This window comes from Vitis riparia, chromosome 16 (genome assembly GCF_004353265.1).
Source record: "Vitis riparia cultivar Riparia Gloire de Montpellier isolate 1030 chromosome 16, EGFV_Vit.rip_1.0, whole genome shotgun sequence".
NCBI lineage: Eukaryota > Viridiplantae > Streptophyta > Magnoliopsida > Vitales > Vitaceae > Vitis > Vitis riparia.
In genome coordinates, this window is record NC_048446.1 from 22,267,359 (window position 1) to 22,339,447 (window position 72,089).

General features: G+C 31.7%; 6 protein-coding genes and 1 pseudogene across 6 annotated transcripts; 4 read left to right on the forward strand and 3 right to left on the reverse strand.

Moving 5' to 3' along the window:
• The first annotated feature begins 3,295 nt into the window (after positions 1-3,295).
• Positions 3,296-5,379, forward strand: LOC117933618 (F-box protein SKIP8-like). The gene is made up of 2 exons (XM_034855071.1): positions 3,296-3,507; positions 5,206-5,379. Exons 1-2 carry the CDS (start codon positions 3,316-3,318, stop codon positions 5,275-5,277), a joined length of 264 nt encoding a protein of 87 aa, XP_034710962.1. The 5' UTR covers positions 3,296-3,315; the 3' UTR covers positions 5,278-5,379.
• A 16,557-nt stretch (positions 5,380-21,936) lies between these two features.
• On the reverse strand, positions 21,937-25,679 carry LOC117933606 (rust resistance kinase Lr10-like). Its single transcript, XM_034855060.1, has 6 exons — positions 24,926-25,679; positions 24,791-24,835; positions 24,642-24,665; positions 24,258-24,314; positions 23,777-23,797; positions 21,937-23,240 (listed from the first exon to the last, which is right to left on the reverse strand). Exons 1-6 carry the CDS (start codon positions 25,647-25,649, stop codon positions 22,117-22,119), a joined length of 1,995 nt encoding a protein of 664 aa, XP_034710951.1. The 5' UTR covers positions 25,650-25,679; the 3' UTR covers positions 21,937-22,116.
• A 713-nt stretch (positions 25,680-26,392) lies between these two features.
• On the forward strand, positions 26,393-29,899 carry LOC117933610 (rust resistance kinase Lr10-like). The gene is made up of 3 exons (XM_034855064.1): positions 26,393-27,112; positions 28,505-28,531; positions 28,643-29,899. Exons 1-3 carry the CDS (start codon positions 26,476-26,478, stop codon positions 29,749-29,751), a joined length of 1,773 nt encoding a protein of 590 aa, XP_034710955.1. The 5' UTR covers positions 26,393-26,475; the 3' UTR covers positions 29,752-29,899.
• A 16,767-nt stretch (positions 29,900-46,666) lies between these two features.
• Positions 46,667-48,485, forward strand: LOC117933617 (rust resistance kinase Lr10-like). Its single transcript, XM_034855070.1, has 3 exons — positions 46,667-46,692; positions 46,802-46,831; positions 47,085-48,485. Exon 3 carries the CDS (start codon positions 47,171-47,173, stop codon positions 48,194-48,196), a length of 1,026 nt encoding a protein of 341 aa, XP_034710961.1. The 5' UTR covers positions 46,667-46,692; positions 46,802-46,831; positions 47,085-47,170; the 3' UTR covers positions 48,197-48,485.
• Positions 48,486-57,884: 9,399 nt separating this feature from the next.
• Positions 57,885-59,499, reverse strand: LOC117933417 (annotated as a pseudogene).
• A 702-nt stretch (positions 59,500-60,201) lies between these two features.
• Positions 60,202-61,158, reverse strand: LOC117933419. The gene has a single exon (XM_034854776.1). It carries the CDS (start codon positions 61,156-61,158, stop codon positions 60,202-60,204), a length of 957 nt encoding a protein of 318 aa, XP_034710667.1.
• A 434-nt stretch (positions 61,159-61,592) lies between these two features.
• On the forward strand, positions 61,593-63,899 carry LOC117933420 (rust resistance kinase Lr10-like). The gene is made up of 2 exons (XM_034854777.1): positions 61,593-62,265; positions 62,785-63,899. The coding sequence occupies exons 1-2, from the start codon at positions 61,593-61,595 to the stop codon at positions 63,897-63,899; spliced, it is 1,788 nt and encodes a 595-aa protein (XP_034710668.1).
• Positions 63,900-72,089: the final 8,190 nt, after the last annotated feature.

Genomic DNA, 72,089 nt, shown 5'->3' on the forward strand with positions numbered 1-72,089 from the left:
ATAATACTGTATAATATTCAAACATATTTCATTTTAATATCTTACAATCCACATATTTATTGAAAATATAAATTTTTTTATTTTTATAATTATAAATTGATTTAGGTCACACACATATGACTCTTAGTTGTTGGATTACATAAAATGAGTTAAATAATTTGATATAATATTTTTGTTTGTGAAATCCTTTTATATAAATTAGAATCTACATTTTATTACACATTAAATATATTTTTCAAATAATGTTACATTCAAGGATTAAAATGTTGTCAAATATAAAAGCTTTCAATATTTCGCCATTTTTTCCAACCCCAAAATTCGCTCCAAAATTTTGGAGTTAGGGATTCGAACCCCAAATAAAAGTTTAAATATTCACCCATCCACCGTCAAGATAACTTAACATTTGTTGTATAGTATGATACCTATTAAATATAAAGACTTATAAATAAAAAAAATGAAAAATTTACATATGTATTGAAAAGAAATATTTTAATAAATAATTAATAATTATTTTATAATTAAATGAAAATATTCCAACATGAAAATAATCATAATAATTTTCTTTACAAATCTTTTTTCTATATCATTAATATATTAATTAAATATTAAAAAAATTATATGTAATCATAATTTATTTTGTATTATTAAATACAATTGAATCAAATGAATCTTAATTTAATATTAAATATATTTTTTTCATTCAATTTAAAATTTGAATTCAATTTTTTTAAAAATTATATTTTTATATTTATATTATTAATTATATTATATTAAATATATATTATATTTATAAAATAATATATATATAATATTAATTAATTTAATAGGATTAAAAAGGACTAAAAATTTTAAATTTATTAAATATTAGATTAAAAATATTAATAAAATATTTATATCTTTTTATTAATAATATATAATATATTTTTTGCTGCCCCAAAATTTTGGAGTTGGGGGGATTCGAACCCCCAACCAAAAAGTTCAAATGCTCACCCACCCACCATCAAGCTAACTTAGTTTTGGATGTAAAAAAATGACACCTATTAAATCTAAAGACTTATAAACGAAAAAATGAAAATTTTCTTTATGTATTAAAAAAAATTATTTTAATAAATAATTAAATAAAAATATTCCAACATGAAAATAATCATAATAATTTTCTTCACAAATCTTTTTTTTCTATATCATTAATATATTAATTAAATGTTAAAAAATTTATATATAATCATCATTTTATTTTGTATTATTAAATATAATTGAATCAAATGAATCTTAATTTAATAGGATTAAAAAGGACTAAAAATTATTAAATATTAAATTAAAATATATATATATATATATAATATTTTATTAATAATATATAATATAGTTTTCTTGCCAATTTGGAGTTGAAGGATTCAAACCCCCAACCAAATTGTTCATTTATTCACCCACCGACCAACAGGCCTATCTTAACTTTTGGTATAAAATATGACACATATTAAATCTAAAGATTTATAAACAAAAAAATGAAAAAATTATGTATGAATTAAAAAGAATTACTTTAATAAATAATTAAATAAAAATATTCCAACATGAAAATAATTATAATAATTTTCTTCACAAATCTTTTTTTCTATATCATTAATATATTAATTAAAAGTTAAAAAATTATATATAATTATTATTTATTTTCTATTATTAAATATAATTGAATCAAATGAATCTCAATTTAATATTAAATGTATTTTTTTAATTCAATTTGAAATTTGAATTCAATTTTTTTATATTACATATTTTTATATTTATATTATATTAAATTTATATTATATGTATAAAATATATAATATTGATTAATTAATTTAATAGGATTAAAAAGGACTAAAAATTAAAAAATGATTAAATATTAAATTTAAAATATTAATAAATTGGTTTTTTAGATTAATATTTTATATGCATATTTTATTAACAATATATAATATATTTTTCGCCATATGATGTCCCAAAATTTGGGTTCGAACCCCAACCAAAAAGTTGAAATATTTATCCACCCACCATCAAGCTAACTTAACCTTTGTTATATGATATTACACCTATTATATATAAAGACTTATAAAATGAATCTTAATTTAATATTAAATATTTTAAAACTAAACATAATATAATCAAATGTAATAATATAAAAAAAAAAAAAAAAGGAATTCTAGCACAAATGTTTGGGTTTTAAATGTCTAGCTAGTCATATATAAGGTGAAAGATAAAAATCATTTATTACTAATATTATGTAACTCTTCTATCGTAATATTCATTATTGATCCACTTTAAGAAAGTTTAATAAAAAATGGTTATACTTATATTTAAAATTAATAAACTATTTTTATATACTATTTCAAATTGATAATTTTACTTATTTTAATATTCTTATATAAAGATTCAACTTGGTCGTTTCAATTCTAACCTTAGTTACTTTCTTATAAAGCATAGCATATATTCCATGTATTCTCTACCTATACTTTCCTCCACACTAACACTTGTAATCATGAAATTTTTTTTCCTTCTCCTGATCCTTCCTAAGACTCGATACCCTCCTTTATTAGTATAAATTATTATTCTTTATCATTATTATTAATTAAAATTATATTATTTAATAATTTTATTGTGTAAAAAACAATAAGGTATTTAAAATCAAGAATAAATTTGTAAAACTATTAATAAAAGATAAAGATGTTACATACAAATGACAAATATATTTGTAGACCTCAAAATTTGTCTTAATTTTATTTTGTATTGATCATGAGCCCAATTTTATACTTAATTTTCAATTTTAAGACTTTTAATTGTTTTGGCCCACTCTTCCCTTTAAATCTGTCAAATTTATACTTAGTTTTCAATTTTTAGATTTTTGATTGTTTTGACCCACTCATCCCTTTAAATTATTATTATTATTATTATTATTATTATTTTTAAACCTTAAAATTTATCTTAATTTTATTTTGTATTGATTTTGAACCCATTTTTTTATCTTTGTATTTCAAATTTAAATATATTTGATTTTTTTTTGTCCGCTCATCCCTTTTAATTTATTTTTTGTTATTATTATTATTAGTTATTTTATTCATTTTTATATTTTATTATTATTTTCTTTTTCTCATTTTTCTTTATCTTATTATTTTTTCTCCCCCAAAACCCTAACTTCCCGCCGCCCCCCTTTCCTCTCTCTTTTTCCCTCCCTTCTTTTTTCCTTTTCCCTCCCATTCTTCTTTCTTGCGCCCCCCGAAAAAAAAAACCCTACTCTCTCAACCGGCAGCGGCGGCGTACTTGAACGATGGTGCAGAGGAGATGCTGGATAGGGCTCTGGTGGTATCAGAGCGGCAGACGGGGGCCTCGATGATGGAGCAATTGGTGCCGGAGATTACGACTCATGCGCTGAGTTACTTGGATTATCCGAGTCTGTGCCGGCTTTCGATGACCAATTCGTTAATGTGGAAGGCTGCGAATGATGATAATGCATGGAAAGCGCTCTATCACAAGGTGATTTCTTTGTTCTTTGCCATGCATGTTTGTATTTAGAACTTATTTATGTTTGTTTCTGTTGAATTTCGAGTTTCTTGTAGTGTTATTCAACTAATTTATTTGCAATTATCTCACTCCAAGATTTGAAGCGCTTGTAATCTTGATTCTTTTTTCTTTGGTTGTTGAGAAACTGAGGAAAAAGAATGCATATACCTTCTTTTTTTGCTTTGATAGGCTGTGGAAAAGGAAATTTTGAATCTTGGATTTTTAATATTTGGAGCTTGAAGAGACAAAATCCTCTGTAAAACTAGGCTAATTCAACAATTTGGTTTGGTTGAACCATTATACAAAAGCAACTTCTTATATCCATTTACTTAATTTATTATAAGAAGGAATTTTTTTTAGCAAAATAATTTTGGAGATTTAGTTTGCATTCCAGGATTCTTTGGGAAAGGTTCATTTTGTCAATTGTCATGTATGTCAGTGTAATATAGGACTTATTGATATGTTTCTATGGTCTTATGGGTTGGATTATTGTAAGGCAAATTGGGGCTGTGTTTGCACTTTTAGATTTAAGATCAGTGTTTGTAGAGGGGGAAGAGAGAGTATGTGTAGTTTGGGATAGATTGGTGATGTAGGGAGGAGCATTTTAAAATTTCCTCAATTTAGTTCCCAATTCTGCTTATAAAATGCTCTTTTCCTCCAATATTTCACCCATTTTCTAGTTTATAGTCTTAAACCTGTTGCTTTAGTAGGTATGTGATTAATTGGGAAATAATTGTGGATTTGGATATTGGTCTTAGTATTGTTATTATTATTTCAGTTGGGCTTTAATATATGCATTGGTTTGGGCCTTGGATATTTAACTTATTGATTAATTTTGGGTATTATTAATGTTAAATTTGCATTTATTTGATTTGAATATTGTGTAAATTTTGGGTTGTTTTGATAATTGTATTTAGACTTTGGGTTAATTTGGAAATTGGGTATATTTGGTTAATTTAAATATTGTGTGTGAATTTTGGGGTTAATTTGAATGTTGATTTGAATATTGTGTTAAAGTTTTTGGTTAATTTGAATATTGTGTGTAAAGGGGTTGGATTTAGATGATTTTGGGATTTTATTTTGAATGATTTAATTTTAAGTTAACATGTTTTTAATTTGTATTGATTAATTATTGTGTATTGAATTTGTATTTTAATTTGAAATATTAAATTTGGCCTAATTATTTTCATTTTTTAGATTTGGGCTTTGAATAATTGTATGGACTTTTGGGCTTGGACATTTTTATTGAATATTGGGTTGAGATATTTATATTGGATGTTGGGCTTGGATATTGTTATTATTATTTGATTTGGACTTTGGGCATTTATATTGGATAGTGGGTTTGGGTATTGTTATTATTATTTGATTTGGGCTTGAACATTTGTATTGTATATTGGGCTTGTTGGGTTTGGATATTTATATTGGTTATTTGGGCTTGGAACTCATTACTATTTAATGTGGGCTTTGGATATTGGGCTTGAACATTCATATTAGATATTGGGCTTGGGTTATTATTATAGCTTTTGGACTTTGGACATTTGCATTATGCCTTAGGCATTTAATAAAAATAGGATGAGAGTTAGACACTTAAATTTTATTTGAATGTATTCATGGAACTTTCATTTATTCAATTAATTGTATCTCACACAATTTGACTTTCCTTGTTTGTAGAAAAAGAGTTGGAATTACAAAGGCAAACTAATGCTAGAAAGTGCTCAAGCCTTCATAGAGGTTGAAATATGAATATAACTGTAAGACCCGAGATTTGGATATATCAAGAGTCAGAGTTCATGAACCTTGATTACCACATCCTTATCAAGATCTAGATGGATTGCATCAAATAAACTTCGGGAGTTGATGTATATTTTAGTTTTTTTACTTGTGTTTTTTTAATTTTATAAAATTTTGCACATGTAAATATTTTTAGTTTGTTATTTATCTTTTTGTTTTGGAACTTATCATATTTTTCAAATATGGATTGTAATGTTTGGTACCTTTATTTGTATATGTGGATATAACAAATATTATTTTGTATTGGTGGCAATATTACCAATTATGTATTAATTTGACCTATCTTATCACATAATTTAATTATTAAATCAGGTGTTATAATTTTATATAACTTAAGCAATATAATATTAATTGAATAAGATATGATTTAATTTATATATATATAACCTTAACCATTGGTAACAAAATAAGGTTTTGTAACAAAATCTATTTAGTAACAAAAATATCAATTTTGTTGTTTCTTTTTTACCAATTGGCGACAACTTAATTTTCACTGAGTATATTTAGCAACAAAAGTTTAAATATTTAGCAACAAAGTTTTTTATCATAAAAAATTATTAGACACAAAAATTTTTTTGTCTCTGTATAATTTTGGAGGCGAAATATTTAATTCGTTGCTAAAACTTTTCGCGACGAGGAATTGGCGACGTCCATGAAACGAAAGAATTTTCATTGCAAAATCTATTTGGCGACAATATTATTATCTTCTGCGACAAAATTTATTGTCACTAATAATCAATTTTATTGTAGTGATTTATTGCTAACAAAATTCATTGGTAGGCCATTGTTTGAAATTGACACATGCATAATGGACTATATGATTTATGACAGTGTGGTGGCCAATATCAACAAAGCTGCGCACAATGTTTATTTCTTATAGCACTTGGATGATGGTTAAACATGGGAAAATACAAGTTTGAATCACAAGTTCAAAATCAATTAAGCTAAATGTTCTATTATATAGGTTGTGTTCAGGGCATTGGGCTCATTAGTGGAAGTTAAGATTCAAAACACCACTCTATAGTTCTTAATTGGTTGTTAAATGCTTTGATCAACTTTCTCCCAGTGTTTGATTTTTCTATAGCATTGAATATCATAGTCAGCATTAAATTATGAGGATGAATGGGTACATCAACTCAACTTGCCCACAATGTTTGATTTTTCTATAGCATTAACTATTATAGTTAGTATTGAAGTATGAGGGTGACTAGGTACATCAACTTGTCCACAATGTTTGATTTTTCTATATATAATGTTCTGTAGCTAGTCAAGCACGACGAGCTATCTAATTACTAGACATACCCACATGCTTGTGAAAAGAGGAGGTTCTTGCAAGTTGTTATCCTATTTAATAGGTGAAGGATTAGAATTACTGAAAATAATTGTCTTAAGTATGTGTGTATGTATATTTTTATTATATTAAATACATCTTTTAGACATTGTTACTAAATATTGGATTAAAATAGGAACTTCCTAAGTAATTAAAATGACTACTCTTGAACTTGAATTCCTTTCTTTCCCATTTTAGCAAAAAAAAAAAAAAAAACTCCCTCTTATAGATGATAATTATTACAAATTGTTAAATTGTTGGAAGATGCATGTTTTAGGGTTTTTCTTTGATATTTTGTTGCTACTAAATAGATTGAACAATTTAATAGTCTTTTATGCTCTCCACCTAAGACAATTATATGTTATTTAATGGGGATTTAGGGTGGAAATTTCATTTCAAAGCATGATGGAAGGTTTTTGTATTTTTTTTTCAAAGAACTGACATTACTAAAGTTGATCTCAAAAGCAAATCCAAAAATTTTTTAAAATCAAATATGAAATTTAAAGGGGGAAAAATAACAAAGAAAAAAAAAACTCATATTTGGTAAAAGTATATAATATAACCGTTACTTATGAATTTATGAACCTCCAAGCTAGTTAAATAGGTTTTATCTTATCTATACACCTTTCTCCACAGACTATTAGGTATCAATCAATTATGTTAGTAGCATGTTGCCATCTCTACTTCAAGTCATATTTATGTTTGGACATCTATAGATAGACCTTCTACCAATGCAAAGCAAGTGGAGTAGCAAAATTTCTTAGTCATTGTATGACAAATCTTATCATTTTTTTTCAACTCTAATTATGACTATGAATGACATCTGACACTCAGCCTCTCAAAACTTGACTAGTTCCTGTGGGGCCAATGAGGAAAGAAATTGATTCATGCACCATTTTACATAAGGGACTGCAACTTGGAACCATGAGAGACCATTTTTTTTTTTGTTTGTAATTATATATCTTTCTTGATGCATCCACCTTCAAACTTTCAAATAATTCTCTTTTTGTGAGTTTCAATTGGAATTTTGTCTTTGTGGAATTTGCTACTACATTCCTAGTGAAACCTAAGTTGGTATCTCCTACATTGTCCAATTTGAAAGAGGATGTCTTTATTGACTAACCTAAGGCTCTCCAAAATCTGATTTTGATTTTATTTATTTCTTCATGAATCATATGATTAGTTCTTCTTATGAAATTTCTCTTAAGAATAAGGAAACTAGTAACTCTCTAAAGCACCTCATTTCTTAATAAGAAAATTATTGGTAAAAAGGGAAATTGATGTTGTAAGCCTCAATTTCTCAAATGAGATTTGTTTAATTTATCTTAAAGCTAAATAAAATTTAATTTGACTTTGGTTTAAATAGAACTTTATTTTATTATATTTTAAGACTTTAAGTTTAAAGATAAGAATGACCTTAAAACAAAAAACGAGCCTAAATAGAAGCATATTATATAAAGATCACATTAATCATGAACCATTGATTAAAACATTAGCTAACTACATATTAAAAAAGAATAGCATAAAAGAAAATGATTTTTTTCTTCACTATAATTATGAGATGATTGTGAAATTTACATGTAATTACGTGAATAATAGCATAACTTGTTCTTGGTAGGTGAAAAATCAACTTTCTCCCAGTGTTTGATTTTTCTATAGCATTGAATATCATAGTCAGCATTAAATTATGAGGGTGAATGGGTACATCAACTCAACTTGCCCACAATGTTTGATTTTTCTATAGCATTAACTATTATAGTTAGCATTGAAGTATGAGGGTGACTAGGTGCATCAACTTGTCCACAATGTTTGATTTTTCTATATATAATGTTCTGTAGCTAGTCAAGCACGAGGAGCTATCTAATTACTAGACATACCCCCATGCTTATGAAAGGAGGAGGTCTTGCAAGTTGTTATCCTATTTAATAGGTGAAGGACTAGAATTACTGAAAATAATTGTCTTAAGTATGTGTGTGTGTCTTTTTTTATTATATTAAATACATGTTTTAGATATTGTTACTAAATATTGGATTAAAACAGGAATTTCCTAAGTAATTAAAATGACTTCTCTTGAAATAGAATTCCATTCTTTCCCATTTTAGCTAAAAAAAAAAAAAAAAAACTCTCTCTTATAGACGATAATTACTACAAATTGTCAAATTGTTGGAAGATACATGTTTTAGGGTTTTGCTTTGATATTTTGTTGCTACTAAATAGATTGAACCAATTTAATAGTCTTTTACGCTCTCCACCTAAGACAATTATATGTTATTTAATAGGGATTTAGGGTGGAAATTTCATTTCAAAGCATGATGGAAGGTTTTTGTATTTTTTTTTCAAAGAACTGACATAACTAAAGTTGATCTCAAAAGAAAATCTAGAAATTTATTAAAATCAAATCTGAAATTTAAAGGAGGAAAAAAAATAACAAAGAAAAAAAAAACTCATATTTGGTAAAAGTATATAATATAACCGTTACTTATGAATTTATGAACCTCCAAGCTAGTTTAATAGGTTCTATCTTATCTATACACCTTTCTCCATAGATTATTAAGTATCAATCAATTCTGTTAGTAGCATGTTACCATCTCTACTTCAAGTCATATTTATGTCTGGACATCTATGGATAGACCTTCTACCAATGCAAAGCAAGTGGAGTAGCAAAATTTCTTAGTTTGTATGATGAATCTTATCATCTTTTTTCAACTCTAATTATGACAATGAATGACATCTAACACTTAGTCTCTTAAAACTTGACTAGTTCCTATGGGGCCAAAGAGGAAAGAAATTGATTCATGCATCATTTTACATAAGGGACTACAACTTGGAACCATGAGAGATCATTTTTTTTTTTGTTTGTAATTATATATCTTTCTTGATGCATCTACCTTCAAACTTTCAAATAATTCTCTTTTTGTGAGTTTCAATTGGAAATTTGTCTTTGTGGAATTTGCTACTACATTCCTAGTGAAACCTAAGTTGGTATCTCCTACAGTGTCCAATTTGAAAGAGGATGCCTTTATTGACTAACCTAAGGCTCTCCAAAATCTGATTTTGATTTTATTTTTTTCTTCATGAATCATATGATTAGTTCTTCTTATGAAATTTCTCTTAAGAATAAGGAAACTAGTAACTCTCTAAAGCACCTCATTTCTTAATAAGAAAATTATTGGTAAAAAGGGAAATTGATGTTGTAAGCCTCAATTTCTCAAATGAGATTTGTTTAATTTATCTTAAAGCTAAATAAAATTTAATTTGACTTTGGTTTAATAGAACTTTATTTTATTATATTTTAAGACTTTAAGTTTAAAGATAAGAATGACCTTAAAACAAAAAACGAGCCTAAATAGAAGCATATTATATAAAGATCACATTAATCATGAACCATTGATTAAAACATTAGCTAACTACATATTAAAAAAGAATAACATAAAAGAAAATGATTTTTTTCTTCACTATAATTATGAAATGATTGTGAAATTTACATGTGATTAGGTGAATAATAGCATAACTTGTTCTTGGCAGGTGAAAAATCAACTTTCTCCCAGTGTTTGATTTTTTTATAGCATTGAATATCATAGCCAGCATTAAATTATGAGGGTGAATGGGTACATCAACTCAACTTGCCCACAATGTTTGATTTTTCTATAGCATTAACTATTATAGTTACTATTGAAGTATGAGGGTGACTAGGTACATCAACTTGTCCACAATGTTTGATTTTTCTATATATAATGTTCTGTAGCTAGTCAAGCATGACGAGCTATCTAATTACTAGACATACCCACATGCTTGTGAAAAGAGGAGGTCCTTGCAAGTTGTTATCCTATTTAATAGGTGAAGGATTAGAATTACTGAAAATAATTGTCTTAAGTATGTGTGTGTGTATTTTTTTATTATATTAAATACATGTTTTAGATATTGTTACTAAATATTGGATTAAAATAGGAATTTCCTAAGTAATTAAAATGACTACTCTTGAACTTGAATTCCCTTCTTTCCCATTTTAACAAAAAAAAAAAAAAAACTCCCTCTTATAGACGATAATTATTACAAATTGTTAAATTGTTGGAAGATGCATGTTTTAAGGTTTTGATTTAATGTTTTGTTGCTACTAAATAGATTGAACCAATTTAATAGTCTTTTATGCTCTCCACCTAAGACAATTATATGTTATTTAATGGGGATTTAGGGTGGAAATTTCATTTCAAAGCATGATGGAAGGTTTTTGTATTTTTTTTTTCAAAGAACTGACATAACTAAAGTTGATCTCAAAAGCAAATCCAAAAATTTTTTAAAATCAAATCTGAAATTTAAAGGGGGAAAAATAACAAAGAAAAAAAAACTCATATTTGGTAAAAGTATATAATATAACCGTTACTTATGAATTTATGAACCTCCAAGCTAGTTTAATAGGTTTTATCTTATCTATACACCTTTCTCCACAGAATATTAGGTATCAATCAATTCTGTTAGTAGCATGTTGCCATCTCTACTTCAAGTCATATTTATGTCTGGACATCTATAGATAGACCTTCTACCAATGCAAAGCAAGTGGAGTAGCAAAATTTCTTAGTCATTGTATGACAAATCTTATCATCTTTTTTCAACTCTAATTATGACTATGAATGACATCTAACACTCAGCCTCTCAAAACTTGACTAGTTCCTGTGGGGCCAATGAGGAAAGAAATTGATTGTAATTATATATCTTTCTTGATGCATCCACCTTCAAACTTTCAAATAATTCTCTTTTTGTGAGTTTCAATTGGAATTTTGTCTTTGTGGAATTTGCTACTACATTCCTAGTGAAACCTAAGTTGGTATCTCCTACATTGTCTAATTTGAAAGAGGATGACTTTATTGACTAACCTAAGGCTCTCCAAAATCTGATTTTGATTTTATTTATTTCTTCATGAATCATATGATTAGTTCTTCTTATGAAATTTCTCTTAAGAATAAGGAAACTAGTAACTCTCTAAAGCACCTCATTTCTTAATAAGAAAATTATTGGTAAAAAGGGAAATTGATGTTGTAAGCCTCAATTTCTCAAATGAGATTTGTTTAATTTATCTTAAAGCTAAATAAAATTTAATTTGACTTTGGTTTAAATAGAACTTTATTTTATTATATTTTAAGACTTTAAGTTTAAAGATAAGAATGACCTTAAAACAAAAAACGAGCCTAAATAGAAGCATATTATATAAAGATCACATTAATCATGAACCATTGATTAAAACATTAGCTAACTACATATTAAAAAAGAATAACATAAAAGAAAATGATTTTTTTCTTCACTATAATTATGAGATGATTGTGAAATTTACATGTAATTAGGTGAATAATAGCATAACTTGTTCTTGGTAGGTGAAACATTAATGATTGTTTTGCATAGGTTATCAGTTTTAAAATTTCATTGAAATTGTTTACTTGGAAAGAGGGTGGTACCACAACTAAACATAACAAAACTATTTATTTAGAAGGGCGGAAGGAAAAACTTTATGGAGAGAAAACCAATCTATAAAAACAATCAATCGAGAGATCAGGATTTAGATTTTGCTTTAATTACTATCTTAACTAGTTAGAGGTTTGAGTGAAAGTTACCACTTATAATCACAAACAAATGATGTATTATATTTTCAACCACGTTGATTGTGAAATAGGATATATGATAACCATAAAATTATGAAAATTTTTATTTTACCAAAATATATTTTCTATTGTAAATTATTGAAAAAGTGGTGTATATATAATTAAAATAACAAGTAATTTTCTATTGTAAATTAGATTATAGAAAAAAAATTAAACAAAAATTGAAATTTGTAAGTTTTTGCTTATATATTTTTATTATAAATATTTTTCTACTAAAAAATAAAGTTTATAGTAGAAAGTCAAATATTATATGATAATTATTCTTACGATAATTTAAAAACCGAAATGTAAATTCATGATTGAAAGTGATATTTTGCCATAAATAATTTTGAGGTAAAAAGTGGAGTTCATGGCACAATGTTATATACTATGCAAAAATTATTCTCACCATGTTTTTTACAATAAAAAGTAACTTCTTAGCGATATGTAATATTTTCAAAAGAATTTTGGGAAGTATCTTTTAGGAAGGTATCAACAAAGACACATTAAACATTGCGGGGCAGTTAATGTATGTAACAAGAGTATAAACAAAGGTAGAAAAGTTTGATTAATTCCTTCGGTAATTTCTTATTTCACATAGCAAGTAGGCATTGAAAAATTTTCCACAAAATTTATGAGGGAGGAATAATGTCCAAAATGTGTCAATCAAATAGACTAAACACTATGTATATATATATATATACACACAAACACACACATATATATTGTTTTCCATAAGAAAATGGGTGCCATTATTTTTAAAAGAATCATTGAGAAGGACCTTTTGGGAAGGTGTCAATATAGAAACATTAAAAATTGTGGGATAGTTGATGTATCTTACAAGGATTGAAAGGATGGTGGAAAAGCTTGACTGATGGTTAGATGGTTTCTATTTTCCATGGAAAAACTGGCTTTGAAATTTCCCCACAAAATTTATGAGGGACAAATAATGTCCAAAATCTGCTAATCAAATGGACTAAACATGGTGGAGATAACCAATATATATATATAATCATTTTCAAAAGGATTATTAAGAAAGACCCAACAAATTCTAGGATACCAACAAATTCTTAACTAAATTCGTATAGATCAAGCTTGACTAATTCTATAATGGTTCTTCTTTTCCATGAAAAGTGGGAGTTATTGTTTTAAAAACAATTAATGGGAAGGCCATAAAAAATATCAAACATATAGAGGACAATTTTGAAGTATAGTTAAGGAACAAAGAGATTTACTAATTTATTTCATAATCAACCCCAACAATAGGCTCATGGGTCAAGCCTAGTGGTAAGCCACAACTTCGGCCAGTCCATATCCATACACGACTTAGGCCGAGTTAGGATCATGGACTAGTTTTTGGGCTTGTCTCCCTAGAAGGCATTTTGGAACCCAAGGAAATAGCCTGGAATATTGTTTATGAACTCATTTATAAGCCATGAAAAGTTAATGTACTAACTTTAAATGCAGATAATGTTTAAATTTTTGGAAATAATAGTACCATATTATTTTTATCCAAAGATAGACTACTTTAGCATCTAATAGTAACAAATTATTATTGAAACTCACTTTATTTGATGGTTGTTTTCTAACTATTTCTAATCCTTGGAATATTCCACAGGCTATCTAGCATCTAACAACTACCAACTTAATATTTTACCGAAACATGAATGGTTTAGTAATTCCATGGCCTAGAAACTTGCAAAAGCCCACTCTTCAATGGCCATATAATTGATCAAAGCTTTGTGTGTAGTAATTATTTTATTTTATTTTATATTTTCCATAGAACGACATAGGCCAATTTCTACCTATAGTGATACTCTATGTAACATGTTAACATTTCTACTTGATCAAGAAGCAACAAGACCATGACTTCTTAATTATCATGCTTTTTGCTTGACTGACTACATAGCATGGTGGGCTATAAAAGCACTGTATGGAATTATCACTCACTATAGCCTGGTTGATCATCCCATCGAATCGTGGACCCTATTTCAACATTGATTGAAATCAAATGAACCACACAGAAAAATGTAAATTATCTTAAGGAAATGCTATACTATAAATGATTAAAATCCTTGAGGCTTGTACAACCTATTGCCAATACAATCTTAGTGAAGAGCCTACCATTTTTTAATCATTTTAATAAATAAAAAAATTCGTCAAAGTCACCATCACAGTGAATGGATACATTATGAATATTTCCAAAAGCACATAATCAAAATATTCAATATCTTGAAGTTGTAAACAAAGAATTCCCCTAGTAATAGAAAATGGGAAATTTTTCATAGGCTCTTTAAAAGCAAAAATGTTAACATCAACATTTCTTCATATTCCCGGGAAAATAGTGTTGTTTATTGTTTCTCTATTCCTTAAAAAAACATTAAAACATTTTTTTACTAGGTTTTCATCTATAAAACCTCTTCATGTGTATAGATAATGATCACAACAAATATAAAATAAAATACATAAATTATACTTTAGGTGACCATATGAGACTAGGGATAAGTGACTCCATGTCACCTTAAGTTTTTACACTTACAGACGTATATGCTTGGCTCTTCTTCATGTTATGATTTGTTCAACTTGTTCCTTGGTTGAGTTTCATCTCAAAGCAAGATTAATATAGCTCCAATCTGAATTGGACTCTTTGTATCTCTACATATAAAAAAATAAACAAAAAACAAGATCATAAACAAAAAACAAAAGAAGGAATTTTTCCCTCTACATGAGTATTATAGTAAATTTTGATTAACCAGCAACAAATATGTGGCATCATACATTTTTTGTAATTCCAATGACTGATTTTGTTTCCATATGGTCAATCATATACATGTGAACTCATTTCAATTCACATTTTTGTGTGGTTCAATGTTCATACATATGGCCCACTATTAATTTATAGTGATGGAATCTATACATATATGTCTTTTGAAATGAAGACCCTCTTGTAGCATCATACATCTTTGGTAATTCCAATGACTATTTTTATTTCCATATGGTCAATCATATACATGTGAACTCATTGCAATTCACATTTTTGTGTGGCTCAATGTTCTTACATATGGGCCACTATTAATTTATAGTGATGGAATCTATACATATATGTTTTTTGAAATGAAAACCCCCTTGTAGCATCATACATCTTTGGTAATTCCCATGATTGTTTTTGTTTCCATATGGTCAATCATATACATGTGAACTCTACAATTCACATTTTTGTGTGGTTCGATGTTCTTACATATGGGCCAGTATTAATTTATGGTGATGGAATCTATACATATATGACTTTTGAAAAGAAGACCCCCTAGTCAATCTTGGCATTATATTAAGGTTTGTCCTTGCATTTGGAGTATTTGATTCCTTTGCCTTTGGATATGTGCAATGAGATAGATGGGAAAGGGTGAAAACTTCTTAATGGTGGATTTTTTTTATAGAAAAGTAGATGAACTAGATATGATAAATGGAAGGTGAGAACTTCCTAATGGTGGATTTTTCATGGAAAAGTAGATGAGCCAGATGTGATAGATGGAAGAAGGTGAGAATTTCCTAATGGTGGATTTTTTGTTTGAAAGTAGATGAGCTAGATGGAAGACGATGAGAAGCAAGTCAGTTTCATTTTGTCTTACTTCACTTTTCAACATTGGCATCCCTTATGGTCTACCGAGCACGCCGTACAATAAATTAACTTGACCCCAAAAATCCATGGTTGAGAAATTCACACCTTTCCTGTATCACATCAAGCTCATTACACATTTGTAAGGAGATGACAAATTTTCATTTAAAAAGATAAAATTTTGGTTTCAAAAAGAAAAAAGAAAGTATATTTATATCATTATATAAATTAAACTATTACACATACACATGTAGATTTCATTAATATTTTATCCTAGTCTAGACCATCAATTAAATATGACCTTAGTTATGTATGTATATATATATATATATATTAATATTTCGATTTTATTTAAGTTTTAAGTCCACCAGGTCATTTGCACAAGGAAGATGATTACATATAGTGTACTTGGGACGCGTGTACTATTCCCATCCCAGGGTGAATGATCATAATTGTACCTCACCAGCCTGAGAAGGCAGAGGGGTCGACAAAGCTAGCTCATGCAGACAAAACGGTCAGCCATTGTGGGCCATCCGACCTAACGACAAACTTGATGATGAAACGAACCTGAACTCACTCATGCCACGTTTCCACATTTCATTGGGTTGACTTGTAAAAGCCTCAAAAAGTTTGGTCTATTTTAAGGGGGGCACCTCAGCCAATTAATACTCAATTCTGAGCTCGGACCCCATCACTTGCAGCTATGGCAGAGGTCTCTGTGCCCCTAATCTCTTTACTCCCTTCACACCCATTTGATTTTTTCATCTGAATTTCACATTTTCTCGCTGGTTTATATATATCAGCCATATATATCATTCTGGAGCTTCATCAATATAATCTGTAAAGTTTAGATTTCCACAAAGTCCTCTCTTTTTAAGCGTGCTTAAGCTGTTCTGGAGCTTGAGTGCAACACTTCAGGTGCCTTTTTAGTTGATCATAACACTTGAGTGTGTGATCTTAAAATCCTGTTTCATAATTAAATCAAACACCTAGTTTTCAATTCCCTAAAGTCCCTTTTTTTTTGTCATTTTTAAAAGCCATTACCCTTTTTTTAAAACTTGTTATACATACCTATATTCCCAAGGCTGATTCCGCAACAATCTTGAGTCTTCCAAATGGTGTAAGTCACGAGAAAATATATAGAGTTCTAAATCAAGATGAACGAAATAAAAATGCCAACTTAATCTATCTAGGTCAATGCATTAACACTTTCCATGGATTATTTTGAAGGTGTAAATTTTTATTTTTTATCATTTCCTCTATAGCGATGCCACTCTTTTGATTCCAAGACAAAAGTCAGCTAATGTAATTTAGGGTTTGGGGTTTGTTCTCCAATACTGAGATCTCTAGTCAATCAAGTATATTGAGATCTCTAATCAATCAAGTAAAAGCTGGATGATTAAGCCGTTGCAATGCCTCCCACTTTTCCACCATGGTAGTGTTCTTTTCCTAAGGCAAAGACATGATATTTTACTTTCTTAAATGTGGATATAATTTTATTTTCCAACATGCTTCTTTCTCATGAATTTATTTATTTTTAAGTTGATACCACTAGGACTGGCATTATAATTAAATATAAGAAATATGTCCAGCATGAGTATAGTGATTATTTTATGTAATCAACAACCTTAAATATAGCAAATGTTTTGTTTTTCTACATCGATACGTAAATATTAGTCTAACAAAATAAATAATTTATTTTTTTATTTTGAAAAATTGACAAATAAATAAACATGTCACATGGTGTTGACATTGTTTTCTCTTGGGGTATGTAGCTAACATGATATTTTTGTTAATTGTGACTTGTGATCACCAGAGCAGGCAACATAATATTTTATCTCCTAAAGTATGAATACAATTTTGTAAGATGACCTATTTTCCTATTCAATTATTTTCTTGCTAGAAACAAACTACTTTTCGTAGTTTTCCATTTGGAATTCACTTCAGAAAATAAATAAAAAATAAGAATTTACTTCACAAATCAGAAAATGTATGATGCCTTATTAGCATTAAGCAAACTCCTCACTGCATCTTGCTCCAATGCATCTTGCTTTCTTACTTTTAGGTTCTCCCTTCCAACTCCATTTGCCCTACTCCTCCTTGTTGAACAAATCCAATTTTCAGTTTCTTAAGATGACGTCTCTAGAATTGGAATGCAGTATCATGTCGACCCATAAGCTGGCTCGGATTTAGCCTAGCCCAACACTTTTGAGACCCAGCATTAGAGCCTAATTGGGTTGAGGAAGCAATTCTAAGCCCAACGCAAAGCTATTTGAGCTATAGCATGAGGAGTTATGCCATGGCTAGTGGTGAATATCACTTTTAAAGAGAGGCAAAAATGTGTCTCACCTTAATATAAACCAAGTGTACATGGTTACCATAATAAGCCTAACTAATTCTTGAGTCCACTAATCCATGTTTTTCCCCTCTTACTTTCTCTAGATTGCTCAAATATCATTGGATCATCAAACATCATTTTTCTAGATTTGGACCCGATTTGTGAAGAACTTGTTGAAGTTGCAGCTCGACCAGTCCACCTTTTGCTTCTCCTTGCACTTGGATGATGGTTAAACATGGGAAAATATAAGTTTGAATCACAAGTTCAAAATCAATTAAGCTAAATTTTCTATTAGCTAGGTTGTGTTTAGGGCATTGGGGCTCATTAGTGAAAGTTAAGATTCAAAACACCACTCTATAGTTCTTAATTGGTTGTTAAATGCTTTGATCAACTTTCTCCTAGTGTTCGATTTTTCTATAGCATTGAATATCATAGTCAGTATTAATTTATGAGGGTGAATGGGTACATCAACTCAACTTGCCCACAATGTTTGATTTTTCTATAGCATTAATTAACCATTATAGTTAGTATTGAAGTATGAGGGTGACTAGGTACATCAACTTGTCCACAATGTTTGATTTTTCTATATGTAATGTTTTGTAGCTAGTCAAGCACGAGGAGCTATCTAATTATTAGACATACACACATGCTTGTGAAAGGAGGAGGTCCTTGCAAGTTGTTATCTTATTTAATAGGTGAAGGATTAGAATTACTGAAAATAATTGTCTTAAGTATGTGTGCATGTATTTTTTTATTATATTAAATACATATTTTAGACATTGTTACTAAATATTGGATTAAAACATGAATTTCCTAAGTAATTAAAATGACTACTCTTGAACTTGAATTCCCTTCTTTCCCATTTTAGCAAAAAAAAAAAAACAAAAAACAAAAAAAAAAAACAAAAAAACAAAAAACAAAAACCTCCCTCTTATAGACGATAATTACTGCAAATTGTCAAATTGTTGGAAGATGCATGTTTTAGGGTTTTGCTTTGATATTTTGTTGCTACTAAATAGATTGAACCAATTTAATAGTCTTTTACGCTCTCCACCTAAGACAATTATATGTTATTTAAAGGGGATTTAGGGTGGAAATTTCATTGCAAAGCATGATGGAAGGTTTTTGTGTGTTTTTTCAAAGAACTAACATAACTAAAGTTGATCTCAAAAGCAAATCCAGAAATTTATTAAAATCAAATCTGAAATTTAAAGGAGGGAAAAAAATAACAAAGAAAAAAAAACTCATATTTGGTATAAGTATATATTATAATTGATTTTTATAAATTTATGAACCTCCAAGCTAGTTTAATAAGTTCTATCTTATCTATACACCTTTCTCCATGGATTATTAGGTATCAATCAATTCTGTTAGTTGCATGTTGCCATCTCTACTTCAAGTCATATTTATGTCTGGACATCTATGGATGGACCTTCTACCAATGCAAAGCAAGTGGAGTAGCAAAATTTCTTAGTCATTGTATCACGAATCTTACCATATTTTTTCGACTCTAATTATGACAATGAATGGCATCTGACACTCAGCCTCTCAAAACTTGACTAGGTTCCTGTGGGGCCAATGAGGAAAGAAACTGATTCATGCATCATTTTACATAAGGGACTGCAATTATTTAAGTCATGTGAGACTATGCAATACAACAATAATCATTTGAGTCCTTTGGTGTGCATTAAAGCTTTGTTAAGTATGACCTTAGTTATGTATGTATATATATATATATATATATATATATATATATTTCGATTTTATTTAAGTTTTAAGTCCACCAGGTCATTTGCACAAGGAAGATGATTACATATAGTGTACTTGGACGCGTGTACTATTCCCATCCCGGGGTGAATGATCATAATTGTACCTCACCAGCCTGAGAAGGCAGAGGGGTCGACAAAGCCAGCTCATGCAGACAAAACGGTCAGCCATTGTGGGCCATCCGACCTAACAACAAACTTAATGATGAAACGAACCTGAACTCACTCATGCCATGTTTCCACATTTCATTGGGTTGACTTGTAAAACTCAAAAAGTTTGGTCTATTTAAAGGGGGTCACCTCAGCCTAGCCAATTAATACTCAATTCTGAGCTCGGACCCCATCACTCGCAGCTATGTCAGAGGTCTCTATGCCCCTAATCTCTTTACTCCCTTCACACCCATTTGATTTTTTCATCTGAATTTCACATTTTCTCGCTTATCATTCTGGAGCTTCATCAATATAATCTGTAAAGTTTAGATTTCCACAAAGTCCTCTCTTTTTAAGCATGCTTAAGCCCACCTAGAAGTGCTTTTATGAGAATCACTTATCAACTGTTTCTTTAAAAAATACTATAAAGAATTTTAAAAATTTTTAAAGGTATTTCATAAATTTTGTTAAACCCTTATTTTTTTTTTAAAGACACTTTTCATGCTAAAAGCACTTGCTAAAATGATTACCAAACAGACTTTTAGTGTTGTTTCATAACACATGTTGTGGCTGAATTATATTGGATATATTGGAATGCTATAGAACAATCTATGTATATATTCTTATCCTCTTCTATTTGTACCCAATCTCAAATGCAGCACATTAATAATATTGATTCCCATTTATTGGAGAAGAGGTTCCATATCAGGGTGCAAAGGAATATGGCATGGGCTAATATTGTGTAGCACGTACCTTTTTCTGGCTTCTTTATGCACTCAATTTCAGATTACATGCCATTACTCATCTTCAACCTGCATTTCCCACCTTCTGCTTCACAATTTCCACACACAGGTTTTGACCAATTCATGGAAAATCTAGATTCCCCATATTCTATATTTAATAGGAGTGAAGCTTTGGAAATCTAGAAGGCAAAATATATTCATAAATAAATTAAAATAGACATTGCTCATAGATACATACTGGAATACAATGTATGGTATTATCGGCATAATTCATGTAGTATTATGGTCCTATCACATCTAGCACATTTCACATTTCTAAAGATAAAAGAAATAGTCCTTTAAATATAAGGACCAACTTACTTTTAGTGTCAAGAAAATTGACTCGATGGTTTTATTTGAAAAGTCATATTCAATAAATAAAGCATCAAAATTGACCACATGTACAATGGTCCACAAAAATTATTGAAAGGGTGTGAGTTGTAGGAGACCATTTTAAAATTTTGAATATTTATTTACTCTTACAATTTTATGCTCATAATGAATTATAGTAATAGACATATATCAAGGAAAGGTTTGAGCTCTCAAATTGTTACTTCTTTGTTAATTCTCTCTCTATTAAAATGCAACTTTTGATTTGAGAGCCTGATTTAAAGTGCGAAGGGTAAGATCAAAGTCCTAATTAAATTTCAATAAGAAGTAGAAATCTATGAATGAAGAAATCAAAGTGTCCATTAATTTGAAGAACCATATATGGAATAGTGCAATCCAATGTCCAAGAATGTAATTGTAACCTTTGGAGGGCCCCAAGGACACTTCTCTAACAAAAAATATATGGAATTACTTACAAAAGAAATGTTGTAATTGGCACTATTGATCCTTGAAAGCCTAGATTATTACTAGCAACAAGTTAGAACAAAATAACTTACCTGAACATCTACAACCCCAATAATTATTTTTGTAGAATACTTGAAAAAAAAAAATAGAACTTCAAAGGAAATGGAGGATTTTCTTTGATAATTTTACGAGCAAGCAAGAACACTATTCAAACATCTAAAATGATATTTTATTACTTGTACATAACCTTACTTACAAGAAACCAAACTACTGTTTGAAGAAGAAACTTTATTTTATTACATACACTGATCTCATAGAAACCTTACACATAAAACACAATCACACTTTATTATTGGATTACAAAATAAGCAACTGGATGGAGTAGGACTACCTTCCATTTAAGCTGATTGTACCCATGGAATTGGATGATGAAATTGGTACCTCTACCATGGATTGCTCATGATTCTCGATAGACCATAGAGTTGGCTTAGGAGGCATTTTCAAGAGTTCAACCTCTCCTTCAAGCATCTCCAATGTTTTGCTCATTGAAGGACGATCCACGGGCTTCATTTGTATACACCATAGCGCAACTATCACCATTTTCCTTACATACTTTTTTTCATCCTCAGTGGCATCTCCCATTTCCATGTCCTCTCCTTGATCATATCTATTATAAATCCATGATGGGAAATATATTTGACTAGAATGTTCTGCAAATGCATTCACATTCTTCCTTTTCCCTACCATTTCCAATAACAACATTCCAAAACTATAAACATCTGCCTTAAATGATACACCTCCAAGGTTTTTGTAGAACAATTCGGCAGCAATGTAGCCCAAGGTTCCTCTAGCAGCAGTGATGGATACAATACTGTCATCTATTGAATATAATTTTGCAAGACCAAAATCTGAAACTTTTGGTGTGAAGTCTTCATCAAGAAGAATGTTGTGTGGCTTGATATCAAAATGGAGAATTTGCATGTCACATCCTTGATGTAAGTATTCAATCCCACGTGCCACTCCAAGTGCAATCTTGTATAATCTTTCCCAACTCAAAGGAATGTTGTTTCCTTGGTCAAGAAAAACAAACTTATCAAGAGATCCATTGGGCATGAAGTCATATACAAGAGCCCATTTTGATCCCTGTATACAAAATCCAACAAGTCTCACCACATTAACATGATGAATCCTTCCGATTGTAGCAACTTCATTGATGAAATCTTGCCCATTAGCTTTTGACATAACTAACATTTTTACAGCCACAATGCGTCCACTTCGGAGTTTTCCTTTGTACACAGAGCCAAAACCTCCTTGACCTAATTTATTCTTAAAATTATGAGTCATCTTTTTTAGCTCTGAATATGAGTACTTGATTGGCTGAAGATTTTTATGGCTATGTAAAAATTCTTCAATACCATCATCCAATGATAAGTGTCTTCGTCGAAACTTGTAGATTAAATAGACAAGCAGACACAATATACCAAGTACGTTCCTCCCGATGATGATCATGGCTACATATAAATCACATGTTAAAAATATTAAAAAAAAATTAAAGGAAGGTGTATCATCATCCACATTCAATTATCGAATCCAAATAAGATAGTTTAAAAAGTCGTTTCACCTATATAATTGCTTGTTGGTTGACTCAATAGAAAGATGTTTTTAGGTTTCCAATCAATGTAGTCATGTTCCTCTTCTACTTTTGAGGTCAAAATGATAAAGGCCAGAATGAGAGAGAACATTTGTTTAGTTGCTTAAAATCGGGAAATGGAATTGGATGCCCAATTTTCAATTTGGTTGTACTCTAAAGAAATTTAAAATTTAATACATAACAAATTTGCAAAAATATATAATTTCATTTGAAATTAAAATTCTGAAGTTCATAGAAATGGAATTCCAATTTATATTTGTACAACCAAATGTAGAACAATAAAACTAGGCACCTCTATGCAATCTTCTTTGAAAAAACTTTTAATAGACTAAGGCAAAATGAGCTCTAAAAAAGGCATAGTATCCTTTGCTATTTATTGAGATCTGAAAGACTTACCTATGCATCTCATTAACCAACCTGCAAAAATAAAATTAAAAAATGATTAAATTAAAAAAGAAAATTCACATGCATTACATATTAAAGATGAGCAATAGACCAGTATAAGAGAGTTATTTTTATTATTATTTATTGATTGAAAATCAAGAGAGACAGATATACAAGAAAAATTATTACTATTATTAAGTGTGCATATAAATTATGTGTATTATTAATTATCAAGTTGCAAGGAGATTATGTCCTTAATCTAAACATTTATTATACTAAGGGTTAATAATAAAAATAAAGTAGTAGTTTACTTAATTGAATTATCATAAATAAATAAAATAAATTATCAATCATTACATAAATGACAATCTCAATTTTATATATATATGCATGGGATTAAATATGTAATTGAATATAACATGTCTTTTATATTTTTATTATTATTGCCCAATTTATGAAAATTAGATAATAATAGAAACTCTGGAAGCCTTACCAGCGTAAAGTGCAGATTCATAATAATAGTAATACTCATCATCATATTCTTTCAAGCCTGGATGATGAAATCAAGTAATTAAATAATGTTAGTGGTAAAACTAGATAATGATATTTTATCTAAAAAAAGGAACAAAATAAAATAGAGAATCACCAACTACCGCAGAATTGCACCCACATGGCTCTCCTCAATTTTTTTATTTAACTAAAAAGTGATTAATCTTCTGTTTTTTGGAAAAAAAAAAAAAAATGCCATGACAGCAGTGCTACTTTTTAGTAATTTCACTCCCTAATTGTTTCCCAAATTGGAAAATGCAGTTTAATGGCATGCTTTATTCAAATTCAAAGCAATGCTTCATTCAAACAAGAGTTAAGTAGGCCTCACCTTTGATTGAAAAGGTCCTCCCATCTGTTAATTAATAAATAAAAAAAATACAAATTAAATTTAACATGAAAAAGATACAGGACAATGAAAGATGAAATTTATCAGGAAATAAAAAATCAAAGATAAAAACTTGACTCCCAAAGTCTCACCCCTTAAAGATTCCAAATAATCAGAGAACCAATTCCTGGAGTAGCCTGCAACATTAAGCCAATTAAGCAACTAATATTAGTTACCAAGCAAAATAATTAAATAAATAAATAAAATTAAACATTTTTCATACTTACCCTTGATGCATTGTATGGGAAAATCTACTAAGCAGCTTAGCCCTTTCGCAAAGCATTCGCTTTCGCAACCGAAGTCTGACACTGAAAGATCAAGCCCCAGAAGCAATACTTCTTGCAAATCTGACATTGAAAGATTGCCGGGCTTCAAGGATTGAGTAATAATAGTCCTGCTAATGGTGCATGAATACTTAGTATCATTCACCAGCAGGGAGTCTCCTCCGCTGACTAGTGCATAAACATATGCTTGTGAGGAAGGTGAAGTCACATCGCTTCTGTTGCAAGGAGTGATAGGAATATAGTTGCTATCACTTATTGGCTGCTCGCAGTTCATCAAAACCGTTGTATTGGTCACTCCCAGTACCCGATAATAATTTGACTCAAAGCTGTAAAATGACGAGGAATAGAGAGGAGTTGAGAAACAGTTGCCCTTTTTCACCCCAGGATCCACTACCCGAATGGTATAGTGATCGTAGTTGATATCAGCAACATAGTATTTCTCACCCTCCCAGAAGTTTACCATAGTACGATTGTTTTCGCAGACCAATTCATGGTCAGAGTCACCACACCAGGACGGATCACCTTTCAATCGGAAAGGGCAGCTGATGTTTTGAATATCCCCACAAGAAGAGGGCCGGCAAGTCTGGTTTCCATTAGCAGCACAAATTGCAAGCAAGAAAGTGTGGAAGAGCGCAAACACCACAAGTTTTGCTTCTCTAAACATCATAACATTTGAGAGAGATACGGAGCTGGAATTCTTTTGTTTTATGTTTAATTTAAGAGAGAGATATCAAATTATGGCCCCAACAGGGTTGCGGTCCCAATTTTCCTGCAACTTGAAAAGAGTGTGAAATGAGCCTTATTGACCGTTCTGGTCAACTACTTTGATTTTTCTATGTATGGATAACTTCACATTGAAGATACACATACCCACTCTTTGTTAAAGATCAGGTTCAATCATTAGAGGCTTCTGAATTAGCATAGTGAAAATGAAAATTAAGGATCACCATATTTGATATTAACCCTAATTGCTAGAATGATTTTTATATAGTTTTTTATTATTTGTATTTTAAGTATTATTTCTTTTAATCAAATTTTGATTTTTTGAAAAACATACGAAATAAATAAAACAAGACGGTCCACTAAGATTGAAATTATAATAAATAAAGTATTATTAAATTTTAGAGTAGGTAACGTGAATGTTTATACGTTTTTATGTTCGTGTTGAACATCATGACATTTGAGAGAGATATACTAAGCTGGAATTCTTTCATTTTTAATTTGAATTTCTCAAACAGGCTAAACCAACTTGCGATCCCCATTTGACGACTTTGATTTTTATGCACGCGGATAACTTCACATCCTGGTGAGTGAAAATCTATTAGTAAAAGTGACTGAATAAAATGTACAACCGCAGTAATCCTCCTTCCTACAATTCTTCTCTATAAATTTTCAGGCTAATCTCCTCTCGATATTTGTATCTCCCTTTCCACTTTCTTTCCTATCCCAGAGACTTCTGTCCTTGGCAAAAATCACAAATTCCTTCCATAAAAATGGATCGATATCTCTGTTTGTTTTTGTTCTTGTTTCTGACCTTGTTTGTGGAGATGAGAGGGGGCCGAGATGAGTGCATGACATCGAATGGTTGTGGCGACCAGGGTCCACTCATCCAGTTCCCTTTCCGTCTAAAAGACCAGCCACGCCACTGTGGATACCCAGGATTTGAGTTATCTTGCACTGAGAATAATCAGACCATGCTAGAGCTGCCAGTTTCGGTAAAGCTCTTGGTGAAGAAAATAGTTTACAAATCCCGGGAAATCATTGTCCAGGACCCGGATAATTGCCTTGCGAGAAAGCTTCGAAACCTCAATTTAGCTGCCTCCCCCTTCCACTTCAATTTTGAGGAGGACGTCACCTTGTTCAATTGTTCCTCATACAAAACAGAATCATATGGTTTTGATCAGTCCATCCCTTGCCTTTCTAACCCTGGTAACCCAGTTTATCCTGTTTCTTCCTCCAGATCTGTCCAAGATACGGATCTATCCTCTTGCCGCAGGCTTTACAGCGCTTCAGTTCCAATTGATGATTGGGATTATATATTCGATGGACGTGCGTTTTCTTTAAAGTGGTCACATTCAAAAATATGCAGATTGAAGAAGAGTGATAGCACAGAAACTGAATGTATTAAAGGTAAAGGTACTCTATGCATCTTAATTCCCCATTCATCTTCTTTTCATCTTTCACGCTCACCTCATATCCTCTACTATGATTTAATATACAAATGCTCCATTTTGGAATTAAAAAAACCATTGTAAAGGATATGAGCTGATAAATTCTGCTGATTGATCTCTAAATCTGAAAAAAAAAGAGATCAATAATTTGATCTGAAAATCACGTTTTATTGGGATTTTGAAAATCTGAAAAAGAGAGAGAGAGAGAGAGAGAATAATTTGATTACAAGGGATAAAATAATCTCTAAATCTGAAAAAATAATTTGAAATAATTAGTGAAAATAATTTTTTACATTTTAAAACTCTTGTTAGATGAATTTTTGGGTAAAGTAATATATTCTTTTTCTTGCATTTCACCTCAAAACATTGAGGTAAACTAACAGATTGAAACTAAGGCCCCTTTTCTTTTCTTTCTTCAAATTTTCTGGGGTTGATAAAATTAAGGGAAATAATTGAACAGAGAGTTAAATGTTTATTTTGGATTTAATTTTTTGAAAAATTAAAGAAATAAAAGAAAAATGTTAAAGTCCTTTTATAATGCATTCTTTCCTAGCTACTTACAATTAATATTTTTCTTTATTTTCTGCTTATTTTTCCAAGGATGTGAACCTAAAAATACAAAGTAATACAATTGATATTCAAGTATTCCTTTTGGATAACGAAATATTTAATAACAAAAAATTACTAAGATTGTTGAATATTGTTGATTTTCTTAATTTTTTTTTTCATATCCAAGTGGACCATACTAACCCTTAATTTTCCAAGTAATTCATCTTTATTTCAACTCTCAGTAATTACAATTATGTAAAAAACTCCATAAACATCATTTTTCTAGTTTTAATGGTTATCCACATAGATGACTTTTCCCTTATACCTAACATGAGAAGTTCAATGTTAATGGTCAATCGAATCGCCAAGTGTCATCGTACCTACCAATTGGATCACTGTATATAATGGTATAGAATAAGGATAGAGATTTCTTCACATTCCTTTTACATAGAGTTTCATTTTTATTTTTATTTTTATTTTTGTCATAAAATTGGATGAATTTGTGTTTAGGGAGTCATGAAGACAATACAGTATTATGAAACATAAAACTATGATACATAATAAGGATTAGAAGGGTATGTTTTAATTTCCACTACAAGTTAGGATAGAGTTAGTAGCAGAATTGGTACTGCCTCAAAAATGAACCATAGAATACAAGAAAGGGACCCAAAAAGATAAGGTTGAAGCCTAGAATAAAATTAATTAGATTAAAATCATATCACATGAACATGTAATTTAGCATGTTTTTATTAATTCCAAGAGCATAACAAGCTAATTACTTTTTTTTCTTAATTTTTTATAGGTGTATCGAAGAAAATAATTGTGACAGGTAATATTCTATTTATACATATTTTATTATAGAGATAAAAATTCTTAATTTGGTTATTTTACCTATTTATTTAAATAAAAAGTTTAAGTTTTCTTCTTTTTATTTATGCAGGTGCAATCTTTGGTTTCTTTCTTCTCATGTTAGTAATTGTTGTGCCTTATCGTGTCTATAGCTCAAATAAAGTAGAAAGAGATAATAGAGTAAAGGTTAAAAAGTTTCTAGAAGACTATGAAGCTCTCAAGCCCTCAAGATACTCCTATGCTGATATTAAAAGGATTACGAGTCAATTCAAAGATAAATTAGGGGAAGGAGGATATGGAACCGTGTACAAAGGAAAGCTTTCAGATGAAGTTTTTATTGCAGTAAAAATCCTTAACAATTCTCAAGGAAATGGGGAAGAGTTCATTAATGAAGTCGCAACAATGGGTACAATCCACCATGTTAATATAGTTCGTTTAGTTGGATTTTGTGCTGATAGATTTAAACGAGCTCTAATTTATGAGTACTTACCGAATGAGTCATTGGAGAAGTTCATATTTTCAAAAGTTGTCAAGAACTATTCACTTAGTTGGAAGAAACTTCAAGAAATTGCTATAGGTATAGCAAAAGGAATTGAGTATCTTCATCAAGGTTGTGATCAAAGAATCCTTCATTTTGATATCAAACCTCATAATATTTTACTTGACCACAACTTTAATCCAAAGATTTCTGACTTTGGTTTAGCCAAATTGTGCTCCAAGGAACAAAGTGCAGTCTCTATGACAATTGTAAGGGGAACAATGGGCTATATCGCTCCAGAAGTGTTATCTAGGAATTTTGGGAATGTGTCTTATAAGTCAGATGTTTATAGTTTTGGAATGTTGTTACTCGAAATGGTTGGAGGAAGGAAGAACATTGATGTTAGTGTGGAGAGTACTAGCCAAGTATATTTCCCAGAATGGATTTATAATCATTTGGATATAGGGGAAGAATTGCATATTCGAATTGAAGAAGAAGGAGATGTTGAGATTGCAAAGAAATTAGCAATTGTGGGACTTTCATGTATTCAATGGTGTCCAGTGGATCGTCCTTCCATGAAAATTGTGATTCAAATGTTGGAAGGAGAAGGAGACAAGTTAACCATGCCTCCTAACCCTTTTGCTTCAACAGTTCCAACAAACTTGAGTAAGCCAGGTAGAGTTTTTCAACAAGAGTTAGCAATAATTTCAGAACTAGAGTAAAAATAATTCTCTATATGTTCAACTTATTATGAATGTATAGTTTAATAAAAATTCATATTGTAGTTGTTCATCATCATAGTATCTTTATTTATATTTCTGTTAATTGAACAAATGATTGTATAAAATGATTATACCAGTGGCTCAATTGATGTTAGATTCCAGAAGTTCTTACTCCCATGTAATGTATTTCTTGTGTATTAAATTTTAACGAATATGTCTAAGAATATTCTCGCAACCCAATTTATAGTTCAGCTACACACAACTCTATAGATCACCTTTCAATCAAGTAAGAGTAACTAATGTCCATCACATTCAAGATAGAAAGTATTGCACAAAATAGTAAGAATTAGATCTAGGAAACTTGAAAATAAGAGTCCCATCCACTACACCCATATAGAGTTTCTTTGGTTTCTTTTTTCTTTTTTTTTTTTTTTCTTTTTTGCCTTTACCAGTTTTTTATTGGACTGAGAAGTAAGATTAATTAGTTATGTAATGACTAAATTATACTGAATGGTGATGGCTCGTTGGAGAACTTTGCATTGAATAAAATGGAAATCGATTTCAATGTGTTTACTCCTTGCATGAAACACTGGATTTGCTGCTAGCTAAGTAGCACTTTGGTTATGGCACCATATTAATGGTGAAGATAGGGCAGGTATCCTAACAATAAAGGAGTTAGAGAGTTAGGTGAATGCCTGATCTTGAACTTTATCAATACAAATTACCAATGGACCATATGTACTAGACCACGAAAAATATTAGATTGTGGGAGAAATGAACCATATGATATGTGACCATGTAGTAATCATTGAGAAAGGAAAAAAATATGGACTCAATAGATTATGTAATAATAATAATAATAATAATAATAATAGACTCAAACTCTCTCAATATATGGTATATATTGTTTAACCTAAACAACAAAAAGCCCAGTGGCTGAGAACCTTGATGCAAACAAGCTTGTCTTAGCCGAGAGGTCTGAGGGTTCCTCCATGTGTTTAAGATTAACTACATTTAGGCCCGAACATCAAATTAATGGAACAATCTACTCTGTTTTACTGGGCCAAGCCCAATGGTAGGTCCATAGGCAGAGCTTGGATCATGTGCTAGTCAGGCTGGGTTAGGCCTGATACATACCTAATTTGATCATGGCAGCCCAATAAGATAATTATTTTCTTTGTTTTGTGTTTTTCTAATTTTTTTTGTTTGTAGTAATTAATTATATATTATAATCATAGCAATCATTATAACTATTTTTGTTATTAAATTTTTTTGTTCCATTATTTCAGAATTTCTAATTTTATTTGATAAATTAATTCTTCATCATCATCTATTAAATCTTTACTTAAACTTATTTTATTTTTCTTCCATTTTCTTCTTACAACTTTCATGTCCTTATTTATGTTTTCCATAAATATAACAATAATTTAAACAAAAATAATAATTACCTGGAGATATACCAAACAAAACATACACTTCTTCAATGAAAAAAGTGACACAAAATTAAAATATAAATTCTAAAGAATTAAGACTAAATTAAAACAAATTTAGAATTGTAGGATTTTTAAAAAAAATTATTTGATAAATTTTAGCTTTTTAAGCTATTAAAGTAAAATGAGGGTTTATCCCTTATTCTTTAATAATATATGAAAAATTATTTATATAATAATGAAAAAAAACTTTGGAACGTTTTCTTAGTTCTTTTAAAAAATTTCTAGTTGAAAATTATTAAGGTAGTAATGAAAACTATAAATTATCATTCTTTCTTCTTCTTCTTCTTATTCTTTACCCTACTGCAAATTCTTTATCTCCATATCCAGTGAGTCAATTCTTTTGAAGGTTTTTCTTTGCATTTGAAGGACTTTAATTCTTTTACAATGAGCAAGGTGGAATAGGCTGAATGAGGGAAGAGGTCATGACCTTCTCAACTCAGCTTCATCTTTATGGAAAAGTAGGTAGTGTATTTCTAGAAAGGGAGAAGGAATTTTTTTTTGCTTTTGTCTTGCTTAACTGACTATAAAGGCCACCAAATTGAAAAATGAAGCACTACGTTTGAGGATGCATGTAATGCCACTAGTTTGCAGGAAAAGGATAGCAGAGAATTAAGCTAAATTTATCAAAAATTATATTCAAAGGTTAAATCCCGAATATCATGTCTTTATCTTCATGTAGGAAAGGAAAAATGTGTAAAATGAGTTTAAAATAACATATAAATATAATTTATTAATTTTAAATTTATTTTTAATTTTTTTTCTCTATTTTATTTTCATTGTGTTCTCTCAAATTTTCTAATAACTAAATATTGCTTTAGTTTTAAGAGTTTCTAACTTCAGTTTTTATCCAAAAACCTTAGAAGAAATTGAGCACATGAAATAATGTTTTTCTTAAAAATTCCTCATATATACTAAGTGGTCATCATAGAAAATAAACTATGACTTGTAACTGAAGCATAAGCATTCCAACAGTAGAAATGAGCAAAAGAGGGGGGCGGAAATTCCCAACCCCATCCTCCCCACAAAAAAAGAAACAATAATAATTGTCCAATTGTTTCCTGTTTTCTTACTTTTAGGGTCTGCCTTTCCTAAAAGGGCTCCGTTTGCAGACCAGATTTTCAGTTTTTAAAGACAGGGTCTCTAGAATTAATATGCAGTATTTGGTCCTTAAAGGCCCAGCAGACCCATGGGCTAGCTGGCAGGGCAGGGCTAGCTAGCTTGGATTTGGGCTAGCCCAGCACGTTTGAGGCTTAGCATCATCATAGCCCAATTTGGTCGAGGAGGCAACTTTATGGTCAACACAAACTATTTGGGCTAGAGCTTTTTGTTTATATGAATTGCTATTATTACTATGTCTATTTGTGAAATTAGAAATCTTGTGCGTGAGATTGATGAAGACTTGACCATTGTTGATATTGGAATATTAATTGAATTTATAGATAAAATAGAAATTTAATGTTGGGGATAATCACGTAGACCACTTGTTCATTCTTTTCTAGGTAGTTCCATATATTAAGTAAGGATTAAAATATCTGAAATTAGATAAATATTGGTTGTTGAAATCTATGTACAAAAATAAAAAGTATTTGTAGTAATTTTGTTTAAATTTAGATAAATTTTGATAATTAATTTTTTTATATTTAAATAATATTTATATTAACTCAAGAAAAAAGAACTAAATACAATACCAATGGCTATGAATGTTAATTTCTTATTTTAAACTTAAAAATTATTAAAAAGACAACTTAACTCTACAACATTAAGTGATTGGAGAAATACTCAATTTAAAAAAATAGCTTTCAAACAAATCTTTCATTTTCTTGTTTTATAAAAAGCAAAATAGGGTAGTAGAGCACATCAATGGAACTTTGTCAGAAAAAGTTCCATGTATGTTGTCAAATGGTAAATTGAGCAAAAAAAAAAAAAAAAAAAACATTATAAATTCCCGCATCATTATGGTTGAGGGAGGAATGGATCGCTACTATAAAAGCTCATATAGCTGGGGAAGGAATGGGTTGCTGCTATAAAAGCTCTTATAGGAATATATGGCCCAATAGGCACAACCACATGGGCTGGGTTGCTGCTATAAAAGCTCTAATAGCAATATATGGCCCAATAGGCACAACCACATGGGCTGGGTTGCTGCTATAAAAGCTCTAATAGCAATATATGGCCCAATAGGCAGAATCACATGGGCTTGTCCGCGACCATAGAGCCACTATATAAGCACTATCTCTCCTGCTCGGTTTAGACTGCTGGATCCACTGAGAGCCATGTCTTTTATCCTTCACTCTTCTTAGCCACCATTGAAGACCATTGAACTCTTCTCCCAAAGCCATAATACCCATCCTCATCACTGTATATTTCTCCGACTAGATTGTTGTCGTCACTGACATCCTCATCACTGAGGGGGCTTAGATCAATGACCAACTCGCTCTAGCCACTTCATCGCCCACATCTTCCAGGTATTCTTTCGATTCCTTCCAGGGCTTCACACTCTGTTATTCCTTTCTTTCTTTCTTTGATTTCAAATTGGGTTTCTTTTCATCACTTCTATTTCCTCCCATCTCTCTTTTTCTGGTTAGGGTTAGGGTTAGGTTTGTGTTTGGATTCCCTGGTATATATTTACTAATTATTATGAGCATCAATCCCTCACCATACTTTCACATACCTCATCTCTGCACTCTTATTCTTCTTTCCATTTTCATGTGCATCGAAGCTTAGCTTGGAAGCAATGATTGCTCGTGTTCCTTCTCTTTTGTGTTTTTTTTGTCTTCCGTGCATAAGATGAAGTTGAAGATTTTAGTGACATGAAGAAATTCAATGCAGTCTACTATTATTATAGTGCCTTGTCTGCACCTAATGAAATCAAAGGCTATGGAAGCTTCGAATAGAGCAAAGCTCTTCATTTTGCACCCTAATTAGGATGCTACACTTTTGACTCATCTTAATCTTGTTTCCTTTTTTTTTTTTCATTTTATTTATCTATTTATTTATTTTTTATTTTGAATCCATCAAAGTAACCCCCTTAGACTACTTTTGTTCTTCATGTAAACACTAAGAAGAAGGAGGAAAATGAATATTAAGTTTATCGAAATTAATGGGTATGGACTAGAAGCATTTTGTCAAAAATGTGAAAATTCAGATGTTGAAATTCATGTCATTTAACTATATTTATCTCATGTATAATTGCTATTCAGGAGAAAAATTTGATAGGTTTTGGGGTTTATGCAATTTTGAAGGAAGGAAAAGGCTTCCTAATTTACCTCCCTCAATTTTCATTTCTTAGGATTCAAGTGGTAATCTTAAATGGACTTCAACATTTGTTTTTCACCAACCATTCTTTTACTTCTATACAAATCCTGTTATCTCATGTATGGGGCAAATGCAATTTTGTGATTTTCTAACTTCTTAAAAATCAGGAATTGAATTTTTAGGCTCATTTTTTCATTTTTAATTCAGCTGATTGACATAAGCTTGATATTTGTTCTTTGAGTGGAAATTCTGATGCTTACAGGAGAGACACTTTACTAATTTTATCTACTAGGTTGAAGGCATCTGCTTTTTCTTCCTACCAATTTACTAATTATCAAATTCCTTTTCTTTCTGGTTGGTTTTTCCCTTTCCTTTTTGTTTTCATTTGAGGCCACCATATCTCAGGCAATTCACATCCTGGGAGAGTTAGCTACAGATCAAGGTATAATAGCCAAGATTGGCTTATAAATATCTAAGAATGATAATCTTACCATTCTTTCATTCTCTTTTATTGAGCACCCCTTTTCCTTAATGTAGAATATTTGAAACTCAATGGTACAAAGAGATACAAAACTCAGAAGCAGTTTTATATTTCACATATGTCATAGAGGTCTAATTGAAAGACCAATTGAAAGAATCAAACTTTGAATCTTAGGTATTCAGTTATATGTTATAACATGTCTGACAGGTCTCATCCGCCTAATTTGACAAATCAGATGTTAGCAAGATGAGGGTTAGCTTAGGAGGTCCCACAGCACAAGGCAAGCCACTTGTGAGATTAAGCAGTCTGATTTGGAATACATTGTTTGGCTTCACAAGTCAATACAAGGCAAAATTAAAACATTGATAATTTGATTTTAACCAAAATTGATGTCTTAACCACCATGTTTCCTTTCTAAATGAATTAAGATGGTTCAATTTGAATGGATCCTAATTAATTGGGAGATTCAAATAAGGTCACTTGCTGTTAGAAATCGTTGCGAAGAGGAACTAACACAAACTTTTGATCAACCTTTGCCCTGCATCATGTTTGGCCCTCGAACCCATATTTCACCTAATTGATTTGGTGGAAGAGGCTTCAATGTATCTATGGTAACTATTTGGGGTTCATCTTTTTTTCTTTTGGTAGATCATTCTCTTTTTTGCTTTTTTTTTCTTTGTTCCTTTTTGGTATTCAAGTTACAAATCATTTAATCAAAGAAATGATAACCAAATTTTTTTTTACTTTTATTTTAATGTACCTTCATTTTTGGGTGCTAGGAGTCTTGTCTAGTGTTTTTTTTTTTTTTTTTTTTTCCAGTTTTTAATGTTTTTGGGTTTTCTCAAAATATAATGTAACTTCAAAGTTCCATCAGAGAAAAAGAAAAAAAAAATGCAATCCCCATAAAAGAAACAAAGATTCATTTAATGATTTCATCTTACTAGTCCCTCTAGCCATATATCTGAAAGGGGTTTACTATTAAGCTTCTTGTTTAGCTATTTGCTAACATCAGCCAATTGCCAATTGTTTAGCAATTGGGGCTGCCATCTCTCCAACCTCATCATACAAAGGTGGACAATTTGAAATCAGCTTACTGGTCTAGAAGAAACTTAATTTTTTTTTTTTCCCCTTTTGTTCCTTTTTTTCGTTTTTGATATTGAATATGCTAAAGCTAAATGTGATTGCTATGAAAGTGCATTACTTACAATAAGCATAAGAAAATTTAAAAAATGAATTTGTTTATTAACTTAATCTATTCTATAGAGCGATTTTATCATGCAATGATTTTTCCTTTCTTTCTTTCTTTCTTTTGATCATTGTATGAATTATTACAATAATAATAGTAATAAATAACAAGTAATAGTTTTTATAATATAAAGTTTTATATGAAAAGAAATGCTTAAGAAATTAAGTTTTTTCTAAGAAACAAATGAAAAAAGGAGTGAAACAGAAAATACTTTTTTTTCTTGTATTCACATAATTGAAGTATCCTAAAATGATAATTAAGTATATAGAGCATCTTCTTGAGTCAATTTTGGTCTTCAAATATTGAACTTGTGAATTTACTTGCTGGCTTTGTATTTAGACTGCCTTGAACTCAATGATTTGAATCTGAAATCCTGTTCAAATTTCCATGCAGGTAGTAGTCTGATGCATTTCTCTGAGGTTATGATCTTTCCCAAATCCTCCCTGGTTAGATCATAAGTAGAATGAAAATTTTAGAGTCCTAAGTATGGCCTTTCTAAGGTTCTCTTTTAAAATACAAGTTAACAGGTTCATTATGTTGCATCACTAGTTTGTTATCTCTTAAATTCTATTATTATTATGTCTGCATTCCCTATTTTGACAAATTGAAAAATACCAGTAGAAATTGCTTTATATTTTTATTATAAAGCAACAAGATTTTTTATTATACTAAAAACAATCTTTATATTTTGGTTTTTTAAAATTAGGTGTTTATTACATGTTCCAGGCCTAAGCAGTTCAGTAATTTATGCTTTAAAGATGGTTTGTACTTATAAGTAGCTAACCAAGTCAAATAATCCGCAAATTAGGCTTAAGGTGAAAATTTTCAAATTACGAAAATTTTACATTTGTCAAAAGAAATGAAAAAAACCAAGTTCTTATGTGGAATGTTTATTTTTATTGATCTTAAAGGCTAAGTTCTTGGCCTAACTGCTGAAGAAGTTGTTGGACAGGTCTAAGGTTCAAGAGGAGTCCCAGCCGACTTGGCTCCCAGCAGCCCAGCCTCAGAGATGATGTCCAATGTATACTTGTGTTGACATAAGAAGATACCATCTGAGTTCCTCGCCCCAAAAAATATTTTAATTTTCCTAGATCCTTCATATGAGAACACCGACTCAAATAATCTTTGAACTGTTGCACAACCGTTCCATCATTTCCAGATATAATTACATCATCAACATAGACAAGAACATTGAGTTGAATGTGTTGAGCTTCATAAGTAAATAATGAGTAATCAAAATACGACTGTTTAAATCCATAACTTGTCAGCGTCGCTGCTAACTTGGCAAAACAGCACATGGGTGCTTGTCGCAGACCATATAATGACTTTCGAAGTCTATAGACTTTACCTAGTGTTGGAGACGCAAAACCAGGCGGCATTTGCATATATACCTTTTCATCTAACTCACTATGCAGGAAGGCATTATGTACATCCATTTGATGCAGTTCCCAACCCTTCGCAGCTGCAACGGCAAGAAACGTTCGCACTGTAACCATCTTTGCTGTCGGGGCAAAAGTCTCATTATAATCTATGCCTTTGACTTGTTTGTTTCCAAGAATCACTAAGCGCGCCTTGCATCTCTCGATGCTTCCATCAGAATTATATTTAATCTTGTAGATCCATTTGCTCCCAATTACTTTCTTCTCGGGAGGCAAGTCTTCTACTGTCCATGTTCCATTGTCTTCAAGAGCCTGTATCTCCTTTCTCATACGTCTCTTTCCAACGTTCATCTTTTATTGCCTCAGCATAAGTGCTTGGTTCATACCTTGTGGTAACAGCTGCTAGAAAGAACCGATGTTGTGCAGAAAATTTATCACAATTCACATAATGTGCTAAAGGATAGGGTATACCTGAGGATTTTGACTGGAACGATAAACTCGCTGAGGGGCTTACTCGAATGGTATGCGTTACATAGTCTTTCAACCGAACAGAAGGTTGCTTAATCCTTTTTTCCCTTGCCAAACTATTCCTTAGACACCATAGGTCTTGACACATCGGTGCCCCCCCTGTCTCCTACTTCAGTATTCCCATCAGTAGCCATCTCCATATTATGTCCCATCTCAACATCAATCTTGTGCTCTACATTCGAGATAGAAGCCTGTTGCTCCTCCATGTCATTCTGCATATACGGGTCCTCATCATCTGTAGAGTAATCCACGACTCTATTCTCGGTCAAGAAAAAGTTGACAACATTGTTGAAGTACGGAAATTCTGCTTCAACATAGATTACATCCCTTGAAACAAAATATTTGCCGCCTTCCAAGTCATATAACCGCCAACCTTTCTTTCCAAACGGATACCCAACAAAAATACATTTTCGGCTCCAATTAGCAAATTTGTCTTTATCCCGATTCTGGCCATGGGCATAGTACAAACACCCAAAAGTTCGAATGTGCTTATAGGAGGGGGCTTGTCCGTATAAGATCTCATATGGTGTCTTACCATCCAATAAAACAGATGGTGTCCTGTTAATCAAATATCCAGCTGTAAGAACACATTCACCCCAAAACTCAATAGGTAAGTGTGCCTGAAATCGCAGGGCTCTTGCTACATTGAGAATATGACGATGCTTTCTTTCTACACGCCCATTTTGTTGTGGTGTCTCGACACACGAAGTTTGATGTAAAATTCCATGTTCAGCAAAATATTTTGTCAAACACATAAACTCAGTACCATTATCACTCCTAACAATTTTCACATCTTTTTCAAATTGTCGTCTCATCATTACGATGAAATTTTTAAGAACACAAGCAACCTCATCTTTTCTATTCAACAAATATATCCACACCGCACATGAATAATCATCAACGATTGTCAAGAAATAAATACCTTCACAAGAAGCAGGAACCTTATAAGCTCCCCATAAATCACAATGAATCAGGTCAAAACATTCTTTAGCTTTATTATCACTAGAAAAGAACACTTCTCTGGTTTGTTGAGCTCGAAAACAAATATCACAAAACTTATTCTTCACACCATTTCTACCAACACTATCAACTTCATAAATTAAATCTACTACCCTAGAAGAGGAATGACCCATTCTTCTATGCCAGAGCTCATAAGACGCAATACTAGTTGTCTTGTAAGCACGAATAGGAGCCACTTCCTTGTGAAAATAAAGCCCCTCGTGTTGTTCACCCGCTTCAATCAGCATCCTCAAATTGTGGTCCTGTATAGCACAAATTTTATTAGTGAATTGAACAACAAGATTGGAATCATCAAGAAGCTGCGATACCTAAATCAAATTGCATTTCAATTTAGGCACAAACAAAACATGTCGTAGTTTCAATTTTTCTCCAAGAGTCACAGTTCCTTCTTTCAAAGCTTTGGTCTCTGCTCCATTTGGCAACCCAACCGGATAAGGCATAATATCACGCAAGGTATTCAAACATTCATATGTGCCGGTCATGTGATGCGAAGCCCTTGTATCAATAATCCAAGGCAAAATATTTTGCTTACCTGTCAACCTCTCATTAGCACCACCTTTGTGTGAGTTTAACATGGTAAGAAGTGTGGCTCATTGTTCGTCACTCAACCCACTAATTCCTGTTCTATTAGAATCAATCACAACACTTCTCCCACCATCAGTTCATGACATTTGAACTGCATTGGCTCTAGCAGTCCTTCCACGTCCTCGTCCTCCACTTGTACCCTACTGAACACCACGTCCACGCCCACCACTACACCCACCCGTGGTTGTGCGTGGCTTGTCACCCCACCATTCTGGATAACCAATCCGTTGAAAGCAACTATCAGCTTCATGTCCCTACCGCTTGCAATTTGAGCAAATCACGGTCTTGTCTTTTCCATCCCCCTCGGGTTTTGACCACCAGCTTGCACTGCAAAACTCATGGGGCTGCTTCTTTCTTCCTTTGTCCGAGTCATGGTCCGTACTCGTTCTTGTTGTACGATCATAGCGTAAACTCGATTTAGATTCGGCAAAGGTTCAGTGCTCAGGATATTGGAACGTATTGTCCCATATCCATCTTCATCCAATCCCATCAAGAATTGATGAACTCTTTCTTCTTCCCGCTTCTTCTCCAACTGAGCGGTAATGTTACATTTACACCCAGTACAAGTACATACTGGAATTGAGTCATAATTGTTTAGTTCGTCCCAAAGAGACTTGAGTTGACCATAATAGACAACTATGCCTTGCCCTTCTTGCTTGCAATTCACAAGATCTGATTTCAATTGTTGTACACATGGACCATTCCCAATAGAAAATCGCTGCTTGATTTCTTCCCAAAGTTCCTTTACGTTTTCCAGGTAAGATATGGTTGATCGAAGTGTGGGTTCAATGGTGTTAAACACCCATGAGACAAGCATTGAATTGATGGTCCACCAATCTTCAAGTTCTGGTGAATCATTGTCCGATTGTTTGATGGATCCATCCACGAATCCATATTTCTTTTTGGCTCGCAAAGCAGTGGTCACAGCACACGCCCATTCATCATAGTTCTCACTTTTTAGTTGAACTTGGGTAATTATATCACCTGGATTATCGTTGGAAGTCAATGCATAGGGGGTCAGCATTTTTCTGTTAGAGTTGGACCCTCCATCATCTCCTTTCTTCCCATCACCAGCCATTATGATGTATGTTTAGCTCACAAGGGCTCTGATACCATGAAAAATATGTGATTTTGGATCAATTTTATTCTGTCTTTTATTCTCATCAATTGCAAATATATATACATAGAGAAGATATATATCAATACTCCTAAACAAGGAAAACTCCTAAACAAGGAAGAAAATATGTACAAATTACAAACACAATATTTGCCTACCAAAATTTACGGCTTACCAATCGAGGCTTACCAAAAAGATCATGCCTATAATCGCTAATATTGTTGGATTGACTTGAGACTTTTCAACAAGGATTCATTAAGTTAATTTCCATGGACCTAAGCTGAGGAAGGAAACCATGAATTTCTATTTATTTTGATTTCATGAATCTCATAGCATTTTATTAGATTAAAAGTATGAGTTCTGCCTCCAACATTCAGAAAATTTAGGTTGTCTTTAATCATCCTAGAAAATTTCTTCACTCTTTTAATTAAATGGTTCCACTGTTGAATGACTTATTCAATATTTTCAGAATTGGATCGGATATTGAACCGAAAAAGTTATCGATTCATGGTTTACTGGACGGATTGGTGGTCGAATCACGGTTGAACCGGTGGTGTTATAAATATATAATTAAAAAATTAATAATATTTGTAATATTATTTATTCATTTTTATATCATTGTATTAATATTTTAAATTTATTAAACAAAATGTACATAATATTTAAATATGAAAATGGAAAAAAATTGTATTTAAATATGAAAATGTATTGAAAATGAAAAAAAGAAAAAAGAATTATATATATATTATTTTTTAAAATAGCTTATGTAGTTCGTTGTGAGGTTTCCATGCAAGCCAATGCATAGCACAGTGGAGAGGTTCTCCTGATGCAAATGTGAGGTCTATGGTTCAAACTCTGTTGCAACAGCAAAACTTATTTTTTCTTTAAAGCCCTTCACATTGACCCCACATCGGATTTAGAGTATAAATCGGGTTATGAGGGAGAGTTTTGGCCCATTTTGCCAAAAATTTAAACAGGTAAAAGGCTTTTTTCAATGAGGAACAGATACTTGTTTAGTTGTGTGCTTTTACTGATTCCACTTTGGATTCTTGTGGAAGAACTAGAGACTGTATATGAGCAGTGAAGAGGCTGCGTGTCTTGTACTTGGCTGACTAAGAAGGCATCGGCCAATGCTCTATGGCATCGTCTCCAAGTGGGGCAAGAATTGATATGTCACCTAACCCTTGCATGTTGGACCCAGACTGACCAACTTTGAGGAATCGCAGAACTGATTGTTTTTAATTTGAAGTCCAATAAAAGAGCATAACAGAGAGAGAAAAAAGAGACAGACCATCTCCAGGTATGTTGAGAAGGATCTTAATTCCTGGTTTTGCAGCCCTTCTTCTAATTCTGTTACTCCCTATAACATGTAAAGCCAAGCAGAATCATCGGGTCTGTACCTCTTCCTGCGGGAATATTCATAATATAAGCTACCCTTTCCGACTGAAAGATGATCCACGGAGCTGTGGAGAAAGCGAGTATGAGCTGGATTGTGAGAATAACCGCACAATCTTATATTTGTATTCAGGAAAATACAAAGTAGAAGAAATCAATTATGAGATCTTCACCATAAGGATTGTTGACAATGGCCTACAAAAAGATGACTGCTCTTCTCTGCCTCTGCATTCTTTGACTTACACAAACTTTACCCTTGAACGTTCAACTAGATATTGGCCAAGGAATGAGAATTTGGCTCTAAATTTTATTGATTGTGAAGCTCCAATAAGTTCTTCTCTCTACATGGATATGGCACCTTGCAGTAAAAACAGTTCTGCCCACTTTTCTTTATCTTCAATTCAAACATATTCATATGTTGTAGTTCGATACATGTCGTTGTCAGATTTAGAGAACTCTTGCAGGATAAACTTGGAGGTCAGTGTCTCAACCCGTGGGAAGAAGATTGACAACAGTTCTTGTTCAGGCATCCATGATGGGATGTGTAGACCCCCATGTGGGGCTTGTTTTGCTGCAGCATATTTGGCCACGTGTCACTCTCGGGTTGGCTATTAGTGGAATCAAATAGTGGATTTGGAGGACGAATAGGAGAGCGACACCTGTAAAGATGAGGAAGATTCTAGAAGAAGGAGCATGCTTTCTGTTATGGGAGGATGGCCAGCTGCATGCAGAGGAGAGGAGGGATACCTGTTTTTTCTGCCAGCTGCAGGGTAGTGGAGGCAGAGGCTGCCGTTGGAAGATTTTTTTTTGGAGAAGGAGCTGGGAAGAGGGGGTTTCTTTTTCAGCTATAGGGAGTGAGGGTTCCGGGGGCGGGGTTTTTGGAGAGAGTTCTGAGTTTCAGAAGGTGAGGTGCCTGGGCGGCCTGGAGATTTTTTTTTCTGGAGGGGAAGACACCAAACAGGAGTAACGGGAGAGAGCTTTTGGGAGAAGAAAAGAGAGGTATGGATACCATAAATCCTGGGATTTACTTTATCAGTGTATAGTCTTGTTATTTTTCTCTCAACAGTGGTGGTTGATTGTTTGATTATGTGTTTGATTTCATGATTCATGTTTGAGTTAATGGTTTAGTCCTGCTACATTCTTCACTTCTCTGATTGGTTTTGAGAGTGGCTCTGTTTTAGATTCACCATATATCATATAGAAATCTTTGTTTTGTTTTGTTTTGTTTGCAACTCCAAGGGATATTTAGCTTGATTTCACTCACCATCATCAAAGCCCGTTGATAAAAATACGGAACGTGGCTCGTATGAATTCCTTTTTGTTTCTACCATGTGTGCCCTGTTTTAGCTACCTTCCCCTGTTTCTGATATTGGTCCTGGTGAGCATCTATTTTCTCACCTCTGCCCGAAGGAGCAAGGAATTTCCAATAATATATTTCAGCAGTAATCCTGGGTCTCAATACCTCTGTTACGGTTCTGAGGTTATTTGCAAGCCTTGTAGAGTTTTGGTACCAGTGTCGCCGGTGCTATTATCGCCAGTGTCACCGTCGTCAGTTTCTCCACCGTCGTCTCCGTCCAGGGCTTTATCAAGGGGTTTATTAGCTTTTGCCATTATTGGATCAGTCGGGGCCTATTCGGGCATTTGCACCATAATTTATTGCTTGTGGACTGGAGTTTGTTGTGGGCACAAGAAAATCCACAACTCTGGGCAGCCAACAATTGCTGGAAGCAATTCTAATGGTGGTGCAAACTCAAATAGTGGCCCCCCCTTTCAGATCTTTGACCATCTAAAGGCCTTTCTCCACTTAGAACCATCTTTAAAATGCAATGCTAGTTGCACCCTAAGCCCACACGCGTGATCCCAAAACTGCATGGCTATTCACACCTCCGATATTCATACGTGCCTTCATCCCTCTTTGTGCATACTTATTATTACTTATCTAATTCTTTTTCTTTATTTCATTTTAAATAAATCCAATTTTAACAAATCAATCCTTCATTTTGTTTACTCATATATTTATTTATTTATCTATTATTATTATTATTATTATTATTATTACTTATCTAATTCTTTTTTTTCTTTATTTCATTTTGAATAAATCCAATTTTAACAAATCAATCCTTCGTTTTGTTTACTCATAGTATTTATTTATTTATCTATTATTATTATTATTATTATTATTATTACTTATCTAATTCTTTTTTTCTTTATTTCATTTTGAATAAATCCAATTTTAACAAATCAATCCTTCGTTTTGTTTACTCATAGTATTTATTTATTTATCTATTATTATTATTATTATTATTATTATTACTTATCTAATTCTTTTTTTCTTTATTTCATTTTGAATAAATCCAATTTTGACAAATCAATCCTTCATTTTGTTTACCCGTAGTATTTATTTATTTATCTATTATTATTGTTATTATTACTTATCTAATTCTTTTTCTTTATTTCATTTTGAATAAATCCAATTTTAACAAATCAATCCTTCATTTTGTCTACTCATAGTATTTATTTATTTATTTATTTATTATTATTATTATTATTATTTCTCATGTATTTTTCTATCCTCTTTTAAAAATCTCATTCCTTAAAGCCCAAGTCCTCAAAAATCCAATGTCCTAATTAAATTTTCAATCTCAAAATTTCTACTATTTTTTTTTTATTCGTTTAAACATTATTTTTGCTAATTAGTATCATTATCCCATACTTATTTACTTATTTATTTCAATCATTAAAATTCAATTCTTCAAAACCGGATTTCCAAATTTAACCTTGAGACTCAAAAATTCCACCATTCACTTTTATTCATTCAAATATCATCTTTGTGATCATTGTTATAAATTCCACGTTTACTTATTTCTTTCTTCTACAAATTCCAATAATTAGAGTCCAATTATTCAAAGATCCGACTTTCAAAATTAATTTTCAAAATCTCACTACTCACTTTCATCCATTCAAATATCACTTTCGTCAAAATCCGATTTTCCAATTTAATTTTTAATCTCACAAACCCCACTATTCACTATTCATCCGTCCAAATATCGTTTTGATTAATTAATAACATTATTCCATATTTATCCATTTATTTCTCTTAAAAATCTCAATCATTAAAGTCTAATTCTTCAAAATTCCGATTTTTAAATTTAGCTATCTAAAATTCCAAGTGTCCTATCTCCGAACTTAATTTTCAGTTCCTAATGTTCCGATTACCGTATTTACCCAGTTACTCATTTGTTATCATCATTATTTTTATTACCATTTTGTTTGTTCATTTCTAAAAAGTCCGCCTTCAAATGATCTTCGAGATTCCGATTTTGCAATTAAAATTTCAAATCTAATTTTCTCCCGAATAGTTTTAATTCCGCTCTGGCTTTCAAACAATCTTCCGCTCCTCTTGACTTTAATAAGCAAGAACGAATTTTCCGTAATTCCGAATAATGGAATTTATGGGATTAATTCATGCAATATAAATCGGGCTTTGGTAGGGGCCCAATATATGTGATTTCCTTATGATTGATTGATTGTTTGTTTGATTTAATTGCCATGCATGATTGATTTTATTCTGCTCTATGACATGCTCGAAATTATTCCTTAATTGTGCACTAACCTCACTTCTTGATAGCGCTTTATGGATCACTGCCCAGGTACGCATCCACATCCGCTCGGGTCATTTTCTATATGCATGTTTAGATCCTCACATGTGCATGATCACTCTGAGTATTCATTGATTCCCTCATCAATTGTCATGATTGCTTCATTTTATTAGTAGAGACCTGACTTTAGGGACTTAGAGGGATGCTACGGTCTTTACCGTACCTTCCCGATAAGTAACCTGACCCCCGAACCCGATCCGGTTTTTCACAGGCCGCCTTTTCCAAAATAAGGAGTCACACTTAGGGTTTTTCTTTCTTATTTTGTTTACCCTTTAAAAATAAAATAAAAATAAGTGGCGACTCCAAGTCATTTTTCTTAATCAATAAAAATCAAATTTTCGAATAAAATGAAAATCGAACTCGCCATCGAGTGGGAAACGAATGAGCCGAAAATGCGGGGTCCACAGGATGCTATACGGGACTGACCTTCAATGGTGCATGTGTCTCTCCTCCGTGTGCCCTCCTTGCGGTGAGATTTTACTATTTGTAAACTTTGTACATACTAAACCAAAAACATTCTGTTTAATTTTATCTAAATATTTCAAAGAAGCACTTTCAAAAAAGTTGTAGCTGCTCCACCAGAAAATGGAAATGATGCCAAGACTGCCTTGTTAGATTAAGGCAGGGAGTGTCAATTGTAAAAGATCATATAGAGTATAATACTGTATTCTTTCCTTTTAACTTTACCTACTCATAGCTACTGCTTCCAGCTTCATGATTCAACTTCTTATCATGGTGACGCAGATTTTCCATCAGAGTACCACTGGTATTGGATTGTAGAAGGTGAGACCTCTCTCTCCATCTCTAGATGCTTCATTTTCATTTGCCTATTTATAAAACTGTTTAAAAAAAACCTTCAATTATGTTTAATTTATTTTGTTATTTTGTGCAGGCATTCTGTTATATGGATTCGTTTTCATTGGTAAGACATTGTATTTCCTCATTGAAGTTGTGCTGAACAAAAGGAAACAACGTAAAGATGGAAAATATGGGATATGATTAGAAAACTTGTCTTGAAATGTAAAAGACAAGCCTTTCACCAGCATCTTGTCAGTTAATAAATAAAGAGGAAAACAAATTAAAAATAAGAGAAAACTGTAAAACTTAGCAAAATGGTACCACAGATTGAGCAATTGATGTTCTCCTGCTGATTTCTCTGTAATTTTTGTTTCCAGTTGCTATTGTTGCTGTGAGAACTTTGTTCGGGAGTCCATGTGTTGTGATATTTTTGATCTACAAATGGAGAAGGAGGAACTTATCCATGTACCATGCCATTGAGGAGTTCATTCAAGCTCAAAATAATCTAACACCGATAAGGTACTCTTACTCAAATATTAAGAAGATGACAAAAGGTTTCAAGGAAAAACTGGATGAAGGAGGCTATGGTTCGGTATACAAAGGAAAGCTTCGAAGTGGTCATTTCGTAGCTGTAAAAATGATGGCCAATTCCAAAGCCAATGGACAAGATTTCATTAATGAAGTTGCTACAATTGGAAGGATTCATCATGTCAATGTGGTGCAATTAATTGGATTTTGTGCCGAGGGATCGAAGCGTGCTCTTGTATATGACTTTATGCCTAATGGGTCTCTTGATAAGTACATATTTCCTGAAAAGGAAGGAAATAGCTCCTTATTAAGCTTAGAGAAAATGTATGAAATTTCTCTAGGGGTGGCCTATGGGATTGAATACTTACATCGAGGTTGTGACACCCAAATCCTGCATTTTGATATCAAACCTCACAATATTCTTCTTGATAAGAATTTCACTCCCAAGGTTTCAGACTTTGGCCTCGCAAAATCATATCCAACAGATCATAGTATTGTGTCCCTAACTGCAGCAAGAGGGACAAGGGGATACATGGCTCCAGAGTTGTTCTACAAAAACATTGGAGGAGTCTCATACAAAGCTGATGTTTATAGTTTTGGGATGCTGTTGATGGAAATGGCAGGCAGAAGGAAGAATTTGAATGTTTTTGCGGAGCATTCAAGCCAAATTTACTTCCCTTCCTGGGTTTACGAGCAGTTCAATGAAGGAAAAGACATAGAAATGGAAGATGCAACAGAGGAAGGAAAGGAGCTTTCAAAAAAGCTGATTATAGTAGCCTTATGGTGCATACAATTGAAGCCCAGTGATCGTCCTTCAATGAACAAAGTTGTGGAGATGCTTGAAGGAAATGTGGAGCTCCTGCAGATGCCTCCAAAGCCTCTTCTAACTCCACAAGAGGTGCCAGCTGAGGAACATGTAAACAACAAAAACCCGGCAGAAATGTCAATTAGTATCAGATAGTTGTGCCATATACTAAAAAAACTCAAAAGTAGACCATTAATCTTATTGATCCCCACCTATCTATGATAGAAAGAAGGGCATATATCAATATCTATTTTGATATACCCATCAAGAGACTTCTAAGTTATTTTGCTATGATTATCATTTGTCTGCCTCATATTGTGCTTTCCAGTTCAAGTTGTTTGAGATTTCTCATTTTTCTATTTCAATAAATTGCTGTCAGTTCTGTTGCTGCAATTGCATGTGAAACGAAAGAAATCACAAGAGAGTGGTGAAACCAAGTATAGCGAATGTTGATCAGTATGAAAATGGAGTAAATGCATGAAACATCATAAATTGAACGCTGAGTTCAATAACCTTGTTTTCACTCTGCATATATCCTTCACATCACTACATATCCAGGATAGGCTTTCTGAGCCCATCTGCAGCACATTATCATCCAGTGTAGATTTAGTAGAGGAAGCATTTTGATTTCATTTGATCTGGAGAGCTCAAATGAAATTATCCCAATTGTTTTTTTTTTACTACATAATATGGCGTAAATCCTAGTTTCCTTTTACATAATATGGCGTAATTACTACATAATTAGCATGTATTTAACATTCATGATACATAATATTTGTCTTTTTCTCGTGATGATAGTGCAAATTAAGAATCTTTAAAGATTGAATTTTCATGGCTACTTGAAGAAGCTGCCAAGGCACCTTCACAAACAAGATCAAATAATATCTTATTTGGTCAAAAAAGTTCTTTATTGCCTTCTTGAAATATAGAACACACTTTTTCAGAGAAATCTATAATTGAAAAGTTCATGACTTCTTCCCTTCATCACATTTCCTTAAATGCTGTCACTATCGTTGTTTATGTGCTTGAATATGCAATTTGCCAAGATAAAAAATATTGTTGTTTAATAAGTATCTCTCCTATTGATAAAAAACAACATAAATTGAATTTAATATGACAAATAATAAATTAAAATTAAAATACTTGGCAATTATAGCCTAACAAACTAAACTATCTTGGGGTCTCCAATTTTCTTGCAACTTGAAAATAGTGTGAAATAAGCTTTATTTATTGTCATAATCAACTACTTGATTTTTTTGTACATGAATAATTCACATTCAAGTAAAGCATACTCGTCTTTTGTTCATGATCAGATTCATTGTAATCCTTTGCAAGTCACATTTGGCGACTCAAGTCATTAGAAACTTTGGACTAAGAATAAGACAAGATTTACTAAATATGTGCACATAAAGAAAATTAAGGAACACTTTATCCAAAATTTATTAGAAGTGATTATATATATATATATATATATAACCACTTCTAGTAAACTTGAAATGCTACTTTCTATATAATTAAAATATTATTTTTTTTATAATTTTTTTAGAAATAGACGGCATGGTGTGGCATAATTCCAATTATTGATTCTCTTATTAATTGATTTTAAATTTTTATATGAATTGATATTATTACTATGTCTATTTGTGTAATTAGAAATCTTGTGTGTGAGATTGATGGAGACTTGATCATTATTGATATTGGAATATTAATTGAATCTATAGATAAAATAGAAATTTAATGTTGGGGATAATCACTTAGAGCACCTGTTCATTCTTCTCTAGGTAGTTCCATATATTGAGTAAGAATTAAAATATCTGAAATTAGATAAATATTGGTTGTTGAAATCTATGCACAAAAAAAAAAAATAATAATAGTAATTTTGTTTAATTTTAGGTAAATTTTGATAATTAATGTTTTTATATTTACAAATGATATTTATATCAACTCAAGAAAAAAGAACAAAATACAATACCAATGGCTATGAGTGTTAATTTCTTATTTTAAACTTAAAAATAATTAAAAAGACAACTTAACTCTACAACATTAAGTTATTAGAAAAATACTCAATTTAAAAAAATAGCTTTCAAACAAGTCTTTCATTTTCTTGTTTTATAAAAAGCAAAATAGGGTAGTAGAGCATATGAATGGAACTTTGTCAGAAAAAGTTCCATGTATGTTGTCAAATGGTAAATTGAGCAAAAAAAAAAAAAAAAAAAAAAAAAAACATTATAAATTCCAGCATCATTATGGCTGAGGGAGGAATGGATCGCTACTATAAAAGCTCATATAGCTGGGGAACGAATGGGTTGCTGCTATAAAAGCTCTTATAGGAATACAAGGCCCAATAGGCACAACCACATGGGCTGGGTTGCTGCTATGAAAGCTTTAATAGCAATTATGGCCCAATAGGCAGAATCACATGGGCTTGTCCTCGACCATAGAGCCACTATATAACCACTATCTCTCCTGCTCGGTTTAGACTGCTGGATCCACTGAGAGCGATGTCTTTTATCCTTCACTCTTCTTAGCCACCATTGAAGACCATTGAACTCTTCTCCCAAAGCCATAATACCCATCCTAATCACTGTATGTTTCTCCGACTAGATTGTTGTCGTCACTGACATCCTCATCACTGAGGGGGCTTAGATCAATGACCAACTCGCTCAACGACCAATTTCTTTAGCCACTTCATCGCCCACATCTTCCAGGTATTCTTTCAATTCCTTCCACGGCTTCACACTGTTATTCCTTTCTTTCTTTCTTTGATTTCAAATTAGGTTTCTTTTCATCACTTCTATTTCCTCCAATCTCTCTTTTTCTGGTTAGGGTTAGGGTTTGGGTTTGTGTTTGGATTCCCTGGTATATATTTACTAATTATTATGAGCATCAATCCCTCACCATACTTTCACATACCTCATCTCTGCACTCTTCTTCTTCTTTCCATTTTCATGTGCATTGAAGCTCAACTTGGAAGCAATGATTGCTCGTGTCCCTTCTCTTTTGTGTTTTTTTGTCTTCCGTGCATAAGATGAAGTTGAAAATTTTAGTGATATGAAATTCAATGCAGTCTGCTATTATTATAGTGCCTTGTATGCACCTAATGAAATCAAAGGCTATGGAAGCTTTGGATGGAGCAAAGCTCTTCATTTTGCACCCTAATTAGGATTCTACACTTTGACTCATCTTAATCTTGTTTCTTTTTTTTTTTTCATTTTATTTATCTATTTATTTATTTTTTATTTTGAATCCATCAGAGTAGTAACCCCCTTGGACTGCTTTTGTTCTTCATGTAAACACTAAGAAGAAGGGGAAAAATGAATATTAAGTTTATCGAAATTAATGGGTATGGACTAGAAGCATTTTGTCAAAAATCTGAAAATTCAGATGTTGAAAATCATGTCATTTGATCATATTTATCTCATGTACAATTGCTATTCAGAAGAAACATTTGATAGGTTTTGGGGTTTCTGCAATTTTGGAGGGAAAAGGCTTCCTAATTTACCTTCCTCAATTTTCATTTCTTAGGATTCAAGTGGTAATCTTAAATGGACTTCAACATTTGTTTTTCACCAACCATTCTTTTACTTCTATACAAATCCTGTTATCTCATGTATGGGGCAAATGCAATTTTGTGATTTTCTAACTTCTTAAAAATCAGGAATTGATTTTTTAGGCTCATTTTTTCATTTTTAATTCAGCTGATTGACATAAGCTTGATATTTGTTCTTTTGAGTGGAAAATTTGATGCTTATAGGAGAGACACTTTACTAATTTTATCTACTAGGTTGAAGGCATTTGCTTTTTCTTCCTGCCAATTTACTAATTATCAAATTCCTTTTCTTTCTGGTTGGTTTTTCCCTTTCCTTTTTGTTTTCATTTGAGGCCACCATATCTCAGGCAATTCATATCCTGAGAGAGTTAGCTACAAATCAAGGTATAATAGCCAAGATTGGCTTATAAATATCTGAGAATGATAATCTTACCATTCTTTCATTTTCTTTTGTTGAACACCCCTTTTCCTTAATGTAGAATATTTGAAACTCAATGGTACAAAGAGATACAAAACTCAGAAGCAGTTTTATATTTCACATATGTCATAGAGGTCTAATTGAAAGACCAATTGAAAGAATCAAACTTTGAATCTTAGGTGTTCGGTTATATGTTATAACATGTCTGACAGGTCTAATCCGCCTAATTTGGCAAATCAGATGTTAGCAAGATGAGGGTTAGCTTAGGAGGTCCCACAGTACATGGCAAGCCACTTGTGAGATTAAGCAGTCTGATTTGGAATACATTGTTTGGCTTCGCAAGTCAATACAAGGCAAAATTAAAACATTAATAATTTGATTTTAACCAAAATTGATGTCTTAACCACCATGTTTCCTTTCTAAATGAGTTAAGATGGTTCAATTTGAATGGATCCTAATTAATTGGGAGATTCAAATAAGGTCACTTGCTGTTAGAAATCATTGCGAAGAGGAACTAACACAAACTTTTGATCAAACTTTGCCCTGCATCATGTTTGGCCCTCGAACCCATATTTCACCTAATTGATTTGGTGGAAGAGGCTTCAATGTATCTATGCTAACTATTTGGGGTACATCTTTTTTTCTTTTGGTAGATGATTTTCTTTTTTGTTTTTTTTTTTCTTTGTTCCTTTTTGGTTTTCAAGTTACAAATCATTTAATCAAAGAAATGATAACCAAAATTTTTTTTACTTTTATTTTAATGTACCTTTATTTTTGGGTGCTAGGAATCTTGTCTAGTGTTTTTTTTTTTTTTTTTGTTTTTTCATGTTTTTTTTTCTAAAATATAATGTCTTCAAGTTCCATCAGAGAAGATTTCTAAAAATATAATGTAACTTCAAAGTTACATCAGAGAAAAAGAAAAAAAAATGCAATCCCCATCAAAGAAACAAAGATTCATTTAATGATTTCATCTTACTAGTCCCTCTATCCATATATCTGAAAGGGGTTTACTATTAAGCTTCTTGTTTAGCTATTTGCTAACATCAGCCAATTGCCAATTGTTTAGCAATTGGGGCTGCCATTTCTCCAACCTCATCATACAAAGGTGGACAATTTGATATCGGCTTACTGGTCTAGAAGAAACTTAATTTTTTTTTTCCCTTCTGTTCTTTTTTTTCATTTTTGATATTGAATATGCTAAAGTTAAATGTGATTGCTATGAAAGTGCATTACTTACAATAAGCATAAGAAAATTTAAAAAATGAATTTGTTTATGAACTTAATCTGTTCTATAGAGCAATTTTAACATGCAATGATTTTCCTTTCTTTCTTTCTTTCTTTCTTTTGATCATTGTATGAATTATTACAATAATAATAGTAATAAATAACAAGTAATAGTTTTTATAATATAAAGTTTTATGTGAAAAGAAATGCTTAAGAAATTAAGTTTTTTCTAAGAAACAAATGAAAAAAATGAGTGAAACAAAAAATACCTTTTTTTCTTGTATTCACATAATTGAAGTAGCCTAAAATGATAATTAAGTATATAGAGCATCTTCTTGAGTCAATTTTGGTCTTCAAATATTGAACTTGTGAATTTACTTGCTGGCTTTGTATTTAGACTGCCCTGAACTCAATGATTTGAATCTGAAATCCTGTTCAAATTTCCATGCAGGTATTAGTCTGATGCATTTCTCTGAGGTTATGATCTTTCCAAAATCCTCCCTGGTTAGATCATAAGTAGAATGAAAATTTTAGAGTCCTAAGTATGGCCTTTCTAAGGTTCTCTTTTAAAATACAAGTTAATAGGTTCATTATGTTGCATCACTAGTTTGTTATCTCTTAAATTCTATTATTATTATGTCCGCATTCCCTATTTTGACAAATTGAAAAATACCAGTAGACATTGCTTTATATTTTTATTATAAAGCAACCAGATTTTTTATTATACTAAAAACAATCTTTATATTTTGGTTTTTTAAATTAGGTGTTTATTACATGTTCCAGGCCTAAGCAGTTCAGTAATTTATTCTTTAAAGATGGTTTGTACTTATAAGTAGCTATCCAAGTCAAATAATCAGCAAATTAAGCTTAAGGTGAAAATTTTCAAATTACGAAAATTTTACATTTGTCAAAAGAAATGAAAAAAACCAAGTTCTTATGTGGAATGTTTATTTTTATTGATCTTAAAGGCTAAGTTCTTGGCCTGACTGTTGAAGAAGTTGTTGGACGGGTCTAAGCAGGTGAAGTTTGAAGCATTTAAAACAAATTAGAAGACATGTAGAATGATAATTATTTGCTAGTAATAATAGTTGTAGCCTCAACCTTCTTTTGTTTATGATATTAAGACAATCAGTTTTTGTTGATCAATAAAAACTTCAAACTTAATTTACAAATTTAAGGATTGGCCAAAATCTTTGGGAAAGTAATAAGACACTTGGAGACTTAGTTATCTCCTTACAAGGGCTGTAAATGAACTAATTATCATTCTTAGTCTATTTCATGCTTCATTGCAAATCTGAATTTTTCTTACTTGCTCTATTGTTGCCCAAATTTCTTTATCATTTTTCATTCTCTAATCATTCTGCCCAAGAATTTGAATAGAACCTCCAAATAATCATCCAAATTTTCAGCTCTTGACAAGCAACCACACTTGGACACTCATAGTTCCACTCTCCTTACAGTATAAGATTCTAAACTTAAGGAATTTTGATTTCTTGTTCAGTCTTATTGTCTACTTTGCATGTTATTGGTAAGATAATGGCAGGTCCACACAAGTGGAATGACATGAGTAAGGTACATGTTGCTACAAGGATGAGATGGAGACCAAAAAAATTCTATCACGATTTGAATTGTTGCCCAAAGCAGGTTCTCTTATTGCTAGGATATAACTCTCAAATTAAGCTCATTTGTAATGTATGGGAAAATTATATGCTAATAATGTCTGAAAGCTGATGGCTATGAGGTTTGTGTCTATATGAATGTGCTTTTGAGTTTTGAACCTTAATTTACAATCTAGAGATTAAATATGGAATCTTGTGTTTTTTACAAATGTTGGAGATGTTACAATATTAGAACTGTTGATTTTCTATGATGCCTTGATGTCTTTTGATAAACTTAGAATGAATTGTGGACTTGGGAAGGGAGGATTTCATCAATAAGCATGTAAGAAAACACCATTAGCATATGTCAGTATGAAAATTACTAAACTGGGGCATGAATACCAAAAAATGTAAACCTTGTACCTATAGTAGAATAATATGGATGTTCAAACTCTAGAAATCATGTGTTTTTCCTTTTTAAACTGATCCATGCATGGAAACATGAAAAAGATTGTTGAGGTTGTGGCCATTTACAATATATCCCTATAGGGATAAAGCAGCATCATAAAGAGAAAATTTGGAAAAGGTACACCCTTGGGCTAACCTAGAACTACAAGCTAGGACAAGAATTGGTCACAACCATGTACCTACAAAATCTACTTATAATTTCTAGGGAACTTCAGAGTGCATACACATGTGTGTGTATACATGCTTGGATGTATATATATGTTTACAAGATAAAAACAGAACCTTGTACTAGATGTAGGCAAAGGTATTCACTAGATACAAAAATTTCCTTGTGTCACTTGTTGAGACCAGAGAAATACCTATTTGGATGTGGTGATTAGATTTCAACATAGCCTTCTTGATGGTTTGGTTCTTGAATTATGAGGTGGTGGTGTCTGTTGTACCCTTAAATTTTACTCCGTATCAAGTAATTACTAATTTATGGAGGCAAAAATTCCTTGTATCATGAAAGGAATAGCAGTTTCTTGTTGATACTATTTTGTTTGGATGTTGGGTTCCTATATTGTTCAAAATGTGATTTTGATTGCCTGATTGTTGCAACTCACATTTCATATGTTGTTTGTATTATGCTTGTAGGGTAAAATGATACTATTGGATATTGGACTTGCTGAGAAACGAATACATCATTCTACTCTCAATGGTAATAATAGCCTGCCTAGTGTAACATAATTGATAATATCATGGCCTCACCCCCTAGTCCCAGTTGGTTTCTTTAGTTTTTGTCCATGAATGACACTTTATTCAAATAAGCATTGGTGTGCTGTTACTTGTGTAATCTTTTTTCTTATTCATAGAAAAAGTAACTATTTAAATATGTTGTTCTATGTACTCATGGATCTCTGTTAACAAAACATCAAATCTCAAAGCTTCTTGGCCTTTCTTTTCGAGTGTCAAGTCATTTTCTCAATATGTTGATCTAAAAAATCTCTTTTGTGTTCCTGCAGGTTTGTTTTGTAGATGCTAATTGGGACTCACCATCTGTATATATCCATTGTATGATTCTATTATTTTTGGTTGGAAAAAAGGTTTATAATGGATATCATGTTCAGGGGAAGGATACCTATGAGTTTTGTATTTCTCCAAATTTTGGAATATTACCATGAAACTTTTGTGTCAATCTTGAAGGGGTTAGCCCTTTTCTTTTTCTGTTTACCCAATCTACACTTGCTATTGGTGTTGAAAGGGATCCAGAAAAAATTGCCATTCAGTTATGAGGTGGTTAGGATAAGGTTAAGCTGCTATTGTAGCATGAAATTGCATGTAATATCAAAAGAAAGATTATGCTTAACTCAAATTCTCAGAAGAAAAATGTTTTTGATCCACACCATTTTTATAGTGTTTTGAAGGATTTAATGGGGAACCTCACAAATGAGCCTCACAAAATATTAATAATGATAACCTATAGCTGCGACCAATTCCAAAATGCGACTATACGCCTTTTAACAGGGGCCAAAAACAAGATGCAGTTGTAAGAACCATTTGTTGCACTTTACTGTGGTTGCTATTATTACTTTAACTTGTGTTTACGGTCACCTTCACAACTGCAACTATAAGAAGTAGTTGCACCACCTATGCTACACCATGTGGTGGTCAGCTTGGTGTGCAACCATAATTTGCAGCCATACCATTTCTAACCTCTAATGAGGGTCACTAGCCGTTGCTATAAGACATTATTCCTGTAGTGCTCCCTCTTACTATTTGGCTTGGTTAATATCCTACAAGTTTGAAAATTTTGGGTATATGGTTTCTAGAGATGCATTTGAAGTTCATTTGTTAGAGAATATTTGAATTTTGGGAGTTGGTAGTGGAGTATTAATTTTCCAAGGTTGAGATTTGTTGGTTTTTGGTGTAAGTAGTATTCGTTAGTTTAGGGATTCCTTGTCCCACATGGATTATGAATTGGTTTGGTCAATGCTTGGAGGCTTATATATAAGCCCATGTCCTTTTAGCTATCTTAGTGGCTTTAACCAATATTAGTATAAAGAAAGCTCTTTGCCAAGTAAGAGCCTCCTAGTTCGATATTCTTCAATTTTGTAATTTTCTAATTTAAAAGTAATGAATTGATTGCTATTTCCCAAGGACATAGGTAAGACACTCTTATGGTACATCATAAATATTGTGTCCTTTCTTTTATCTTTATTAATCTTGTTGCTTTTCTTTCTACTTAGAGTTAGTTTACTTTGTTTTCTATTATATATATTTGGTGTTATTTAAGTCATGTGAGACTATGCAATACGACAATAATCATTTGAGTCCTATGGTGTGCATTAAAGCAATAATCAGTTGAGTACTATGGAACTAGGCCTTAAAACATTAATTGGTATTCCTGTTTGGTGCTATTTGAATCATATAGACATAGGTAATAATTATTACATGTTTATATGTTGTTGCTAGGGTACCATGCCAATGCCTCAAGACAATATTACATTATATGGACCTTGCAAGAGAGTTATAACCCATACATCTAATCCAAATTACAAACATATGATATCATAGGAGATAGCATGCAAGTGGAAAAATGCTACACTACCTTCCATCTAATGTAATTGTACCCAGGGAATTGCACAACGAAATTGGTGCTTCTATTGGATTGCTCATATGATCCTCAACTAACATTTCCTCAGAGTATAGAGTAGGCTTCGGAGGCATTTCTAATAACTCAACCTCTCCTTCCAACATCTCCAAGGCTTTGCTCATTGAAGGACGGTTTATGGGCTTCATCTGTATACACCATAGTGCAACTATCACCATTTTCCTAACCAACTTCTTTTCATCTTCAGTGGCATCTCCCAAGTCTATGTTATCCCCTTGATCATATCTGTCATAAATCCATGATGGAAAATATATTTGACTCGAATGCTCTGCATTTGCATTCACATTCTTTCTTCTCCCCACCATCTCCATTAACAACATTCCAAAACTATAAACATCAGCTTTGTAGGAGACACCTCCAATATTTTTATAGAATAATTCTGGAGCAATATATCCCAGTGTTCCTCGTGCGGCAGTGAGAGACACCATACTTTCATCTGTTGAATACAATTTTGCAAGGCCAAATCTGAAACTTTTGGTGTAAAGTCTTCATCAAGAAGAATATTGTGTGGCTTGATATCAAAATGTAGAATTTGCATGTCACAACCTTGATGTAAGTATTCAATCCCACCCCCACTCCAAGTGCAACCTTATACAACCTTCCCAGCTCAAAAAAGTGTTATTTTCTTCTTTAAGAAAAATAAACTTATCAAGAGAACCATTGGGCATGAAGTCATATATAAGTGCCATTTTGATCCCTGTACACAAAATCCTACAAGTCTCACCACATTAACATGATGAATTCTTCCTATTGTTGCAACCTCATTGATGAAATCTTGTCCATTAGCTTTTGACATGACCAACACTTTCACAGCTACAATGCGACCACTTCGAAGTTTTCCTTTATATACAAGCCAAAGCCTCCTTGACCTAATTTATTCGCAAAGTTATTAGTCATCTTCTTTATGTTTGAATACGAGTACTTGATTGGTTGGAGATTTTTGTGACTCCGTAAGAATTCTTCAATATTATCATCAAATGATAGATGTCTCCGGTGGAACTTGTAAATCAAATAGGCAAATAGGCACAACATCCCGAGCATAGTCCTTCCTATGACTAAACACAAATCAAATGTAAAAAAAAATGAATATTTTAAGAAAAAAGAACAAGATATCAAAAACAAAGTTAAATCTAACAAATACAGATGGTAGGAAAAACTATTCTACCTTCATATCAAGTAAAACACTAAGTTGTTGTGTTTTTAGAGAGCCATATGAAATAGCTACTTTAACAATCACTCTATAGTGTACTGTTGCTTGGGGAGCAATTTGACGGAAGTATTGGGGCCTTGGATAAGAAGACCTCAGTTTCAATTCATTGTTTTGACTTCTTTATATGTTAGTGGAGTTGAATTACATTTAAAATTGGGAGAAAATTTTGAATTACATCTAAATTGATTTTGCTTTGTACAGTCAAACAAAGCAAAATCAATTTGAAGTTCACTATACAACCTTCAAATGCAAGAATTCCAAGATTTTTCAATCAACTCTTTACAATATTGTTTTTGCAAAAAATTAGTAGTTGAAATTTAGGAGGCTTACCACTAATACGCAGTATCCAGCCACCTAGTAAGGAAGAGATGTAACAAATTAAAAATATGGACTAATATAAGTGAGAGACATAAATAATACTAGAAAAGGAGACATGTAAGTGAAGAAAGCCTTACCAATCATCGAGGTTTTGCAGGATAGTGATTTTCGCAATGATCAAATAATTCTTCTTGAAGTCCTATATCAAACCATCCGTGCCATGTTAGTCACAAGGAAGAATGCCCATGATCACCTAAATTTTAAATTTTTTGAGAAGCAAGAAATGGAGAGATTTATTAAGATGAAAGAACTCTAAATAAATCTTTTGTCTTATTCTCATGAGAAAATAATAATTGCAAGTAGCAACCTTACCTTGGAATTTTAAGGTGTAGGGAGAAAGTAACCCCCCTGTTAACAATGAAAGTTTGATTTGTAAAAAATTAGGAAAAATGACAAAAATAAAGATTTTATTTGAAAGAAACTTCTAATTGAAGCCTTACTAATAAAGGGAAGCAATAAATCATTGGTTTTAAGCTTCCAAAGCCCTGCAAGATTAAACCAAACCAGCGAAATTAGGGATAAAAATTGAAGATCACTTCTGCAAGGAAGATGGTTAGTATAAAATCACATTTCCATGAAAGCATGCACTGTAATCCCAACTCCAAAGATCAAGTATGAAAGCAGGCACTATAAGATTATAAGATGGTTATCTTATAATTTCTTTACTCACAATTTTTCTCTGAAGTGTCCGGACTATATTCGTTCCTTGACTCCTGGCATTTAAAGCCGGCATTCCCAAAGAAATGTTCATAGCGGCAATATAGCCCTTCCATTTTGCATTGGTGGTCGCAGAAGTGAGACAAAAATGAAAGCTGAAGCCCCAGAAGCAGGTAATCTTGCAAATCTGACATTGAAAGGTTGCTGGGCTCTGGAAATGCCTTCAATGGTTGAATAATCATATATGTGCCGATGGTGCATGAATACGGAATATCTCCCAGGAACACATTGTATCCGACTACTGCATAAGCGTATGTTGGTGATGAGGAAGAGGAATAGCCTGTAGTGTTGCATGGAATTATAGGAATATAGTTATCGTGGGTGTTTGACTGCTCACAGTTCATCAAAACTATTGTATAGGATATTGGTTCAGAAGGCGAAGGAGAATAAACAGCTCTCCATTTAAAAGGCCAATAATATGGAGATTCATAGTTATACTCAGTGTAATATGCACCAATGGAATGAAGAGGACTGGGGATCAAACAGTTGTCCTTCTTTCGCCCAGGATCCACTACCCGAATTGTATAATTATGGTAGTTGATCTGGGTAACTAAGTATTTCCCTCCGTACAGGTTTATCATAGTACGATTGTTTTCACAAATCAATTCATACTCAGGGTAACCGCAGCTGGGGGGATCGTCTTGTAATCGAAAAGGGTAGGAAATGTTCCTCATATCTCCGCAGGAAGAGGGGCTGCATCTCTGGTACTTGTGATGCTTAGCAACACAAACTGAAAGGAAGCAGGCATGGATGACTACTGTCATGAGGCCTACTCCCACGAGTTGTGCCTCCCTTAACATTATCAACTTTGAGAGAGAGAGAGAGAGAGAGATGCTCTGTTTTGGGTTGTGAGTTCCAGAGAGAGTGAAATACTCTGTTTTAATTGCAGCTTTCTTCAACATATTACTCTTCCTTCAACATGGACCACACTTTCATCCAGCCAACTGTGAGCTTCCCATTATTTAGAATCACTCTATTAAATATTCGAATTGTTTATGTTTTAAATATTACATAATTTTTAGGTTTCAACGATGGGAAAAGGATAAAGAAGTATCATTTTTATCACTTACCTTCTTTCTTTACTCATACGGCCTGTTAGTAAATACTGATAGACCAATTTTCTACAATTTGTTCAAGTAAATTTTAAATTCTGAGATAAAACTAAACTTTTATTGTAGCAATCCTCCATCTTTTTTGTATCCCCTAAAAGCACCTGCTTCCCAAACAAACAAAGTTCTTCTCCCTTTGTACAAAATTTTCAAATCTAGTTACATATATATAAAGTAGGTGAGAAGCAGGGCAGATTAAAACTATAGAGATAAGCAGTCGCTTAAAAATGGGCATCTCTTTATTCTTCTTCTTCTTGTTTATGGGATTGTTTGCAGAGATTAATGGAAGGAGCCAAGATGAAGAGTGCAAGGCGTCAAGGTGCAGTCACCATGGTCCAGTCATCCCGTTTCCGTTCTGGCTAAAACACCAGTCAGACCACTGTGGATATCCGGAGTTTGAGTTATCATGCTCAGAAAATAAGCAGACCATACTAGAGCCCCCATATTCATTAAAACTCTCCGTGGAGAAGATAAATTACACTTCTCAGGAAATTATAGGCCGACCCGATTATTGCCATCGCAGGAAGTTTCAAAACTTTAATTTATCTGCCTCTCCCTTCCAGTTCACGGAGTCCTACTTAAGGAGCTTCTCCTTTTTCAGTTGTTCAGAAAATAAAGCAAAGTCATATGGGCTTAAGTCTATCCCTTGCAGTTTTCTCTCAAGTGACCCAGTTTATGCCATTGAGTCCAGCTCTTCTCTCGATTTCACCAACTTATCCTCTTGCCGGAAGGTTTTCAAGGCTACACTCCCACATTATATATTTTATGGGGAAAACCATATTTCTATGAACTGGTCAATCCCAATGTGCGGAAATTGTGAAGCAAAAGGAAAGAAGTGTCAGCGGAAGAAGAGTAATAGCACAGAACCCGAAATCGAATGCATTGATAAACCAGCAAAAGGTAATAAACCCTGCTTCTTCATCATTTTCGCCTTTCAAGCCCGTTCATATCTCCTACTATGATTTTAATAGACTTGTTTTAGGGATTATGCTTGTTATAGATCTACCATATGCAAAGGATATTTTATTTGGTATTTCTTATGTATGCTCTGTTTGTACCATATTTGGTATTATTTATTCACTACAAGCTAGCTACAACATTAGGCTTGGCTAAAACAATTGAACCTCCAGAAAGGATTGCAAAGCCTAAGGCTAAAATCCAAAAACACCAACAAAAATTAATGTTACCTCATGATCATCATACAATCTATTGTGATTTTATTAATTAAAAAAAAATATAAGCTAATGAGTTTATCATCTTTTATAGGTGCTCCGATAGATTATAAAATGGTCCTTACAGGTGATTTTCTATTCACCTATATATATTCATCTTTTTGTCACAATGAGGGTGACATTATGATTCTTAATTTGTTTCTTCTTTTTTCATTTGCTTACAAATAACCATTTTTCCTACTTGCAGAAGTAATCCTTGGTTTCCTTCACCTCTCGTTGGGAATATTTATAATCTTTATTGTCTATCGCTCCAATAAATTAAAAAGAGAGCATAAAATAAATATTCAAAGGTTTTTGGAAGATTATAAAGCTCTCAAGCCCTCAAGGTATTCTTATGCTGATATTAAGAAGATCACAAATAATTTCAAGGACAAATTAGGTCAAGGAGGTTACGGGACTGTTTATAAAGGAAGACTCTCAAATGAAGTTTTTGTTGCAGTAAAGATTCTTAATGATTTCAAAGGGAATGGGGAAGAGTTCATTAATGAAGTGAGAACAATGGGTACTATTCATCATGTTAATGTGGTTCGTTTGGTCGGGTTTTGTGCAGATGGATATAAACGAGCTTTAATTTGTGAATTCTTACCAAATGACTCATTAGAAAAGTTCATATTTTCAACATTTGGTAACAATCGTTCACTTGGTTGGTGTAAGCTTCATGATATTGCTATAGGCATAGCTAAAGGAATTGAGTATCTTCACCAAGGTTGTGATCAAAGAATCCTCCATTTTGATATCAAACCTCATAATATTTTGCTTGATCACAACTTTAATCCGAAGATCTCTGATTTTGGTTTGGCCAAATTATGTTCTAAGGAACAAAGCACAGTATCTGTGACAGCAGCAAGGGGGACCATGGGCTATATTGCACCAGAAATGTTATCCAGAAATTTTGGGAGTGTGTCTTATAAGTCAGATGTTTATAGTTTTGGTATGTTATTGCTTGAAATGGTAGGAGGAAGGAAGAATATTAATGTTACGGTAGAAAACATTAGTCAAGCATACTTCCCAGAATGGCTCTATAATCATTTGGATCAAGAGCAAGAGGTACACATCCGAATTGAGGAAGAAAATGATACTAAAATAGCAAAGAAGCTAAGTATCATAGGACTTTGGTGTATTCAATGGTATCCATCAGATCGCCCTTTGATGAAGGTTGTGGTTAGAATGTTGGAAAGAGAAGAAGACAATTTAGTCATGCCTCCTAATCCTTTTGCATCTATGGGACAAACAAGCACAAGTGTTAAAAGACGCAAAGCATTTGTCCAACCAGGGTTGACAGTCATATCAGAAATAGAATAAAAAATTGTCGATTATATGTGTGTAATTTAGGGAATAATCATGTTGTAATAAAGAGTTGTAATGTAATCTTTTTATTTATTGCTACATTTGAAATTCATGTTTGTAAAATAGGGCACTTTTGAGGCTCAAATTTTGTTACTTTTGAAGAGTTGTGGTTGACACATTAATTTTTCCTTTCCTTGCACTAACTTAATTAGGCCTTCTAGGAAAAAAGATTTTGTAGTTGGATTTCAAAAAATAAAAACAGTGGAATACACTTGTTCTCCAAAGAGACTGGCTCTAAAGTTAGATAAGCATCATTCTTGGATGGAGCTTCAATATCAAGGTGGTTGAGGATCAAGGTCAGGAGGAGTTGAGAAAAAAGGGAAAATCTTGCAAACTAGAGCTGTGCATGATGGAAAGGAGAAAATGAGACATGGAGGAATTTTCATAGCTAGGCTTGTTCCCATGTGATTTTCTACTTTGTGACTTGCAAAGATCTCCCAACATGCAAATTGAGATAGAAAAGGATATTACTACAACATTATTGGATTTATCTCACAACATAGATAATGAATTTCAAAATGAGGATACATAAATTAATTAATTTTTTGGTTTGTCTTGCTTCACTGACATAAAAGCCACCAAATTAAAAAGTTAAGCACTATTAGAGAAGTTTTTTAGTCCACATCTCCAAATTCCAAAATTAGTTAATTGATTTTGATTACTAATGAGTCTTAAACCTTCTTGACGGAGCCTATAAAATTAGATCTTTCAAGTTGGTTTGCACTATGTATGATGATGGGGCCACTTTGGTGCAAGTCATTCCTAAGGTAGAGCCTCTTGCTCTGCACGAAAAGGATTGCAGGGAATTAAGCTCAATCTTTCCATAATTGTAATAATAGCTTCCTCTATATGAATGTTGGGAACATGTAAAGTGATCAAACTAGTGTCAATCATATATATATATATATATATATAATGTTTTGTAGTTAGTCAAGCATGGTGACATGTTTAATTACAAACTTAGCTACTTCACTTTAACAAGACATGCCCACATGCTTGTGAAAGGAGGAAGTCCTTTCGAGTTGTTATCTGATTAGCATTTGAAATCAGTATTTTTCCATATATAAAAATGAGTTTTTGAATAACTTTTGAGTTCAAATCATTATATTTTAATTTAAATATATGCTAAACTCCAAATTGAAGACTAATGTTTACATCTAGTGAATAATGCAAGGAAAAAGAGGAATTTCAATATATAAGAATGGGTTTCAACACCACTTCGATACAAGGAAGTAGAGTTAATCGGGATATAGTGAGTTTCAGGTGTTATTAAAATGAATTTTAATATCGGGCAATACACAAATTTAATACCAGGATATCATTTTGATACAAGAAATGCATTTTGATACCACTGTATAGGTATTGAAATCATTGATTGCAATTGCTTTAAGATCCAATAAGTTTAGGAGTTTATCGAAATGGATTTCGGTGCGATAACTAAATTTTGATACCATTTCGATACATTGAAGGTACCGAAATTTCCCTACAAAAGCATTCCAAAAATACAAAAATTTTGAAGGATTATCGAAATGAATTTTGATACCTTATGATACCATTTTGATACATAGTGATACATTGAGATACAATTTCGATACAAGGAGCAAAATTTCGATACATGTACATGAAGATACAATCTGATGCATGTCGATATCAATCCAATACAATATTGGAAACATACCAAAGGTCCACAAGGTTTAGGCATTTGTTGAAATGCATTCTAGTACCTCTTTGGAGGTATTGAAATTTCCAATATGAGTTGCGATTTCCAAAATTTTACTCCAAGACTTCTCCATTTGACTCTTTTGCATATTTTTTTTTTATATATTTTAGGAATTTTAATTATGTTGTCTTTTTTATGTGGTTATTAAATTTCACTCACCTCCCTTGAGATTTGTGTTAAACACACCTAGGTACCATGAGTTTAAAACTTTATTAAGTATCTTCCTTATTTTAAATCAAATGGAAGGTAATTAAGAGAAAATAGTCGATGAAAAGGGAAAGAAAAGTACTTAACCAATGATAGCTATGTGTATTTAACCTAAACATTAGGAGAATGAAATTAACCCTTATTTTAAATTATATTCAAGGAATTAAACATTAATTAAAGAGTATGGTATATATCCTCTAATGAAGCTAATGAATGACCCTTTCAAATAATACGAATGAAGGTTAACTCTTACAAAAACATAGTCATAGACAATGAAAATGCGAGATACATAGAAAGAAGGGTGAAAAAGGTATAAAACCAATTGAAAGTCAGAAACAATGTTAAATTTTTTTACATAAACTTATCCACTGTGCTTGATTTTTCTATAGCATTGGCGGTTATACTTAGTAGTAATATATGAGGCTAACTGGGTACGTCAACTTGTCCATAATATTTGATTTTTCTATATCTAATGTTTTTTTAGCTATTTAGTAGTCAAGCATGGTGAGCTATTTAATTACAAATTGAACTACTCCATTTTCACGAGACATGCATGGCCACATGATTGTGAAAGGAGGATGTCCTTGTTGGTTGGTCCCAGTGGGGCCAATGAAGAAAGAAACTCATGTATGTATCATGTTTTAGGTGAGAGACTGCAACTTGGACCCATGAAAGATTATTTTTTGTTTGTAATTGTATATCTTTCTCTACGTGCCCATCTTTAAAGTAATTAAAATAATTTATATCAAGTGATTTTTAAAAAACTTTCTTTTTCTGAGTTTCAATTGGTATTCTATCATTGTGGAATTTGCTTTTACATTTCTAGTGAAACCTGACTTTGTATCTCTTGCATTTTCCAATTTAGAAAAAGATGTCTTTAATTAACTAATGTAAGGCTGTCCAAAATCTTATTTTGATTTTTATTAACTTCTTCATGAATCATATGATTAGTTTTTCTTATGAATTTTCTCTTAAGAATAAGGAAACAATGAGCTCTCTAGAGCATCTCATTACTTAATAGGAAAATTAATGGTAAAAAAAGGAAAATTGAAGTTGTAAGCCTTAATTTCTCAAATGAGATTTGTTTAATTTATCTTAAAACTAAATAAATTGTAGTTTGACTTAAGTTTAAATAGAACTTAATTTTATTAAATATTTTATTATATTTTAAGACTTAAGTTAAAAGACACCTTAATTCAAAATTGAGCTTAAAAAGTAGTTAATTGTACAAACATCCCATTGATCATGAACCATCATTAGTTACAACATTTGCTAACTACACATTTGTAAATAATAATAGATAAGAATTTTTTTTTCACTCTAATTATGAGATGATTGTGAAATTAACTTGTAAACAATGAATATTAGCCAAACTTGTTTTTGGCAAGTGAAATAAAAATTATTTGTCACCTTCTTGAAATATATATATTACCCACTTTTCCACTAAAATCCATATTTGAAAAGTTCATAGATCCTTCCCTTAGTCATAATTCTCAATGCAAAGAAGTCAAAAGTCTTCAAGGCAAGAAAAAATATCAATTTATTGCTAAGAAAATTCATTGGTAGGCCATTGTTTGAAATCGACACATGCATAATGGACCATATGATTCATGACAATGTAGTGGCCATATGATTCATGACAATGTAGTGGCCAATGTCAACAAAGTCAGCCTTATTAGAATTATTGAAGGAATATGATGCTATCAATTTTTTCCTAACAAAATTCATTGGTAGGCCATTGTTTGAAATTGACACATGCATAATGGACCATATGATTCATGACAATGTAGTGGCCATACGATTCATGACAATGTAGTGGCCAATGTCAACAAAGTCAGCCTTATTAGAATTATTGAAGGAATATGATGCTTGAAAGGGACCAACTAAGAATTTTGATCCATGTACAAGGGTTGTTGATGTAGTAATGGGCATTTATATTCTTCAAAATAATTGATTTACATTTTAGTTTTATTTGCAAATTGTAATAACCTTTTTATTTTTTATTATTTTTTGTTTACTTTATCTAATATATATGCTATGCTCTTAAGATCATATCAACTTTATTTTATGTTTGGTTGAAAAATAAATAAGATAAATGATTATTCATTTTATTTATCATATCCCTTTATATGAGATTTAATAATCTCACAAAAAACATGCAATATACATGCCATTTAGATAATAAATTTATTTCTCATATTCATTGCATTTCTTAAATATTAGTTTCTTTTAAAAAAAAATTCATTTTAATCACTTTGAATAATAAAAAATAAAATCTAATTTTAAAAATAAAATTTTTATTCCAAAAAGAAGAAAAATAAAAGCATATTTATATTATAATACAAAATAAAATTATATATATGTATATATGAAATACAAATTAATATTTTATCATAGTCTAAACCATCAATTAAATATGACCTTAATTTATATAATTTCATCACTCTATATTTGTTTAACATTCATAAGATGGTGATGCATGATATTTGGCTTTTTCTTACTACTTGAGGAAACAAGACAACCAAAAAAATTATTTGTCACCTTCTTGAAATATATCACCCACTTTTCCATGAAAATCCATAATTGAAAATTTCATATATTCTTCCTCTATCTCATGTATTACTGTAAAGAGTCAAAGTCTTCCAAGGCAAGGGCTAATATCCATTTATTGTTGACAAATTCACTCAGTAGGCCATTGTTTGAAGTCGGCACATGTATAATGGACCATATGATATATGATTTATGACAATATAGTAGTCAAAGTCTTATTGGAGGGCTTTGATTTATGATAATATCGAATTTTGCAATCTCATGAAGAAAAATGGAATATACTTATATTTTGGATAGTAAATTTATTTCCCATATTCATTGTATCTCTAAAATATTTATTTTCAAAATATTTCATGTTAATCACTTTGAATAACAAAAAATAAAAAATAAAAAAAATAAAAAAATCTAATTTTAAAAAGATAAAAAATCATGGGTTAAGCCTAGTGATCAGCCCATACACAACTAGGCTATTTCATTTGATTCCAAAATGCCTCTCAAAGGATCAACCCCAACAATAGGCTCATGGGTCAAGCCTAGTGGTAAGCCACAACTTAGGCCGGTCCATATCCATACACAACTTAGGCCGAGTTAGGATCATGGACTAGTTTTTGGGCTTGTCCCCTTAGAAGGCATTTTGGAACCCAATGAAACAATAACAATTTTTCAATTGCTTCTTGCTTTCTTACTTTTAGGTTTTGCCTTTCCTGAAAGGACTCCATTTGTAGACTAGATTTTCAGTTTTTAAAGACAGGGTCTCTAGAATTAATATGCAGTATTTGGTCCTTAAAGGCCCAGCAGACCCATGGGCTAGTTGGCAGGGCAGGGCTAGCTAGCTTGGATTTGGGCTAGCCCAGCACGTTTGAGGCCTAGCATCATCAGAGCTCAATTTGGCCGAGAAGGCAACTTTAGGGTCAACAGAAACCAATCTGGGCTACCCCTAAACTAAGATTAAATGGTTAGGGAGAGCTCAAATGGGTCTATATTTGCCATAACATGAGGAATATATCAGTCATTGCTAGATTCTAGCATGCTATATTTTAAAGATTATCTCCAAGTCTTTTTATCTTTTTTCCTTTTTTCTTTGTTCTTACATCTCCCTAACGTGAAGCGTTTGAGACATGTTTTTTCATCTTAGCTCATGTGGTAAAGTGGTGAAGTGGGGTTGTTGCTTTAGTTAATCTTAGTATACGGTTGAACTTTGATGATAAACTTTAAATTAAATAAAATTTAATGTGTTGGAATCATGGATAAATCTAATATTTTTTAAAAATAATTTAAAACTCAAATAATAAATTCATTAATACTAGAAATTTATAGATTAAAATTGTTTCACAATTACTTTATTAATTCTTTTCTACATATAATTATATTTTTATAAAATTTTCTATTAGAAAAATGAATTTCAAAAGTGATATATTATGAGTTATGACTTTACTATTTCTCCTATACAAACTACTATATATATATATATATATATATATAAATATATATATATATTATATATATATATATATATATTACTAGGTAAATAGATTATAAATTAAGTAAGACATAATTAATAATTTAAATATTTTAATGAATCTTTTGATTTTTAAGAATAACTTGAAATTTAAAAACCAAACCAATTAATTGCAAATTCAATCAAAATCTTATAGAATATTATATTCATAATTGAGTATTAAATGTGTACATATAATAAAAAAAAACTTGGTTTATTTACATGTTAAAAAAAAGTTAAACTTTGTTTGTTATTCATTTTAAATGAAATATTATCAATGATAATTATTTTAAAATTATGTTTATTTTTTTTAACAATTTTTTTTTACAAAGATGTAAATATCCTTATGTTTCTAACATAAATTAAAATAGTATATTTCTTAATAAAAAAAATATAACTTATGATTTTATCAAAATATTACCATTTATATTCTACTAAAAGCTATTCATTTTTAATTTATTTGTAATCACAAAATTATTTAAATTTTTAATAAGATTTTTTAATTAAATTTAATTAACATTATATAAATTAAATTTACAATGTTTCATAAAATCAAAACAAAAAAAAAAAATATTTTGAAAAACAACTTATCCAAACAAGTATTTTGTTTTTTAAAATTTACGAACATAATTAATATCCTTATGCTTCTAACATATATTAAAATAATGTATTTTTTAATAAAAATATATAACTTATGATTTTATTATAATATTACTATTTATGTTCTACTATAAACTATTCATTTTTTTAAATTTATTTGTAATTACAAAACTATTTTCATTTTTAAAAAGATTTGAATTAAATTTAATTATTATTATATAAATTCAATTTATAATTTTTTTTATAAAATTAAAACAAAAAAAATTAAAAACATCTAGTTTGTCTCCACAACATCTAGTTTGTGAAAACAAGCTCTAAAGTTCACCTGATCAATCAAAGCTTTCACTAGCATAACACAAGCTTCTCTTTCTATTTTTTGTTCATTTTAAACATCGAAAAGAATGAAGCAATTATAAAGAGAATAGGGCTTTTACTAGAAAATTCAAAACTACTCTTAAGATGAGAGACACCTAAGCAGAAAGTTGATACAAACAATGCCAGCAATATCAAGACACCGAAACAGAAAGTTGAAACAAAAGGCTGCCAGAATTCTTCATTGAAACAAAGCACTACCACAAAATGCTTAATCAATATAATCTGTAAAGTTTGGACTTTGACAAAGTCCTCTCTTTTAAGTGTGCTTAAGCTCTTCTGGAGCTTGAGTGCAAGACTTCAGGTGCATTTTTAGTTGATCATAATACTTGAGTGCTTTCCCTAGGGCAAAGGCATGATATTTTATTTCCTTAAATGTGGATATAATTTTATTTTCCAACATGCTTCTTTCTCATGAAATTATTTTCTTTAAGTTGATACCACTAGGACTAATATTATAATTAAATATAAGAAATATGTCCAACATGAATATAGTGATTATTTTATGTAATCAACAACCTTGAATATAGCAAATGCAGTATCATGTCGACCCATAGGCTGGCTCGGATTTAGCCTAGCCTAGCACGTTTGAGACCCAACATCAGAGCCCAATTGGGTTGAGGAAGCAATTCTAGGCCCAATGCAAAGCTATTTGGGCTATAGCATAAGGAATTATGGCTAGGACCCAGTGCGAGAGCTCAAATGGGTCCATATTTGCCATAGCATGAGGAATTATGCCATGGCTAGTGGTGAATATTACTTTTAAAGAGAGGCAAAAATGTGTCTCACATTAATATAAACTAATACATGGTTACCATAATAAGCCTAACTAATATTCCTGAGTGCACTAATCCGTGTTTTTCCCCTCCTACTTTCTCTAGAGGGCTCAAACATCATTGGATCATCAAACATCATTTTTCCATATTTGGACCCGATTTGTGAAGAACTTGTTGAAGTTGCAGCTCGACCAGTCCACCTTTTGCTTCTCCTTGCACTTGGATGATGGTTAAACATGGGAAAATACAAGTTTGAATCACAAGTTCAAAATCAATTAAGCTAAATGTTCTATTAGCTAGGTTGTGTTCAGGGCATTGGGGCTCATTAGTGGAAGTTAAGATTCAAAACACCACTCTATAGTTCTTAATTGGTTGTTAAATGCTTTGATCAACTTTCTCCCAGTGTTTGATTTTTCTATAGC

Bases quoted from the DNA above. Each gene is read 5' to 3' on its own strand.
- LOC117933618 (XM_034855071.1), top strand. From the start codon at position 3,316: ATGCTGGATAGGGCTCTGGTGGTATCAGAGCGGCAGACGGGGGCCTCG. The intron at 3,508-5,205 runs GTGATTTCTTTG...CCTTGTTTGTAG, and splicing joins GGAAAGCGCTCTATCACAAG to AAAAAGAGTTGGAATTACAA.
- LOC117933606 (XM_034855060.1), bottom strand. From the start codon at position 25,649: ATGATGTTTAGAGAAGCAAAACTTGTGGTGTTTGCGCTCTTCCACACT. The intron at 24,666-24,790 runs GTGAGACTTTGG...ATTAATTAACAG, and splicing joins TTATTTGGAATCTTTAAGGG to ATGGGAGGACCTTTTCAATC. The intron at 24,315-24,641 runs GTGAGGCCTACT...TTCATCATCCAG, and splicing joins GAGGACCTTTTCAATCAAAG to GCTTGAAAGAATATGATGAT.
- LOC117933610 (XM_034855064.1), top strand. From the start codon at position 26,476: ATGGATCGATATCTCTGTTTGTTTTTGTTCTTGTTTCTGACCTTGTTT. The intron at 27,113-28,504 runs GTAAAGGTACTC...AATTTTTTATAG, and splicing joins AGAAACTGAATGTATTAAAG to GTGTATCGAAGAAAATAATT. The intron at 28,532-28,642 runs GTAATATTCTAT...TTATTTATGCAG, and splicing joins GAAGAAAATAATTGTGACAG to GTGCAATCTTTGGTTTCTTT.
- LOC117933617 (XM_034855070.1), top strand. From the start codon at position 47,171: ATGTACCATGCCATTGAGGAGTTCATTCAAGCTCAAAATAATCTAACA.
- LOC117933419 (XM_034854776.1), bottom strand. From the start codon at position 61,158: ATGTTGAAGAAAGCTGCAATTAAAACAGAGTATTTCACTCTCTCTGGA.
- LOC117933420 (XM_034854777.1), top strand. From the start codon at position 61,593: ATGGGCATCTCTTTATTCTTCTTCTTCTTGTTTATGGGATTGTTTGCA. The intron at 62,266-62,784 runs GTAATAAACCCT...TCCTACTTGCAG, and splicing joins CATTGATAAACCAGCAAAAG to AAGTAATCCTTGGTTTCCTT.